Below are 71,246 nucleotides of genomic sequence, written 5' to 3'. Positions count from 1 at the left end.
AGTTCCCGATTCATTTTTAATTTGCAAAAGTTGGCGAGATGCCGATTGGTGACGTAGCTGGTGGGCTAGCACACGAGAGGCTTTATTACCATGTTCATAATAGTTGCCACGGGACTGTAATATCAATTGCTCTGCATCATGGGTCGACAGGAGACTGAACTCCGATTGCAGGTTAAGATGCTGCTTATATATTTCAGGTGAGGGAGTTTGAGCGTATTTGCGGTCTAGAGCTTGAATTTTGGCAGAAAGTTCATTTTGCTTAGCTTTCTTTGATTTAGACAGGTGAGATAATAGGAAATTATTTGGCCTCTGAGGTAAGCTTTAAGTGTTTCCCATAGTAGAGAATTTGAGATGTCCTCTAAAACATTCGTAGTTAAGAAACCATCAATTGCAGATGAGATATAGTCACAGAAAGCTGAATCAGACAAGAGTAGAGAATTCAACCTCCATGGATGCTGAGGTCTATAGCCAGGGGACAATACCATATGCAGGACTAATGGAGCATGATCAGATATAACAATTTGAATATATTCAGAGTTGCAAACTTTAGAAGCCATTTATAAAAAAGTAATCGATGCGAGAATATGTGTGATGAACATTTGAAAAAAAAAAAAGGAATATTCTCTGGCTTGGGGATTAAAAAAAAACCTCCAATCAATGTATCATTTTGGGTCATAAAGTGTGAGAAAGCCCTGGACATAGCAGATGATGCTTTAGAGCCAGTGGCAGATTTGACTAAAGCTGGGTCAATAACGCAGTTTAAATCACCTCGAAGATCAGGAGGTGCGTCTTTAAGTAAGGAATCATCCTCAAAAGATTATTAGCAAACACAGCATTGTCAAAGTTTGGGGCATAGACGTTCACTAAGACAACTGGCTTATTCATGAGGGTTCCTACAACAATTAGATATTGTCCATTTTTGTCAGCAATCAATTTAGTGAGAGAAAAATGTATTTTATTCCTAATTAAAATTGCCACTCCTCTGGCTCTAATATCAAAGTTTGAGTGAAACATATGACCCATCCATGGAGGTTTAAATCTTTTATGATCTTTGACTCACAAATGAGTCTCCTGGAGAAAAACTACATCTGCATTGAGATGTTTTAAGTGGCTGAGAACCCGAGATCTCTTTACCGGACCGTTCAAGCCGTTCACATTCCAAGACAAAAATCTAATAGTACTATTGTTGGTGCTATAACCAGCCATATATATGTTTTACTGAAATCTCGTGACAATGACAAGATGACCGTACATGGGAGGGGACAAGAGAAAACAAAACAAAACACCAAACGCACATACAACCAAAGCAAACAAACACAGGAACAATAACTCAGGGTGTAACAACCACATCTGTGAGCCATAGTTCCCCCCCACCCCACCCACTAGGTCCCATTTCTGAACTAAGGTGACCGCAGTATATTCCCAACAACTTCAACCTCCTAGCCCAAACTCCTGCTACATAGAAACTCCATATAACCTTAACTTTGAAGTATATATCCCAGTATAAATCGAACCTTCTAGGGATCAGTGAACATTAATTCAAAATATTACAAAAGAAACATAAGAACTAGGTGTTAAGACAGTGACAACTAGCATACCATGAAATAACAGAAACACATAGTGCTTGCCTGCCTTCTCTGTAATCGTCCAATTGCCTGTAAGTCAACAAGGATTCAAGTCACTTTACTCGCAGCTGTCAGTCACTGTGGCCTTTGAACTTTAGCCTTGATCCTCAAGCCCTGCACGAACTTATCGGCTTCTGAAGCAGACGTAAACCACATTTTCTCCCCATTTTCTCTCAGGATTAATAAATGGGTATGGTGAAGACACACTCCTGTAGAAGACACACTTTAGTGATTGGCCTGTCCAAACAACCAGTCTTTGTTTAACACGAACCTGACGCACAAGTCCTTTACCGTCAGAAATTGCTTCCACAATCCTTCCAGTCACCCAAGAGTTACGAGGCGCAGAATCATCGACAACGATAACCACATTCCCAGTAATGAAGTTCCGTCTGATTCTCTGCCACTTCTGACGCTCTTGAAGCTGGTGCAGGTACACCTTAACCCAGCGCTTCCAGTACAGGTCAGACATGTACTGTACTTGCCTCCATCGACGTCGTCCATACACATCCCCCTTCTGAAACACTCCTGGTGGTATCAATGGCTTGGTCTTAAGCAGCAACAGATGGTTAGGAGTCAAGGCCTCCAAATCATTAGGATCAGTAGAGGCTTTGGTTATTGGTCTACTGTTCACAATAGCCTCTGCCTCACAAAGAACTGTACAAAGGCCTTCTTCATCCAAATTCTGCACTTTCAAAATGGAATTTAACACCTTCCTGACAGACCTTATGAGATGTTCCGAAACACCGCCATGATGAGAACCAGCAGGGGGGTTAAAAATCCACTTTATGCCCTTTTGCAGCAGCATCTCATGAATCTGTGCCTGATTGCATCCTTCCACTGCCTCTTTCAACTCAAGTTCGCCACCCACAAAGTTTGTACCATTATCCGATCGTATCTCCAATACCTGACCCCGCCTTGATATAAATCGATGGAGCGCATTAATAAAAGAGTCTGTGCTCAAAGATGACAACACCTCTAAATGCACAGCTCTCACTGCCAGGCATGTAAAGATAATTCCATATCTGTTTACTTCACACCTTCCACGCTTAACTTGAAAAGGTCCGAAACAATCTACTCTAACCCGAGAGAATGGAGGTTCATCTGGTGAGATGCGATCTTGTGGAAGGTCTGCCATCCTCTGATATCCTGGTGCTGCATGAAGTCTGCGACACACAATGCATTTAGCCAAAATCCTCCTTATGGCAATGCTTGCGCCTGGAACCCAATACCTTTGCTGCAATTCGGACAACATGTGGTTACGTCCACCATGCCCTATTTTCTGATGTACATGTTGAAGAACCAGGTCAGAAATATGCAGATCCCTGGCTATAATAGCGGGATGCCTTGCATCTTCAGGCATAGCTGCTCTACTAAGCCTACCTCCCACTCTCAACACACCATTCTCAAGTTTAGGATTAAACCTATAGAGCTCACTACTCTTCTTCACCTTTTCACCCCTCTGCAACCTACTGATCTCATCTGAATATCTCCTCCTTTGATAAAAGCAAAGAACTGCATTCTCTGCCTTGTTAAGTTCTTTTACCGAGAGAAATCCTTTAGCAGCATGGTCCTTGACAGTTTGCAACTCCCTTTTAAGATTTTCCTCAAGATTTTCTTTAGTCACGCTAGACGCAAAGCTCTCTTTCAGCTGTTTCCTCTTTTTACTAAGTTCCTGCAGCAAACCTTTGAATCTAAGAATCCATGCAACCATCTTTTTCAGACGAGTCCACGAAGAAAAATAAGTAATGAACTTCATCGCACCATCTTTGTATTCATTTGCATCAACAGCATTAACTAAAATGGCCATTTTAATCTCTGGATCATTTACAGAGATCTTTCCAAAATCAAGGTTCACTGGCCAATTAATTTCTGGTTCAGCAAGAAACTTTGGCCCTGTCAACAAGGAATCATCCTTCAAAAAGGATTGCACCTTAACTCTCCTAGAAGCTAGATCAGCAGGATTATATGATGTATTAACATATCTCCACTGAGAAGGTTTGGACACTTTAAGTATCTCGGTCACCCAGTTTGCTACAAATACTTTAAACCTTGAGGTTTCATTTCTGATATACTTTAACACCAAGGTACTATCAGTCCAAAATACTGACTCCTGCAAATGTATTTGCAGCTCTTTTCTCCACATCTTATCCATTCTACTCGCAACTAAGGCAGCTGTCAACTCCATGCGAGGAATGGAAGTTTGTTTCAGTGGAGCCACTCTTGCTTTACCCATTATAAAACGCACAATGCACTTGATTCTGGGTGCTGCGCAACAACAGGTAAGTGACTGTGCCATAACCCTCCTCGCTTGCATCTGCGAAGTGATGTAACTGAGCAGAAGCAACATCTCCAAAATTAGAAGGTTTAAGGCACCGGTCAACCTTAAAATGTGCAAGAAGGCAAAGATCATTTAGCCAAACTGTCCATTCTTGTTCAACAGTAACTGGCAACACATCATCCCAACCCCAGTGATTTCTGCACAGTTTCTGAAGGATCAACTTAGCAGACAGCACCACAGGTGCCAAAAACCCCAATGGGTCATAGATTGAGCTCATAAGGGACAATATCCCTCTCCTTGTGGGAGGATTGTTTTTAAGTGTGATCTTAAACTTGAATGCATCTGATTGGATACACCACTGTACACCCAGTGCTCTCTCTACTGGCAACACGTCACTATCCAAATCCTTAACCTCCTTGGATCGTTCCTGCTGAGGTATGGCAGCGAGTACTGCTCTTCTGTTGCTAACCCATTTGGTGAGCTTAAAGCCTCCTTTAGCACAAAGAGCAACAAGTTCTTGATAGAGCAGCACTGCCTCTTCAGAACCAACAGAGATAAGGCAATCATTCACATAAAAATTATGTAAAACATTGTTGACAACCTCTAGTCTGAACTGATCTCTGTTGTCCTCTGCACATTTCCTCAAGGCAAAATTCGCACAACTTGGGGATGAGGTGGCTCTGAAGAGATGTACTTTCATTCTATATTCCACCAAATCCTGACTATGATCTCCGTCTGGCCACCACAGAAACATTAACAGATCTGAGTCATCTCTTTGTACTCTGACCTGATAAAACATGGATTCAATGTCTACCATGAGCACCACAGATTATTTTTGGAACCTAGTAATGACCTCAACTAGCAAGCTAATGAGAACTGGGCCTTTCAGAAGTTGTCCATTCAGAGACACTCCCTGAAATGAAGCACCACAATCAAAGACAACTCGCAACTTCTTCTGTGGGTGATGCACCCCATGTGGAATGTACCACAATCCTCCATCAAAGCGATCAAATTCTTCAGCAGGCACCTTCTCTGCATACCCTTTAGAAATGATTTCAGTCATAAAACTGGTGTAATCTACATCAAATGAACCATCCCTAATAAACTTCCGTTTAAGGCTCATAGCTCGCTGTTCTACAGCCTTCCTATTATTTGGCATTTTTACCCGATTGCACCTAAAAGGTAAACCAATGGTGTAATGACCATCAACCAACTTAACAGAGTCCATCACTGACTTCATAAACTGCTGATCTTCTCTAGACAAAGCAAACTGCTCATCCTGAATACATTCTGGAAAATCAGCCTTCATTTGACGTTCCCACAGCTCATCCAATCTTGCCACGGAAATGCTTGTCAGTCTTACAATCCTCTCTGAGAGGACCATTCACCATCCAACCCAGCATAGTTTTTACTGCATAGGGACCTCCATCCTGACTTCTAACAACATCCCATGGCTCTAAAGCCTTGGGCACATTGGTCCCGATCAACAGGTCTACCCCGGAATTTATCTCCAGTATCTTAATATAGCGCAAATGTGGCCATCTATCGAGATCTTCCTGTCGGGGAATATTACATTGATGGACGGGCATGCTTTTCTGAGTAAATAAGTCAGGCAAGTCACAGTAGTGATCTAAATCCAAACCAGCTACTTCCAAATCTGAAACAACATATCTACTGACCATTTTCTCCTGACCCATTGTCCGCAAAAGAATGCCAGTTTTCCTTCCTGAAAGATTCAGCCTTTTCATGAGCCCTTCAGTACAAAATGAAGCTGAACTCCCAGGATCTAGAAAAGCATAGGTTATCAGTGACTGATTACCTTTCTTGGACTTCACTCTAACTGGTATTACGGATAGAGCACTATTTTGCTCACCAGCCCCAGTAACACCACTGCTTTGCACTGCACATGAAGGACCTTCATCTGGTGGTTCTCCCCCTCCTAGAGTTTGCACTGAAAGCCTTTCCTCTGCTTCGAGTGGGTATGTAAGAGTGTGGGGTGTTTCTGTTTACAGACTTTACACGAGACGTTTCCTACAGTCCTTGCTTCTGTGCCCAATGTGCAGACAACCAAAACACACCATTCTCTTTCAAAAAAGATAATCTTTCACAGTGCAACTTTCTTTCAAATGAAGGACACAAATCCAACATATGCCCTGCTCCACAAAACAAGCAAACCTTGGTCACAACTGAACCACTCTCTCACCTCAACACTGGCTCAATCTTCCCTTCCACCTTGGCCACTGTAGTAGCAAAACTACTCCGCTTAGCCTTAGGGTAAAACTGAGACTTACCATTCCTCACCTCTTTTCTGATGACTGTTGGAGGATCCTGTATATCTCCAAACAATGGGTCACTTGCGATCTTAACTTGCCTTTCAACAAACTCAACAACATCGCAAAAAAACACTTTACGTTGAAACCTCTCCTGCAGATCGCAGACAACATTCCTCCACTTATCAGGCAACTTTTTTTATAACTGCTTGCATATTAGCAGAGACATCCAACTCATGCAAGGACTCAACGTCTCCCATTGCATTACAACATTGCCTTAATAAAAACCCATATTCCTGCAAAGCCTTCACATCATCAGATTTTATAGGTGGCCATTTACTGACCCTTTCAATGTAGGCAGCAGCAATTCTCAGCGAATTGCCAAAGTTCTCTTGGAGCAAAGATTTAGCATATCCATACTCAACAGGCATATACTGACAGCTTCTGACCATTTCTCTTGGATGGCCTCTAGTATATTGCTCAAGGAAATATAAACAATCCTTAGCACTGTGAGCTTGACTCTCCACCATGTGCTCAAAAGCTCTCATAAATGTTTGATATTGCAAAGGATCACCATCAAATAACTGAATGTCACACCTTGGTAGCAAAAACAGACTGCTGCTCAGCCAATAAAGTTGTAATTTCATTTTGTTTCTTCAAAACTGACTAGATGACCATGACCCTCACTACCTTGCGCTGTATGTGTAAGAGGTTTTGATTGTGCGTGAGACTGTGACATCATCTGAGTAGTTGAAACTGCACCTGGAAATACTTGATACAACTTAGTCCCTGACTGTTCCAACGAAACGACCTTAGGCTTAGAAATATTTTTAACCTTGGGCCTCACATCCAATGCATGCGCTTGATGATCACTTGCATCAACACCCTGATATGGTCGCTCTGGTAACACAGGTTTGTGGCTCGTTGGTCTAGGGGTATGATTCTCGCTTAGGGTGCGAGAGGTCCCGGGTTCAAATCCCGGATGACCCATATGTTGTCTACAGGACCAAAATGTTGTTTGGGGTGGCTGGGGTGGCTGCTCTCAGGAGGTAGAGCAGGTCACCTACTGATCGGAAGGTTGGAGGTTCGATCCCAGGCTCCTCCAGTCTGCATGCCAAGTATCCTTGGGCAAGATGCATCCATCGGAGTATGAATGTGTGTGAGTGTAGTTAGAAAGCACTCAGTATAGAGATAGTGCGAGTGTAGTTAGAAAGCACTCAGTATAGAGATAGTGCTTGTGAGAATGGGTGTGACTGGGTGAATGTGGCATGTTGTATAGAGCGCTTTGAGTACTCCGGGAGAGTAGAAAAGCGCTATATAAGAATCAGTCCATTTACCATTTACAGGTTTGAACGTCGGAGCATTAGGATTTAAAACGCCTAAACTCCCCTGTTCTTGCTCTAAATACGAATTCATTCCATCAGATTTACCATTAACAGCACTTGAGACTCGGGACATTTCAGAAGCTTTTAAAACATTCACCTTTTCTGCTGAGGCTGCTATTTCAGTTTCTAAGTCAAGCAGCTCCTTTCTTTTCTTAAGCAGTTTCTTGTTCTTCCAAAGCATGCCTTCCTTTCAACAACCTCTGTCGAACAAGTAGGGCAGCCATGTCAGCCTTTGCCGTTATGCGTGCTGACAAGGCAGATGAAACCATTGAGCTACTGAGTGATGATTTACTTTTCCTACAACTTTTGTTTCCAACATTAGAGATGCTGTCACTTGGATTAACATCATCTATCACAGCACCTTTACCAACATTCCCGGTGTGCCTAGAAGCACCCGAACCAGTTCCAGCAGGTAATACATCAGAAGACTCAACACCAGGTGGATTTAAATGTGGCAAATCAAGCTCAGACACCTGATTTTTATTCTGAGGGTTTCCCTTTGCATCATGAAGCCATTTCTTTATCTCTTCCATAAACTCAGTATTATGTGCTCGCACACTTATAAACCAAGCAGTTTGTTTTTCTTGCTCTTCTTGAGGAAGCAAAGCAAGCAAGGTTTCATGCAGACGAGTTGCCTCATTAAGCAACACAGACAAATTCTCTAACTGAGCCTGAACAGTGGAAACATTATCTTCAGATTGCTTTAATTCTTTAACCTTTATGACCTTTTTAATTTTATTAATCTTAGTGTGACGTTCTGTTTGCAGCCTTTCAATCTGATTCTCCAAAGCCTTAGCAGTCGGTTTCAGCTGTCTTTTCTTTCCATCCACATCACCACATTGTATTAATTAGTGTGTCTCCATTTTTCTTCAAAACATTACAAAATCCAAATGCTGAACTGCACCTATGCCACACAGCTTCATTCCAACACATCAACTTGATGACATTCCCTTCAATAAACCTTAGACACACACCATTAACAGGAGCAATATCCCCCACTATCTGCCTATTAAACCTAACTAACTCAACCTAGTCTTCCGTACATACTAGCGGTGGGTATTTATGTACCTCCATACCGTCAGCTGTGAGGAAGACAAACTGTCTTAAACACAAACTGCGGCGGTACTCCCAAGGCAATGGCTTCAGCCGCCTGATGCACAATAACTAGAAAGCAAATCAGTACAACGCCTAGTGCAGCTGTACTGCTGAAACCTAACAGGGGAATATGACTCCTGACAGAAATCTATTTTGTGTAGCCAAAGGCTTAATCTAAAAGCTGCGTGGACAAAGGCAACAGCAAACTATAAAACTCTCATCAATAAAACTCATCTATATATAAATAATCCAATAAAACCTACAAACCTTTTCTGTTGACAATTTGTTGCGGCTCCTCCAACCTATGGCCACGGCAGGCTAAACATGGGGACACAGATGACGTGCAACAATAAACGCATAAAATACACTTCTGTACCATTTGCTCCTTTTATTCCACATGCAACTGTCCAATATATAAATCAGCACATGGGATTAACTATTAAACAAATGCACAGACTGCACAAACAAATAACTGCAACTCACAAATAACTGCACTAATTACAATGCCAACTTACAATTTGGCCTATGGCATCAATTAGTGCACAAATATACAAAAACCATCAAGTTACATTCAAAATACATCAAAATCATTCAAGATGCGCTCAACAGAAAGTTTTGCCTCATGCTCACCCTACCTTTCTGCTCATCAACATCAGGTGCTGTGAACAGGTGAGTGCAACCACATTTATCATCTACCACACCATGAGACACGCCCCACACCCGTGCACCAATACAGTGAGTCCATTTAAACCAACCCACTTAGTCAAAAAGGAACAACTCATATGGCTCCTACAATGTGTATACTGAATATTATCTGTCTTGAGAAGCTGTAAATAAAATGCGAGCCCCACACCTTAAAAATTGAACATTGTACATGTCTCCAAACCTTCTGTCAGAGACTTTACATTTGTTTGTACCACCAGATTTTCATATACTTAAATTTAAAAGTGTATTCCTCTCCCGCAATTAACTCCTGCTTCATCTGCGATTGTTATGAGAAAAATTCTCCTATATCACCCGCAATGAATCCTGGGATAGGGTGGGCCACGAAGGATATATCCGACCCATCTTTCACATCTGGGGGAAAAAAAAGGACGCATTTGTCACCCATTTGGAGGACTCTTCAAATTTGGACAACCTTCGTCACGTCACTGTGACATAATTGCCTACAAATGCCGCCTTCAAAGCATGCTACCCCTGAATTTGGACACAGCCACGGTCTGCAGGTTTTACCTCCACCTGACAATTAGAGCACTCTGCTCCACTGAACACAAGGTTGGGGAGCAAAGACTCACCTCTGTGCTGTTGCTTCAGTTGTGAGGGTGGAGTGTAGATTGAGTTTTACTTGCACTTTGAGCTCCAGCCATTGGTCATCTTTAGGACAACAGAGCAGTAAGGTGTGACAGACTGACATACCTGTGTGCACCACAGAAAAAATGAATGTTGATATCCTGATTGTTGCCCTGATATGTATTGTTAATCAGCACCTCAGCCTGACTGGTGGGCCTGTTTGTGCTTAACCCAACTTGTTTTTTTGTTTTCTTTAATCTGCTTTGATTGCAATGTTGGTTAAAGTTAGCACCTAGTTTTCTTTAGATCTCCGTTTTCTCAGGATTAATAAATGGGTATGGTGAAAACTTTTCCCCTGTGGCTCTTTTTGTCTGTCCTGACTTAGCCGGGCATTTCACTATTCCACCCAGCATATATATTTCTGGTGTGGGCTTTTCCACCAGACACTGCTTCCACGGCTGATGCTGTTTGTTAGCACCTCATAAGGAGAAGCATGTCCTCACCTCACCAAAAGTGCTCTATGACCACTGAATTTAGATGGGAGCAGAGAGTTGGGGTGAGGGAGGTTTACAAGGAAGTGAATTGGAACAGGTACATCCTTTTGCAGTTTATGAATACATCACTGATTATCATGCCTATGTCTTCCACTCACACTGAGCTGACATCAGCATGGTTGGTTATGTTGCAAAACATTATAGTTTAAACAGAAGCTCTGCAGCCTCTGCAACAAACTACCTGCTCCAGCAGAAATACATGTGTCTATGTGAAAATCTATAATATATTTTAATAAAGTGTTTAAAAGTTCATTAATCTTTCTGATTTTCTCCAGATGCCAGAAACACTCCAGTGACACCTACTGGTCCAACATTATATAACAAGTGTGTGTGGTCCAAGTTGCAGCAATGTCCTCACTGCACACACACACACAAAATCAAAGCTACACTTGAACAATTAGCATTCTCATTCTCATATTGAACAGGCAAAATAAAATAAAAAGATATTTGATGTACAGTGTGTTCTTCTTGCAGGTTTATACAATTTTTATGCTTTTTATTTTTTAAAAGAGTGGAGCTGCCAGCCAGGACAGAAAGAAAGAAAACCAGAGAGGAGATTCATGGATGTAGTGAAGGAGGACATGCAGAGGCTTTGTGTGACAGATGATTAACCATTGAATTCAAAAGATTCCAGAAACACTTCATGTACATACTCAACAGTCCAGCCTAGTGGTCAAACATTAAATAAGAAGTGTGTGTAGTAACAATATATCATCTTCGTCCTCATGGCATGAAAACTCAGTGGGCAGATAAAATGAGGAAAAGAACAGGAAAAAAAGGTCAATGCTTCACTTAGTTCACTTGAACTGTTTCTCATCACACATGAACTGGATCAGTACATCGGCCTTCACTTCAGCTCCAGCAGGTGAAGGCCGATGTACTGCAGGATGGAACTGAAGTGCAACTCTTGAACGTAGACCCAATATGTGATTAAAACTATGACATATTTAAGCTTTAAATTTGCAGTTTGTCAAGCGTCACTGAGCACTTCAAATCTACCTTTAAATCTGTAACATAACTGGACCTCGGCTTGCAACGCTGTGTGACAAACGACACAAAAGCATTGTCAGCTCAGACATCAGCAAACGCACAACCTTTGAATTTGAAATTGTCTAAGTTTTGATTCATTATACAGCAGCTCATGAGTAAATGAACATGGTGCATTAAATGAATTTTAGAAGTACATTTTTCCAAACACATTTACTTTAATTTACTTGCGTAGGGTTAGGGGTTGCCACCACAGCGCAGAGTCACGTTTCGATACCATCCGTGATCATTAGTGCCATGTGTGATGTGGCCTGACAAACCAGTTTTAGGTGACCCTAAAACCTAATGTTCATGGAATAAAAATACAGTCTACTGGAAATCCCAATGAAAATCAAAACAATATATTTCATCATTCAGTGATCAAGAAAGACCCAATGTTCTCTCCAAAGGATGGAAGATACAAAATAACATTTAAAAAAAAAAAAAAAAAAAAAAAAAAAACCCCAAACAAAAAAATTCCTTTAAGTTTCTTTCAGCCACATTACATTATCAGAAAAATTCAATAAGCCCCTTTTTCTTTGTTTGTCAACACTTCCATCTAATACCTCACCCAAAGTAACGACTTTGAAAAAAAAAAAAAAAAAAAAAAAAAAAAAAAAAAAAACACCACACAAAACACCACAAAACAAACAACCCACAATACACAAAAAAAGGTTGTACTTCTTTTTACTGTGGTCATAAAATAGTTATGTTAAAGACAGTCTCCGTTAAGTCAACATCAACAGAACATTAAAATGGCTGTCAGATAAAATCCACAGAAAATCTGATACACTCAGCTCAGTCATTGTTAGTAGCCAGCATCATTTACAATAGCTGTGATGTTTAGTGATGTTCCCTCTTATCCATGAGAGTGTAAACACTGGGAGATGTGTATAAACCACCATTTAGGTGGTTGTGCGAGTCACAGGTGAGTAACAGGTGGTACCCCTTGGGGAAGCAACGTAGAGGAAGGAGTGTCAAAGTGGCCAAATTAATAAACAGTTTTGCACTGCTATTTTTTAAAAAAAATAAATAAAAAAAATAAAATAATCAGCAAGAGACCACAAGCCTTGTTCTTTTAAGCAATGTGTGTTTATTAAGAGTTTAAATTAAAAGGTCTGGTGGTATTGCAAGTCCCACCATTTAATTTGCTACTTTTTTTTTTTAAAAACACATTTCCCCACAGTTCGATATTCTCAGGTAATTTAATACATTTTATATTAATTTGCCACACCTCTGTCTTGTCAGTACAGAGTCTGTGTGCCTTTGTAAGTGGAAAACCTTTGCAATGGCTAATGTAATATTTCCTTAGGCATAACTGCACGCCCAAATGGTGTTGTCAGTACCTTTTAGTTACCCTTTCCTCTTCTCCTCCTTCAGGCCGCCACACTTGGGACAGTAAAAACCTGTTTCTCCTCTGTGACAGAGCTGGAAACAGCTTCAGTTTCAATCAATGATTCAGATTGACCCAAAATTAAACATGAATTCACCCGTTGGTTGGTCAGTCCTTTCACCTCCTGTGGGTCATAGTAACATTTCAGATTAAAGTGTTGGACAAGAACTTTTAAGGTAAGGTTAGGGCTAAGCTAGGGTTCATATGTAGCGCTTGTCCTCTGTGGACCATGCAAAGTGGCATTTTTGCTGCGGTCCTCCTTCCTTCGCACAGAGCTGGAAACAGTTCAGCAGTCTCAAAGATGTTGTTCCTCATCTCCTAATCATAAGCTCTCAGCCCACATAGTGAGGTATGCCAGGGGGAGACTACCTTCAAGGCTGTTGCCACAACTCCACAAGTCTGTGAGGATAGGAAGACACAGGCCAAATAAGCACAAGTCTATATGGTCCACATGGGTCAGCATGGAGCATGAGTGACTTTAGATCAGAAAATACAAAATTAAACTCAGAGCTTTAATGTTTTATTCTGGTGGCACGCTTTAAAACTTTGCCACCAAGTGTCGCCATTTGGGGGAAAAAACAAAAACAAAACAAAAAAACAAAACAGTGGTGGTATAATTGGAAACAGGGATAGACCCCCTTTTCTAGTCTGGGAAGTACTTCTGGAAAAACTACTGAAACATGGCCTTACAACACAGAGGATATTTTTGTAGCAGGTCATAGGTTAGCTAACTCTGCTAATATTAGTTCATATTACCAAAGAAAAAAAAAAAAAAGTCTTCCTTATAATATAAAGCACCGTGAAGTGACTGTTATTGTGATTTGGCGCTGTATAAATAAAAAATGAACATGCATACATACTTGATGAGCCACTGGCAGACAGCTTGGCCTGGCTTTCCTTTGTGTACACTGGCTGAGTCCTGGTAGCGAAACTGGCCGTCCATGGTTTGCTGCTCAGGGCTGTGAGATGGGAGCTCTTCCTTGGTTCTGGCAGTGGCGGCAGCATTGTAGTACTTGGGTTCCTGTCTCCTGAGCTCCCGTGGTTCTCCTCTGGAAAGATGTGATGCAGGTAGCAATAAGCAGGATAAAAGGAAAAGCTGAACATCATCAGCGTCGTCTAGTCCACCCGCTTTGCAGCCGTGTATTAAAACTGGCTTCAATTAATCTGCTTGCGATCAAGCTGCAGGAAGCTCTGTGTGCTAAATTGGATTTAAGGAGTAGCTTTTGAGGCGTTCAGAGGGCGTGGGGAAAGACATCGTTTTCTAATTGGTCCCTCATTCTTCATTTCGATCAAGCAGATTTTTTTCAGGTTTGATGGAATCCCCCCCCCCCCCCCCCCCCAAAAAAAAAAACCCCAAAAAAAACAAAACAGAAAATGAACTTCGAAAGTAGACATGTAAATGGGCTTTATTAAATCTTTCCATCTTAAAATTTTCTGGATGTTAATCTCTGGATGTGTAGAATTTCTATGTCAAGAAAGGACAGAAAGGACAGAAGTGTAATCTCACAGATAATGACCAGTTTGTAGTATTGGGGGTCATCGTTTTCTATTTCTTTATACCAGTGATATCAAAATGTTGGCTGCAAGATTTGTAATCAGCTGTGTAAGATAATTGACTGGTATCACCTGCATATTAACTCACCTCCACATTTACTGTGGGAAATGGCCACTTATGTGTGAGTGGGTTTGTTTCACAACTGCTGTGAGCCAGTGGCTGTGATTGGGCTGGTTTCATTGAAGGCAGGTGTATTTGATTGCACTCTAGTCTAGTCTACTAATACACCACACTCCAAACCCAGCTCCTATATTTTCTGTCTGCACAGATTTGTAACCCAGTATCAAGACTGTTTAAATTAAAAAAGAAAAAACTATGGAATGCATTTCCTGGAAAAAAGCACTGCGAATGCTGATGCATGATTTTTTTTTTGTTGTTGCTGAAATCCTGTAATTTCTTAAATATTTGGGAAGCTTGTTAAATTTAACTGAAACACATATAATAATAATGCCAGTTTATGGAAGAGGCTGACTGCTTTATGAATTGGGTCACAAAAGAAGCTTAGCCCCCCACATTCCTGCCCACACCCACAAGCCTTAAAAAACCCACTTGGGAGCATTGCTTTAGGTCAGTCTTAGGACACATAGCACCGTCCTGCTTTGTTTTAAGCGGTTTCAGCAGAGAAACTGATTTCAAAGATGGGAGCTTGGGGATGCAAATCACTCTAAGTATGTACTTGCATTGTTGCTTATGAGCTAATATTAATAGAGTTAGCTAACCTCTAAGACATCTCGAAAGTCCTGTGTTGTAAGGCCATGATGTTAGCTGTTATTTTCTCTCTCCACTTCAGGTTCCTTTGGGTTTTAAAAGGTGGCCCAGATATCCTGCCACTTTGGTAAATTTCAATTTTAAGGTGGTGACATCTGGTAGCAAATATTAAGAATGCAGTTAACCTAAAATCCATACAGTTTGTAGGAGCAGGAAACGGTTCTGTTTAAAGCTTGTCAGGGTACTATTTTTGGTTTAATTTTCTGTTCTAAAATCTCTCATGCAAACACATATTAGTGACCATGCTGACCCAGGCGGATCATATAGACTTGTGCTATAAGTCGGGCTTGGGATTCATTGCACCATCCTGCTTGGGTTTTAAGGCGTTGCAGCAGGTACTTATCCCAGGGTTCTTGTTTTAATTTGTATCCCATTCAAAACTGGGAGGGAGAGCTTAATAATCAATACATCAAGGATGATTGGAAAGGAGCCATTAGCAGTTAGGTCTACTTCTACCGCTTGCGAGAAACCCAATACAAACTTTTGCACCGCCTATATAAAGCTCCTAATGTTTTGCATAAGATTGCACCTCTTATTTCCCCTTTATGTATCAAATGTCAAAAAGAAAATGAGAATTTGTTCCTCAATGTTTGATCTCCCTTGCTTATTTATTTGCCAGATGATTTGTCCCAACTGAGAGGGACCGGTTGTCTTTATGATGCCTTCAGGTAATTAGGAAGTGAGCACAAAGGAGTTCACTTTTGTCTCTTCTTTTTTAAATCTGTGGTTGAATAGATGGTAAATATTTGTCTTTTTTCTCTCTCTGTCCTTCCCATATCTGTGATTGCAAATGTGTGTAATTATTTTAAATGTTTGTCATTCTGTTTGTTTTTGCTTTGTGCTGATAATGAATAAAAAATAATCTTAAAAAGAATTAACACTACAGTGTATGTACTTTCTGTAAAAATAAATGTTTACTGAAGTAAAAGTACAAATGTTCTCCATTAAAATATACTTCTCTAACTCTATAAAAAAGAGGTTTCGATGTTCTGTGTGTTTGTCTTTGGCGGGTAAAGAGCATGCAATATATTCAGTTTTAAAATTTATATTACATATAATTACATTAACTGTAGTAAGGCTATAATTAATGCTAGCTTATTTTAGTAAACGACACAGTCACTCCATGCCACCACAGTAAAGCCGCCCCGGTTGTATAACGGCTATCATCTGCAGAGAAATGGTTTATTTTCAGTGTTATTTTCAGCTAGCTTTTTGCTTTGACTTAGACAAAGCAAAAAGCTAGCTGATACACACCCCTTAGTTAACCTGTGTGTCTTAAAGACCTGGATTACCTGTAATTTCCTGCTTCTAAATTCAGATAAATCTTAGGTTATTGTACTTGGCCCTAGAAAGCTTAGAAACAGAAACCTTGATTATTCAGGCCCAGTCTCATCTTAAACTCCTCATAGTACCATCTCACCCTATTAGAGCACTTCGCTCTCAGACTCCTGGCTTACTTGTGTACTTACTAGGAAATTTAAAAGTAGAATGGGAGGCAGAGTCTTCAGCTTGCATGCCCCTCTTCTCTGTAACCAGCTCCCAGTTATGTTTGGGAGACAGACACTCTCTCTACTCTTAACATGGGGCTAAACATGTTCCTTTTTGATAAAGCATATAGTTAGGGCTAAATCAGGTGATAATGATAATCAGGCCTCAATCCTAAGGTAGGATTGATCCTACAATTGGCCTAGCTTCTTGTGATGAGTGTTTCTTCTTCACTCACCATGTGTCTTCTGTCCCGTCACCCTCCTCTAAGCTAAAACACTTATGGCAGATGGTTACCCCTCTCTGAATCTAGTTCTGCCAAACATTTCGTCCTCTTAAAGAATAGTTTTGCTCTTCCCGCAGTCACCAAGTACTTGCTCATAGGTGCTTGTCTGATTATTGGGGTTTTTCTCTTTTAACGTAGGCCTCTTACAGTACAAAAAGTCTTGAGGAAACAGTTGTGATAAAATGGAATTATGAGTTATGGATTGGCCTCTCCAGAGTACAGACCTCAACATGAAGGATTGTAGGATCATCTTGACAGAAAACTGGACACAAGGCAACCAAAATCCAAGAAAGAGCTTTGAAAATCGTTTGAGAAGCCTCGAGAGCTATTCCTGAAGACTTTTAAAGAAATTAGAAGATGGCTCAGTTCCAAGTACGTTTGCACTTTTCAAAATATTGCTGCAACCATTTCACACTTTTCTAAAAAGAAACTAGATTGCATGAGACTTTTGCATAGCACTATAGATTTTGAGGCTATATAGTATTTCTTAGGAGCTGGTGTGAGTATGAAGAAAGTTCTACTCAACAGTTGTGACAAAACAAGACTGAAGAGGGAAAAATCCAGAACACTGGCAGTATTGTATTAAAAAGAGTTTTACTGTAAAGACTATATTTACATCAGAACCAAAATCACAGTCAATGAAGACCACAGAATACAGTTACAATATTGCCCCCTTCACCACCAACTTCAATCTAAAAGGCATCATTCTTTTTATCCGCTGCAAGGCCATGTGGAGCTCAAACAGGCCAGTGCAAAACAATGCATTTATTAATAGCTCTTGCACAATAAGCCAAAACTACAGTACCATTCTGCTGGTCTCAGTAGGTAAAGTATATTGTGGAAAATTTAGGACATATAGCTCCAGCATAACTGTGATGGACCATGAAGCGGGAATCAGATGCTGCACAGTCTGAAAAAAAATCCATTCACTCACGTAGCAAATCCAACAATTTACCCATTTGTCCCTGATGGGAAGCAATCATCCCTTTGTGTTGAAATATCCCCTTTTATCATAAATCTATGCGATTCCAGCCCCAAACTCATCTGAGCTTTCACCAATCCAGCACGCTGTCCAAGTTTAACTATTAACCCATTTTAAATCAAGGAAAAGGCCCCTGTTTCTCCTCACTTTAATGCAACAGGTGTGTATGAGTGAAAAAGCAAAAGAGGAGAATGAAGATTGTCTTTGTGTGCTAAATGTCTGTTTTAAGTTGCGTGTTTCAAATTTAATTTCTAGTCCATCTTGAGGCTACGATAGATGTAGCGAATAAATGCCAATGAGGACCAGAAGGACACACTGCCCAGCATCAGGGAGAAGACCATCGCTGTGAGCAGGGAGTACCCAAAGAACTCAGTGCTTTGCACCAGGCCGCTCATAGAGGACCGGTTCCTGTAGTAGAAAACAGAGTAGACAAAGATGAAGATGCCGGTGGATCCCGTGCTCAGCACACTCCTCCACCACCATTGGTAGTCTTCGCCAGACAGCAGGAAGTAGGTCAGTGCCACAGAGATGCAGGCGCCCACAGACAGGAGAATGGCGAAGACACACAGCAGGATACCGTACAGTGTGTAGTGCTCTCTTCCCCAAACAGTGGCAAAGATGTAGTACAGCTCCACTGAGATGGCACTTAGGGAAAGATTGGATGGAAAACAGAGTTAAAAATCCAAAAATGAGAGGGAGTAATTCTAATAGTTTATTTTACGGAAGCCAATCAATCTAAATTCAGCTTCGATGTATACTTATGTAAATGGTGCATTAAAAAAAAGAAAGAAAAAAGAATGAAGTGCAACAGTTCCCAGATATTTTCCTGTTTAGTTTTAATTACAGGAACATTAGTGAATAGTGAGCAGTGATCTATAAAACATGTGAATGCAAATGAGATGACAATTTAAAAAAAAAATTCACTTTTGCAATAACTGCCTATTATCTTCCTAGGGTCTGGATGATGGGTTTCCCTTTAATAGTTCACAAGTCTGATGTTAATTACTTGTGAGTAAAACCATAAAGTGTTTTATTGTCACCTTTTCTAATCTCTGATCTATGACTACACTTCTACAAATCTCCCCTTGACTAAACACCTGAGGTCAGCTCACCTGAAGGGAAGGAAGCCGCCGATGGCCATGTGCACAATCGTATGTTTGTACCAGGGCTGAGTCGGGATCTGTCTGGGGATGTTACGGGTGCGGCACGGTGCCTGGAAGCTGCCAGCTCGGTTCTTTCCCACAATGCCACCAATGATTGTTAGCGGGAAGCCCACCAGCAACCAAGCGCCCAGCAGCAGGAGCACGGTGGTGGCCGGCAGAGCCTGAGTAGAGCCGCTCCACCAGTGGACAGAGTTCACTACACTCCACGTGAAGAACAGTGGAGCTGGAGGGATGAATAATCAAGTTAATAAAAGAGAAGCATCTAATAATCCATGTAATGTTTCCTTTGAGGGTTGCTAGAAAGCATTATGTCATAAGGAACGTGAACAAAATACTGCAAAGTGAACACAGATTCATGAATAAATAATTTACTGGGTGGATTGTACATTCAACTATTACAACTAAGTTACTTTTATTTACTTTGAGGGTTTTTAAGCTTATATTTAATAACATAGTTGTGAAAAACTGTGACAGAGTAGGTTAATGGCATTCAGCACAAAGCCCAACTGGGAAACAAACCAGAGATCGGCTGGTGAGACCATCTGTGCCCACATGGTGTATACCTTCACCATCAAGTCATCCCGCAAAATACTATCAAAATCAATTATATTGATTGTTTAAAACAATTTTGCAAAAGTTAAAAAAAGCACATGGAAACTGACCACATCCAAGTGCAGATATGAGAATGGAAATATCTCATTATCTAACTAAATCAGACATTAAGTCTTTAATCTTTAACCTGCCAGCTCCTTTGTAAATGGTCAACATGAGGTTTGAGTGCGGCAGATAACTGTTTCGCATTTCAAAAGTGTTGCTACTTGATAAAAGATACGGTATGGATGTTATGACTTCAGTTAAATATAATGAACTACGTTTTCTAGTAAAGAAACATGAATGCCAATAATGTAGGATTTTATTAACACCCCCCAGCTTTCTTAGAGGTTTTTTTGGGGAAAGGAAATGAAATCATGAATTGCTTTAAACATCAGAAATACAAACAATCCAATCTGCTATCTGAATATATTCATGAATAAATTCACAATTAATTTGAAAAATGGTTTCAGGAAAATGCTGTAGATTATGTTTAGAGCTGCAAGTACACACCTGACGTTATGCTAATTTCACTAACTCGTCCTTCTTTATCCAGGAGGCCGAAAAACACGCACACTAACCGCACAGCCTTTGATGAGAAACTGACACGTGAACATGTGCTTTTAATAATAATAATGGATTGGATTTATATAGCGCTTTTCAAGGCACCCAAAGCGCTTTACAATACCACTATTCATTCACTCTCACATTCACACACTGGTGGAGGCAAGCTACGGTTGTAGCCACAGCTGCCCTGGGGCAGACAGAAGCGAGGCTGTCAGTCTGCCCCAGGGCAGTGAGGCTGGGCAGGGAAGCGAGGCTATCACGCCTCCTCTGGCCAACACCAGTAGGCGGTAGGGTAAAGTGTCAACGACCAGGACAGAGAGCCCGGGGATCGAACCGGCAACCTTCTGGTTACAGATACGCTTCCCAACCCCCTGAGCCACGGTCGCCCCGGTTTAAATGCCAGGTCGCTTCCATTTTCACTTACCGGAGAAGAGAGATGATGTGAGGATGATGTTCCACACCCAGCGCTGGCCGTTGATCTGTGTGTAGAAACTGCATGAGACGTAGCCTGACACACAGCTGGTCAGAGCATACAGGACGATGGATGCTGAATTGATGGCGCCATGGCGGTGCACATTGAACATTCCCAGCAATGCCATGAGGATTATCGCTAAAGCAAACAAAGGACATATTTAGGTGATTATCACATGCCCTTTATGTATATACAAGTTTCAGGTTTTCCCTTTTACTCTAATGCTTGGGACAAAGACTGTTGTTATGGGGTAGAGGTGCTCAGAAAACCAGAATGCTCAATTTCAAAGGGAACAAAAAAAACAAGACACCGCACTGGGATTTAACAGGCCAGTGTTTCATTGTGTTTGTGAATTTGAGAGTCAATACTCACCTGTGGCAAGGGTAAGGAACTGAGCCCCAACTCCCAGCACAGCACAGAGCAAGCTTTTGAAAGGAGGAAACCTAAATACATCAGTATGGATGATTTTCCAACCATTGTCTCCTTGGTCCAGATCGTCGCAGCCACCCTCCTCTTCCACATTGTACCTGAAGGTGAAAGCAAAGTATTTTTATGACTGGGAGAACCAAAACGAGAGCAAGAAAAGTCTCTGCTATATTTACAGGTCCAGGAATTGCATACAATTTTGCACATTTAGGCCAAAAAGAAACTACATTAAGGACTAAACTTCAAATTAAAGCTTTTATTTAAACATAGTAGTAAAATGAGAGCTTGGAGACAGAAAAAAACAACAAAAGCCCTTAAAGTGTTCAACAGATAAAAGGATATAAAATAAAGAAAAGGAAAATCTCAGATTTTTCTGCACACACATCTCCTGGTTTTACAGAAAATGGTCTGAAAAAGAGAATATCCAGTAAGTTGCTCATTGCTTTGCTTTGAGCTGGCAGGAAGGCAACAGTATCTCAAATAACCACTTGTCGCAACCAACGTAGAAGAGCATCTGAATAAAAAACATGTCCACCTTGAAGCAGATGGGCGTAAAGCAGCAGAACTCCCTTGTGCTACTCCTGTCAGCCAAGAACAGGAAACTGGGGCTACAATCTCAATCAGCTTACCAAAGTCTGATATGAGAAGACTAGAAAAACTGTCTGGCCTTTTGATTTTGGTGTTAACAACGTAAAAGCATGCCTTATATCAACAAATCAGGCTGGTAGTGGTGGTGTAATGCTGTGGGAGATACTTTCTTGGTCCACTTTGGCCTCCTACAGTATTGTGCCCAAGGGTTCTTTGGCAGGCAGACTGAAGCAGCTGGGAATTGCACCTCCAACCTTCTGTGCTCAGCCAACCCATTATTAAACCACATTAAAGGCACAAAGAGACCTGACATTTTGTTTTGTCTTTTATATTCAAGCAATGCATTATTCACTGTCTTTGCATCACTTACTCACCTAGCAAAGTCATTCTTAAGGACTCTCATGAGAATGATGATGACGAAGCCAAGAAGCAGCACCACCAGCACCAGTGAGTTGATGATGGACAGCCAGTGGATCTCCAGTGTTTTGGGGAAGAACGAGTAGTCTCTGAGGCGCTCGGCTCTCCGGGAATAGGGCAGAGATGATTCAAACCAGTGCACGCTGTAGGTATGGGTCACCGTCAGGCTGCCTCCGCCTACTCCGACACCCCCCACTGCTGCACCTGCCCCCTCCTCTAAGGGAACAGGCTTAACATCTTTTACTGAGACATTGGCGAAGATCACATAGTCGCCGTTGTACTCAATGTTGAAATCCAGGTGAGTCCACAAACCCACCTGATAGAACAGAAAAGAGGCAGGAGGAGTTTAGAAGTAGGAGGAATGATGCTTAGCTTGGTTTACCAAAAGCTTAGCATATCAATAAAACATTTCTATAGTTTCTACCTTGTGGCTGTGAGGCAGGAAACCACTCTCCTCTATGTATCCTACAAAACCCCAAATTGGAATATCGTCCAAGACAAATTCAAAGTAGTACAGCTCCTCAATGGCCTCACGAAGCTCGTCCACCTACCAAGGAAAAAAACAAGCACCAACAGTTAACAGATGACATATTTTAAGCAGTAGTCGTTGTCATTGTTTGTTCTAATATGATGAGATCACTGTTTTTTGTCCTTGTCGATATACATGGTCTAGAAATAGTGTCTCTGTATGTTGCTATTAACTTGTATGTAACATTAACTTGGCAGAGAGTCTACAGATGGAAATTAGGCAAGGGCTATAATCTGGCACATTTACATTTGTTAAAATATTCATTAATATGTATTGTTCCTCTTTTTTTTATTAGAACAAGGTTGTGGCCTCACATAATGAAACAGCTGTGCTAAAGTTGTATAGATGTTTATATGTGAAACTGCTATTTTACAACCTCCAAGGTTCAGCATACAACAAAGTACAGGTGTAACAGCAAATATCAAGAGGGATTAGATCCTGATACGGATACATGTATCCAAGGTAACAAAGGATGAAAGACTTCCATGAAATGCAAAAAACCCCAAACCAGCTCCAAAAGTTTTAGTTTTATTATCTTATCCAGGAAAAGAAAAAATAACTGCTACAGACCAGCAGATCTAAAAAGGAAATCCGTTTGCACATAATTTCTGGCCACTTTGAGAATTGCCTTGATTTCCATTAAACAAGGTCCAGGAAACATTCTTCAGAGATTTTGAGCACAGTCAATGCCATGTTTATTTAAGCTTTGTGACATGGTTTGTTAACCTCCTTGAAGCAGAAGATGGTACACGGAGGTGGTCAGCCAGTTCTGACTCATCAGACCAGGAAACATTTCTCCAGTCTTTGGTGAGCCTGTGTGAACTGTAGCCTCTGCTGTCCTGACAGGTGCTGTAGCCCATCCAGTCTACTGTCATTTTATATCTCTTTTGCATACCTTGGTTGTAGAAGCCATTTTTGGGTTAATACCCCATGTTGCCGCTAGAGGTCACCTTTTTCAGTTTTCCATATGGGAAACTCGAGTTGAAGAGTAGAATAGCATTTTTGTTTCATTTGTAAGCGGTGCTGGTCAAAGCTTTCAATGTTTGCAGTTTATTACCAACCAGTTTTCTGATGTTAAGCATGTTAACTATTACAAATTTACTCATGTAAATACCTGTTTTTCTGAAAGAGTGAGCTGGCAGAGAATTGTTTTCTCCACGTTCTTTTTGAAGCGGATGTTATATAAAGACTCAGCCATTCTGTCACCATCCAGCACTTCTCCCAGGCTCAGAGATTTATGATGCACCTGATGAAAGAAGTATTAGCATTTAATATACAGGATGTTTAAAAAAAAAGTGCCATATTAGTTGATCATAATTCTGAGAGCAGTTATTTTAAAACTACCAGCTAAATAAAAATCAATACAATGTTACTCCTGCCTTTAAAATGCAGGCTAAACTGCTACCAACAGAATCAAACTTCCAATAATGACTTTTCCCTTAAACCTGTGAGCCATTAAAGAAACTATCAACTTAAAGAAAAAGCTTGTGTTTTGGTGGAATGTGTGAATTCCTAACAGCAAATCAGTTACACAAAATTATTATTATTATTACTCTTATGTTTCAAGATGTCATTTTCTTTATCACATTTTTACAAGAAAATGCTATGACCTTTCTATAAAAAAGACACTTCTTTACTCAACATGAATTAATACGCGTTTCCAGATTTTTTGGTTGGGAGTAACACTTCACCTCAATATCACATCCTCACGTAGAAACAAACAGATATGGGATAAAATATAACATAGTAAAGTCTTTTCTTTGGACTCTGAGATAAAAATATGTTCACAGGAACTGGAGATGTAAGCCCTGAGATTTAGATATTATCATTACACTCTCATCTACATGTCTCCAGTTCCTCTGTTTTGTTACAACAGACCAACACCACGCAGTGACACAGAACTAACACTGACCTTCTCCGGCCTGCAAACAGGCAATGTGTAATAGTGATATGTCTCCTGGGGGTTATGATAAGGGCCCACTTTGTTGACATAAAGAGTCACATTGTCTCCAATCTTGTAGCCAAAAGCCCAGCCTAAGAACAAGAACAGGATCAAGACAGAGTGCAGCACCATCATCCTCTGACAGCCACCTGACGTGCGTCCTGTTCCACGACACATGGCCCCTGTTGAAAACACGACAGCTTATCAGTTCAGGTTCATTTTAAGCTAGCCTGTCTCTCACTTTTGTGCACTTCAAATGTGGCACATAATTATCTTAATGCAGAGAGGTAGAACTGCACAATTTTATGCAACGTCATTCCTGCGATGCTTCAACAAACACAGCAGAAAATGATGAAACTGGCTCAAACACAGATGCTGTGTAACCACAGTGAATTGCAATGCATTTCATCAGTTTCATCAGCCCAAAAGAGGGTTTGGAATCAAATAAGCACCGTCAATTTCTGTATGTTGGAGTTTACAAGAGAAAAAAAAAAAGTAACATTGCTCAGAGCTTCAGTTTTCATCCAGGTGCAGAGTTTCAGAGTTGCTTTCAATTTCAAAGTATATTAGACAAACATTAGTGTTCATGGTATGCTTAACTTGCATATGAACATGTATTAAGTTTGTGTTGGAATGGTGACGCATTATGATACAATGCCACACCTCTCCTTTCATTTCCATACTCTACAAAGCACACAAATGTGTCCCTATCAACTACATTTCCTGAAAAACCACAATTCTCACATTTTTTATGCAAGTGATAGAAAGAGAACTTCAGAAGGGCGACCTAAAGTTATTGCTGATGTGGCATTAGTGTTGAATTTCACAGCAATGCAAATTTGGTCTGAGTGGTAAAGTTGCAATGCCTTTGACATACGCCAGATCACTTTTTGATCGTCCCCTGTGATGAACTAAAGAGTAGCGTCACAGCTCTATGCACATCTGAACTTTTTACTAATTACAGGACGACATAAGAAGCCCATAAAGTATTTAGAAAGACTCAAGCCAAAAGAGTTAAATCAGTTGAATGAATAATAGCAGCAAACAGGCAGAAATGCCTCACACAGTGAGATAAGTAATAGTATATACAAGAACTGTAATAAGCAAGAGCAAGGTCGCAACACTACAAGTTCTGTCCTGTTTCTGTGGTCAGCAGCACGCTTATAATCAAAGGGGGCCTCCTTAATTTAGGTAAGGCAAGCGATTCATCCACATCAACACTGTTTAACTCCAAATAAGCACATGCTTGCTAAAAAAAAAAGAAAAAAAGACTACAACAACGAAATCACCACAGTCGATCTACCGTTCTCTCCGTCGTCAGTCCCGATGCTCCAGATCCAACAAAATCTGTCTGTCCGCCGGCTTCCTTGGACTTCAGGCCCGAGTAGGCTGCTCTCTTCTCCGCTACACTGGAGCTCAGTGTGAAAATTCAGCCTTACAGCCGAGCATCTTGGAAATTCTTGATACTTTGTGTAAACGTAATATCACTACCTTCATATCCGGGTACACTGAGTACTTTTATTCACACATGGGCCAGTGTGGAAGAAGAAGAGCTCCGACTCCACGTCACCTTACAAAATAAAAATAACGACGACTCGGCTGAGTTTTCCGGATTGGGCGGGGAAACAAGAATACACCTGAAATGTTACCGGTTAATCCCAGCCGGTGACAAATTTCACTCACAAGCAATGTAAAATAAACGTGGAGTATTTACGGTCTTTAACGCCTCTGGAAATGATGAACTAAAAGGTAGGAGTTCGCAGCTTCCGACGGTGTTATTTTTCCCCCTTTTTCCAATAAACCGGATTTCCTTCAACGGTAAACAACCAATCAGTGCCTTCGCGGGTCTTCCGTGTCGGAACTCAGGCCTGATTAATAAACCCTGCACTATCGATGCACGGGTTTTAGGAGTACCTGGAAGTGCGGCGCTCGATAGATCGATAGAAAATGCCTGCTATTTGATTTCCCGCGAAACAGCCACAGTTCCTCGCGCTCTAGGACGTGGAGTAGCTGCACGAGCTGAGGCGTTTTACTAAATTGGTGAGTCCGTTGTAAATGTTAACATTATATAACCTGAAAGCTAGCTTTGATAATAGATGGCTGCATCCTATGGCATTTTCATTGAGGTCAGCTGGTACACACTAGTAGATCAAAGCCAGGACACATTTCTGCTCTCCAGTTTGCTTACATGAACCCGTCGATTTAAAGATCATTGTAAATTCACAAACCTGGCACACACATTGCTGAGAGATAACAAAAGACGCGGAGCTCGTCTTTTAATTGACACAAAGCCTCCGTTAAAAAAAAAGGTTCGTATTTGTAAATGACTTGTACTGTGACCTCATTGTTTTCTCAAGCTTCTGCAGACCTGTACCAGTGATGGGGCCTTTGTGAAATGCAGCTGGGATGGAAATGACACAGCATGTTAATCCAAGAGCTTCACTCTCTCTCTTGTTCTCAGATTTTCTGACACAATGGGAATACACGGACTTGCCAAGCTAATTGCTGACCAGGCCCCTGGTGCCATTAAAGAGCAAGACATAAAGAACTTCTTTGGTAACTGTTCCAGAATACACTCCTTATACATAAGTGATGCTTGAGTGTCGGTCTACCCTCAGTTTTTTGTAACATACAGTCTGTATGATGCATGATGGAATGCTAACTCTTTATGTCATTGTTGAACAAGCACCTCTTTTCACCTTCTGTAGGCAGGAAAATTGCTATTGATGCCTCTATGTGCATCTACCAGTTTCTGATTGCTGTGCGACAGGATGGTAACGTTCTACAGAACGAAGATGGAGAGACAACAAGGTACTGCTGCAACAATAAACATTTAAAATTGAATAAGAAGACCTAATTGTAGATCTTTTGCAGATGCAGTAGTTCCTCTGTTGAAACTTAGATACTAACCCCATGTTTGCCTACTGGTGGTGGTCAGAGGGCCCGGTGGCGCCTGTGTCCGGCAGCCTCGCCTCTGTCAGTGCGCCCCAGGGCAGCTGTGGCTACAATGTAGCTTGCCATCGCCAGTGTGTGAATGTGTGTGTGAATGGGTGAATGACTGAATGTAGTGTAAAGCGCTTTGGGGTCCTTAAGGACTAGAAAAGCGCTATACAAATGCAGGCCATTTTAGTGATTTGTAGCTCAGGTCTGAACACACAAGAATGATATTTGCCTTTACTCCTTTCTTCAAGCCACCTAATGGGAATGTTCTACCGCACCATCCGCATGTTGGAACATGGAATCAAACCTGCGTATGTGTTTGACGGCAAGCCCCCACAGCTCAAGTCAGCAGAGGTGAGTAAGGATTTCCTCTGCTCCTCACCCATCTGCAAATGGAAACATTTGTTTTCAGTGCAGTGGATTTCTGTCACTCATTTATGTCAGCAACTCCTTACGTGCTCCGTTTCATACTGACAGCTCTCTCTTATTCTGCTTGTGTCTTCATCTTTTAGCTTGAGAAAAGAGGGGAGAGGAGAGCCGAAGCTGAGAAGATGCTTGCCCAGGCCCAAGAAATTGGTAAAGACTTTTGGGGGGGGTGTTGGTCAAAGAGTTTAAAGTCAGCATGGTTTGTTGGAAGTTGCTAGTTTTTAAACCAAACTTGAACTTAGACTATATCACAAGTATTATGGGAAAGTCTGTGAACATGTTTTCCTTTGGGCATGAAAGTCTACCGTAATTGTCGGGCTACTTTTTGCACAAGCTTTGAACCCTGCGACTTTTAGTCAGGTGCGACTAATGTATATACAAAACAGGATTTTCCCCTGATTTTAGCTCGTGCGGCTAATATTCAGGTGCGCTTTGTAGTCTGGAAAATACAGTAATTGGATTTTATTCTCTCTCAAACCAGGGGAGCAAGAGAACATTGACAAGTTCACTAAGCGTCTGGTTAAAGTCACCAAGCAGCATAATGATGAGTGTAAGAAGCTCCTGACCCTGATGGGAGTGCCTTACATTGAGGTGAGATTTCTATTTCTACACATTTTTGTGGCATCAAGAATATTTCCACACTTATTACACAGTTTGGAGACGTCCCTCCCATGAATGATTTGTGTTTTAGTGTTTTTACAATATTACAGGCTTCTTATCCTCTTACCCATACCAAGTTACAGTTACAGTCCAGCTGGGGTCAATCACAGAGAAAGACAGAAATGTAATGAAATTATGCCTAAAGCTTAAAAATATACATGAATTGGGATTCCACAGTGCAGTTTTTGAGGTAGTTGCATTAAGACAGATTGTGTGTATCATTCTGTTAGATGTAATTTTATTTATTTTTCATTTCCTTAAAGGCTCCATGTGAAGCTGAGGCCAGCTGTGCTGCTCTGGTTAAAGCAGGGAAGGTGTTTGCCACGGCAACAGAGGATATGGACGGGCTGACCTTTGGGACAAACATCCTTCTCAGACATCTCACGGCCAGTGAAGCAAAGTATGAACTGGCATCGCCTTTGATAGAGATATTAGCAGAGTGGAAATGACTTAAAGCTGTTGCCTTAATTCTACATCAGATTTATGTTTACCATATTAATATATGTGTATATGAGATGGTTTAAATGAATAAGTTCACGCTTAAAATTCATAAATTTGAACCAAGTTTCGAGGTTTTAGGATTTGGTATTTTGATACCCACTATAGCAGCATAAATAGTAGTCATTAACTATAAGCTGTTCATTATTGTTTCAGGAAACTTCCTATTCAAGAGTTCCACTTCAATCGCATCCTGCAGGACATCGGCCTGTCCAATGAACAGGTACATTTTTTTTTCCCTGACTTTTACAAAAGTTTATATAAATAAGTTTCTCTTCAAATCTGAAGCACTTCCCGTGCTTCTCTCATGATGACACAACTATCACCTGGTGCGTGTCACCATCCTGTGCTGTTTGTTCAAAGATATGTGGTGGTACTCTCCTGGCTATCAGATGTTTGTGCTGTGGAGCTTTAAACACAACATTAATCTCAGTCTTTCTTGCCATTTCCTCCTTTCCGTACTCCACCCCAGTTCATTGACCTGTGTATTCTGTTGGGCTGTGACTACTGCGGCACTATCAAGGGGATCGGCCCAAAGAGAGCAATCGACCTCATCAAACAGCACGGCAGCATCGAAGAGATTCTAGAGAACATTGATTCCAATGTAAGTTAAAGGTTGCTGTAGTCTGTAGTGCAGGTCAGCTGAGCGAGGTGCTGGTTCTGATTCTGTGTGTGCGCAATGCTTGTCTTTATGCAGAAGCACCCTGCTCCAGAAGACTGGCTGTACAAAGAAGCCAGGGGTTTGTTTTTGAAGCCAGAAGTGGTGGATTGTTCTACAGTGGAGCTGAAGTGGAACGAGCCGGATGAGGAAGGACTGATCCAGTTCATGTGCGAAGAGAAACAGTTCAGGTGAACTAAATATTGACTCATTCTTATCTTCTGCTTTACCTATTTACTTAGTTTGACTGAGATGATCTGTTGTTGCTGTGACTTTGACTACACACACTTTTTGTTTAATGTTTGACCACTAGGTGGCACTGTTGTCTCTGTACATGAAGTGTTTCTGGCATCTTTTGCGTTCAATGGTTGATCATCTGCCTCCATCCAATCCTATCGTCCTCCTGTCAGACAAACCCTGCGCATGTCCTCCTTTACTACAAACCGGATTCCAAAAAAGTTGGGACACCAAACAAATTGTGAATAAAAACTAAATGCAATGATGTGGAGATGGCAAATGTCAATATTTTATTCAGAATAGAACATAAACCACGGAACAAAAGTTTAAACTGAGAAAATGTATCATTTTAAGGGGAAAATATGGTGATTCAAAATATCATGGTGTCAACAAATCCCAAAAAAGTTGGGACAAGGCCATTTTCACCACTGTGTGGCATCTCCCCTTCTTCTTACAACACTCAACAGACGTCTGGGGACCGAGGAGACCAGTTTCTCAAGTTTAGAAATAGGAATGCTCTCCCATTCTTGTCTAATACAGGCCTCTAACTGTTCAATCGTCTTGGGCCTTCTTTGTCGCACCTTCCTCTTTATGATGCGCCAAATGTTCTCTATAGGTGAAAGATCTGGACTGCAGACTGGCCATTTCAGTACCCGGATCCTTCTCCTACGCAGCCATGATGTTGTGACTGATGCAGAATATGGTCTGGCATTATCTTGTTGAAAAATGCAGGGTCTTCCCTGAAAGAGATGACGTCTGGATGGGAGCATATGTTGTTCTAGAACCTGAATATATTTTTCTGCATTGATGGTGCCTTTCCAGGCATGCAAGCTGCCCATGCCACACGCACTCATGCAACCCCATACCATCAGAGATGCAGACTTCTGAACTCAGCGTTGATAACAACTTGGGTTGTCCTTGTCCTCTTTGGTCCGGATGACATAGCGTCCCACATTCACAAAAAGAACTTCAAATCGTGACTCGTCTGACCACAGAACAGTCTTCCATTTTGCCACACTCCATTTTAAATGATCCCTGGTCCAGTGAAAACGCCTGAGCTTGTGGATCTTACTTAGAAATGGCTTCTTCTTTGCACTGTAGAGTTTCAGCTCGCAATGGTGGATGGCACGGTGGATTGTGCTCACTGACAATGGTTTCTGGAAGTATTCCTGAGCCCATTCTGTGATTTCCTTTACAGTAGCATTCCTGTTTGTGGTGCAGTGTCGTTTAAGGGCCCGGAGATCACGGGCATCCAGTATGGGTTTACGCCCTTGACCCTTACGCACAGAGATTTTTCCAGATTCTCTGAATCTTCGGATGATGTTATGCACAGTTGATGACGATAACTGCAAAGTCTTTGCAATTTTTCGCTGGGTAACACCTTTCTGATATTGCTCCACTATCTTTCTGCGCAACATTGTGGGAATTGGTGATCCTCTACCCATCTTGGCTTCTGAGAGACACTGCCACTCTGAGAAGCTCTTTTTATACCCAGTCATGTTGCCAATTAACCTAATTAGTGTTAATTGGTCTCCCAGCTCTTCGTTATGCTCAAATTTACTTTTTCCAGCCTCTTATTGCTACTTGTCCCAACTTTTTTGGGATTTGTTGACACCGTGGAATTTTGAATCAACATATTTTTCCTTTAAAATGATACATTTTCTCAGTTTAAACTTTTGTTCCGTGGTTTATGTCCTATTCTGAATAAAATATTGACATTTGCCATCTCCACATCATTGCATTCAGTTTTTATTCACAATTTGTTTAGTGTCCCAACTTTTTTTGGAATCCGGTTTGTACATCTATGAACCTCCTCTGTGCTTCTCCTCTTTTCCTCCTGCCTGACGCCTCCACTTCTTTAAAAAAAGAAAAAGATATTTGATGTACAGTGTGTTCATCTTGCAGGTTTATACATTTTTTTTTGCCTGTTAAATATGTGAACGAACATGATCATAGGATAAAGTGTAGCTTTTATTTATTTTGTGTATGTGTGTGCAGTGAGGACAGGATCCGCAACGGCTGTAAGAAGATTGTGAAGAGCCGACAGGGCAGCACGCAGGGACGTTTGGACTCTTTCTTCACTGTCACCGGGTCTCTGTCGTCCAAGCGAAAGGTACATGTCAGAAAACTATGTTACTGAGTGTGTGTTCCTTTTTTTTTTTTTGGGGGGGGGGGGTTGTTTTTCTTTGTCTTATATCATTTCTAGTTCTCTTGTAACTATAAAAAGCAGGCAGAAGTGTTTGACTGACATATTTAATTTAGATCTCGTTATAAAAACAGGAAACTGCTGCTGTAAAGACTCATTTCTTTTCTTAGTCCTGACACTTTCTATATTGCTTTCTTTGTCTTTGTCAGGAACCTGAGATTAAAGGATCAGCAAAGAAAAAGCAGAAAACTGGAGCCACACCAGGCAAATTTAAGAAAGCCAAATAGACTGAATGTATCCATAAATTAATCTGAGATGTTATTGTGATGAGTGATGTTTGGAGTTAAGACAAAAGGAAACTGCTACTGTTACTTTTTTGTAACTTTCTGTTGTATCAGCTAACGAAACTTGAGCTAGCTGTATTTTAATGAGTGTTGGACATTTTTATTTCAAGTGTTGGAAATAAAAACATTTTTTTTGTAAAGATCCTCATTTGTTGCCCTTTAACAGTACTGTGCAAAAGCCTGAAACCTCCCCTCTTATCTCTATACTTTGCTACCAATGAGCTAGCCAATAGTTCTCCAGACTTCCCTAATGTCTTGCAAAGTTTTGTTTTTTTTTGTCCTCTCACTTTCAGTCTACTCCTTGCATCCAACCACCAGGCAACATGGCAAACGACTAATTTCAAACTTTGCAACAAGGTGATTTCCAAAAAAAATGCTGTTCTATGGCCATGATACAAAGAGCTATTAGGCAAAAATCTGGCATGGTTCATCCATCGACGAAGTGTCATCAGAAATTGACTCCGGGAGAAAAGGATAAGCTCTGCCAAATTACAGATGGCAATAGGTCTGATGGAGTGATGCCACCAAATTTCCAATTTTTGGTTTAAGTATAATCCAGCAGTGAGTGTCCATATCTGTACACATCTGTAATACATGGTGATGGCCCTGTTATGGTTTGGTCTATTTTAGCCAGTGGTGTTGGGGATCTTGTTAGAATTGGCAGAATTATGAATGCAGAAACTTAATGTCAGATTTTGATTAACCATGTAGTTGCATCTGAAAAGCATCAGATTGTCAAATCTTAATTTTTCAGCATGACAATGATCCCAAACACACTGCCAATGCATTAAAACACTACTGGCCAAAAGTTTTAGACCACCCCAATGTTTCTAGTTATTTATTGCAGTTCAGGTCATACAAGTCCAATTAATAACTTGAAATGGTATAAAGGTAAGTGGACTGCCAAAAGGGAAAAAGAAAAGGTTATCTAAGATTAGCTAAAACTGAAAAATAATGTACATTTCAGAGTTATAAAAAATGCCTTTTCAGGGAGCACAACATTTTAAGCTGATCTGTAGCAGTGGAGGTTGATCAAGCCTTGAAAGCTGGTGCTATTAATTCCTACAAGTGTTCCAACTTTTCTGGATTACTCACCCCCTCTGTCTGCAGAAAAGCAGTGTTGGAACACACTGTGGTAGTACCATACCCTCGTGAACATCAGTTCAACAGTGTTTTACTGCAGAAAGTAGTGAGTTACAAAAAAAAATGTCAAGAAATAGGCAACTAACAATAGAATTCAAGCTTCAAGCACAAGTTAATAGAGGTCATAGTAAGCAAGTCTCAGCTCAACTGCGAAGAGAAGACTTTGAGCTGCAGGTTTGACAGGACGAGTTGCGGCAAGAAAGCCATTGCTAAGAATAAGACAAAGATGCTTTTCTGGGCCATGAAACACCGCCACTGGACTAATGAAGACCTGACTGGACTGATGAATCAAAATTTGAAATCTTCGGTTCATCACGCAGGGTCTTTGTACGCTGTCGAATAGGCGAAAGGATGATTCCACAGTGTGTCGCATCAAGTGTCAAACATGGAGGAGGAAGTGTGATCATCTGGAGTTGTTTGGCTGGATCCAGGGTTGGTGAATTGTACATGAGAGGTGCAGACACTCGGAGGCAAAACGTGAACTCAAAAGTTACGAAACTGAGAATCCAAAAATAAACTCAGGCAGACAGACAGAACACACAACACGGATGCAGAGAAACACAGGGCTTAAATACACAGAGGGAGCAATCGGGGAATGGGTAACAGGAGGGAAACACAGCTGGGGCAAATCAGCAAAACCAGATACATTAACATAAGACATGGACCTTCAAAGTAAAACAGGAAACATAACACAGAGGCGCAGACTTGACACAGGGATACAGCAACTATGGAACAGAACAGAACACCAGAACACTAACAAAACCCACACAGAAAACCTAAACTAAGATTAAACCTATAACCCATAAGGCAAAGCTAGAATAATTCAATTCAATTCAATTCAATTTTATTTATATAGCGCCAAATCACAACAAATGTCGCCTCAAGGCGCTTCAGAATAATGAAAAAAACAAAATCAAAGAACCAATAAAAGACAAAACACTGGGTCAACGGCCCAGGCACCCTAACAAGGGGCGCCATTCAGTGGATTCAAACCCCCGACCTTCTGATTATGGGGCGACCACTCTACCCTACTGCTCTATCCCTGCTTTTTGTGTTGCTCGGCTGGTCAATTTATGTTATATAGCACTTTAAAACCACCGCAGCTGGCCCCAAGTGCTTTAGAGACAGGCATATTTACATTCCAGGACTCTTAAAAAAGCAAGAAAGGTTTGTTTTATTGTGAATTATTATGGAGTTCTCAGTGATTTAGTGGTGATTAAAATGTGTCCAGAATTTGGCAAATTGATGACGATTTATTTCAGAAATCATGACACACATAAGATGTCTTTATAAGTTAAAAGTAATGGTATTGGTATTGGCAATACTGGACCTCTGCTTGGTATCAGATCAATATTGAAATTTGCAGTATTACACAGTCCTAAGTTCAGGATTAACAGTGATCATAACAAATATTGACTTTCAAGCTCCTTAGAATTGCACAAAGTCTGTTTTTGCCATATATACTCTATTTCTATGCATATATGCATAAAGCCTTGCTTCATTCCTACAGCTAAAATACTTATCATGTGTAAAAACTATATATCAGGGCATCCACACCATGCTGAGTGCAATTTCTCTGCAGGGCATTTGGGTTCCTGCTCTAAATAGAAAAGGTTTGATAGCACTTGCACACTCATGTGTTGACAGGAAATCTTATATATTTATATATTAGGTTAAAGAATGCGTGAATCCACATAAAACAAACAGAATGTTAAAAGGAGAACAACATTACAGCAAGAAACACACAATGCGTGTGCTGCAGGTTCCTCCTGAGAATCCCACATTCGTGGCATGACAACTAAAATGTGTGTGAAACAGTACCACTTCCTTTGTGCTTAACCCTGCAGGATTTAATGGTTTGTTTGAGCTCACCACTTGATGAAATTGCAGATATGAAAAAGTGAGATTTCATTTTGTGGCCATCTGAGCCACAGTGAGATGAAGCTTCTTGTATACTACACTGCCAATATGTCGTTTCATGCAGCAGATTCAATTTTACAGTTAATGAAGTTTTATCATCTTAAATATTATGGGCAAAATTCCATGGCTTGCTATTGAGATGAAAAAAGAAAAACCTACAAACACGATTGACTTTTTTGACACACAGACAAGTAAACATTTGATCATCTTCAAAACAATACTAATTAATAAGGTGGTACACATAGAAAAATGCTTAAAAGAAAATATGATTTCAAAAACATTTATTCAATAAAACTATAAAAAGCTGCAATGCTGTGAAGAAAAGTGTACCCATGATGTCAGAAGCTCTCATTTCCTTAGCAGTAATAAGTGTTGCACAAGTTCACACTCTTTGACAAGTTCCCAACAGTCTTTGACATCAGCTTCCTTAAATTTATAACTACCATCTTACACAGGAAGTGATTGTGAACTCAAAGTTAAGTCCAAGGCTGCAGCCTGCACACTGCCTGAGCAGCATAACTACAGCAACCACACAATTTGCACCCACAGCTGCTGTTCAAGACACACATGTGTTATTCTTGACTCTAAACTTTCCTTTGACAAACAGATCTGTTCTGTTGTTGAAGATAGCTAAAGATAGGGAAAAGTCCAAAACTTTATTGCATCTGGATAACTGTAACTCCCAAGTCTCCTCCCATCTCTTTTGACATCTTTGGAGATAGTATGAAATTCAGCAGCAAGACTGTCAATTGACTCCAAAAAAATATAAATACCATTCCAGCCCGGGCCTCACTGCTCTCCATTTTAGAAGTCAGTTTAAGATTTTATTTAGTGTTTCTAAGGCTCTTAATGGTCAGGACCCATCTGCATAGCACCAGTCTCATTCATTTGCATTCTTTACATGTCCTGGGGTCACGCCTCAAACTAAAAGATATCAGAGCTTATGCAGTCACTGCTCCACATTTGTGGGATCAGCTGCAAGTTGATTTTGAAGTCTAGGCACAGAAATCCACCTTTATTCTCCAGCCCACAGAGAAAGGGCATGTGTTTATTAGTATCCTAGATTCCTACAGTTTTAAAAAAATAATTTGGTGTTGTTGCTCCAAACAAGGCCTCACCATTTATTTTTACACAGACTTTCATAATGAGACACTAAAAAACATTCTTTAATAAGATTAAATGGATCTTCATCTCAGGGCATGCGTGATGTAGACTGACCAATCAGGCTAACATGTAGCTGCAAAAACTGTGCATCTTTGGAACTGATTTTAAAGAAGAAACATAAATAAATGACTAAAAACATGAGTTGACATATTGCAAGATATTTCTAGCACTTGTAGCTGTGCTCTTATCAGAACAACACAGAAACTGACTGTGGTAACACAGTGACTGTATGACAAACAATGAAAACCATTGGACAGGAAGATGAAAATTGTCTGGTTAGCTAATAATGCACTGGTTGCTTATGTTGGTGTGCAGCTTAAACAAAGTTTGTTTTTTTTTTTTAATGTATGTATTGTGCCCTACATAAAGAAGGCACAGCTTATAAGACTGCTTTGTGACTTTTTGATTGCTTTAATGCAAAATTACTTTCTTCCAGGTCATCATACTGAGTCCCAAAATGGGTTTTTATTTTACAAAGGGAAATTCGTTCTTTCATTATTTCCCTTTGGCAGCTGAAATCCCAAAGTTGCTACACATTTGCAGAAATATTACAAAACCTTATTGTTTCTCTTTTTGATAGGTGGAGTGTGTATAAGTGCGTGTATGATACTTTTACTTCTTATCATTTTAAGCCAAAAAAGAGATCCTTGTTGGTTTGACTTTCAGGGTAAGTGGATTTTACACATTATCATATTATATGTGACAATGATATTCATTCTGTGGATAAATATCAATGCCTGAATATATCACTATGTATAAAATATGTAAATCTAGGAATTTGTCGACCTGTTGACTGAGTTGTGTTTGCAACGTCAGATGATGAGTGTCATGGCAGCACTGTGTGTGAACATGTTGAGAACCAACATGTTACTGAGTATCTTCATTCTTTCAGGTGAGCTGTTTTTATTTCAGAGACATTACTCCGACATTTGAACATCTGCATGGATGCTAATATTTTCCACATTATTTTAATCTAGACACTAAATTCCTAAATTCACAGGCGCTCTGGCTGCTTGTCCTGAGGATTCAGCTTTACTCATCACTACACCAGAGCAGATGGAAGCACTGAGTGGATCTTGTCTCCAAATCCCATGTAACTTTAGAGCTAAACCAGAAAAGGCTTTTAATGGGAGAAGAACAGTTGCTGGAGTGTGGATTAAAAGTGACAGTAGACTTTTAATAGATCCAAACAATGTGATCTACAACAGTAGTGGAGCAGTTAGCATCTATCCAATGAGAATTACTGGGAACCTGAGTCAGAGAGACTGCACCACTCTGTTTTCTGATTTATCCACCAAGTACACAGACACATACTTCTTCAGAGTAGAGAGTGAAGCATTCAAGGCCACGGCTTACTGTGATCGTCTTCAAATTACAGTTAGAGGTAAGAGAGTTTATAATAAATAACAAATTATATTATTTATATTGTTATAGAAAACTTTAAATCATCATCATAAATCAGAGGGCTGAAAGTTAGAGTAGAGAGAGGGAAAATGCTGTGCCGGAGTCATAACCAAGAAAAGAACTAGGTATAAATGTGTAAATCCAGAACATATATCTATTTATTTAGATGACACCACCTCGACTTCACAAAGAGTGTTTGTGTTTGTTGTACCCTGTCCCAATGTGCGTGATTGGCTGGAAAGAAATATGATCCACATTTTACAGCCCTGAAATGAGCCCAGAAATGTTATAATCATAAAATCTCAGTTGTAGAAAAGAGATTGCAGTTTAAAAGTAAGATCTCTGGTGGTGTGACAGCCAGTATACTGTATTCCAAAGCAATGTGCCGCAAACCTAAGCGTCAACAACTGACAGCAGAAATGTACTCATGTGTTTCAGCACAGAACTTTCTCCAGAGCATGTGAGGCGCAATAATGAAGTTCAATTATATATTTAAGAGTATATTTAATATGAAATGCAAAACTCTGTCATCTGGGACCAATCGGTTTACTTTAGTGTGCCTAAATTGTTTTCACAGGGACTGAGCACAAGTACTTATTTGCTTCAATTCTAGGCTTATAAGATGTATCAATGCAGATGGCGATCCTCATTGATAGGTTTGTATTTTAAAAAAATCCACAGGAAAATGAAGGTGGTTTGAGTACTTGAGTAAAACATAGTTTTTGTCAGTACAATAACATCATCACTACTGAAGATCCAATCACAAAGATTTACAGGGTGAGTTGAAAGAGTGGCGTGAACTGAACCACCATTACTGAGTAGCTTTAAAGTATTTTTCCTCAAATTTATCAGAATTGGTTTATTTTTCCACTGAGCACAATGCTATTTTTTGAGACATTATTATTCCGAAGTATTTATTATTATTAAATAATGTAATGAGATTACACCTCTATGCCAATGAGTCCTCAAAGCGCAAAGCTTAAAAACTACACACTTTTAAGTACACTGTATTTGAATGGTTATCAGCCTTGTGTACTAAAATCCAAATAATACCTGTATTAATTTGATGTGTCTGTTGTGAAACCACAGATTCTCCTTGGAGGCCCAATATTACAATCTCAGGTGATCTGAAGGAGAAGGAGTCTGTCACTATAACCTGCTCAGCTCTCACTCCCTGTCCACACTCCCCTCCTCAACTCACCTGGAATCTCCAACAAGACTCTCCCAACAAAATAGAGGAAAACACAGATGGAAGCTTTACAACTAAAATCCAGCAGAACATCACTCTGTCAGACACACATGATGGAAAGAAGATCAGCTGCTCTGCCAGATATCCTGTGAACCAAGGAAAAGACACCAAGACAGCAGAGACAGAAGAAACTCTCAATGTTTCATGTAGGACTTGAAGGCCTTATCTTTTAGAGAAAACCTTAATAAAGAGCCTCCTCTCTCTTTGTGCACCTTTATTCACTCCAAAATCTCTTCCAGACCCTCCCAGGCTGATCAGTCCCACTGGTCCTGTATCAGTGGGCAGCATGGTGACTCTAACCTGTTCCTGCCAGGCAAACCCTCCTGTTGACAGCTATGTCTGGTTCATGACCAGTGGTGATAAACTGGAGATGATCAAAGCTGACACAAAGGTTTACAGCTTTGAGGTGACCAAACTCGATCGAGACAAATTGTTTTACTGCAGCTGCGGGAATCATCTGGACATCCAGATATCAGCAGGCAGTCAGCTGCTGTTTGAAGGTAAACACAGGAATTGCATTTGTGAGGAGTAATTTTCCATCAAGGAGTTGACTGTGCTGTCGCATTGCAGGTGATGAACACTGGGGGAAAATGACTGTAATGAAGACTGTGGGAATCATAATACTTGTCAGCACACTGGTCATCTTTGAGTGGTGAGGCAGCTACATACCAGCGTGTAATTTCAAATGTATTTACATGAGTTACAGCATTAATTATAATGTAACCAAAATCAAATGAGAAGCTTTCCTCCTTTCTAACTTGTTTCCACCTTTTTCTTTCAGCTGGTTTAGATCGAGACGTCCCAACAAACCAGAGGCAGGAAGATAAACAGAGCTTATAGTCTAACAACTAAAGTGTCTGCAAGTCTCATGAGGAAGTAAAACCTAAGGAAGTAAAAACTTAAAATATCCCTGCATTTACTGCCACGGTTAGCAAGAAACGAAAGCTTGTACAAGTTTCTAAAATTCTCTGTTGTTTTAATGGTAGTACAGAAGAAAGGTGTAAAGGTGTAAATACTAGTGTCCTCACCAAATGTAGAGCACACAGCATACCGAGCTGGTCATGTAACACTTGAAACTCTTAAAGACAAATTCATATAATAAACAAAAGCACTGATGAAAACAACAGATCTAGCCAATTATATATATTTAGAAAAAGATTCATTACTATAGCTTTAACAATAGCAACAGAGAAACATGATCACCTTCATAGTACAAATGATGAATTAAGTAAATTCCAGACATTAGCAAACTTCTGGATAAAGACTGTGACCTGGATGATTTTGGTTGTCGTGTGTTTGTTCTGCTTTGTGTTTGTCCATGTCATCTTTCAAAAATAAAAACAATCTTTATTGATTTCATGATCGTCGACTGATTGCTGAAACCTCTTTTTCCTCTTTGAAGATCCACTTTGTGAGTGAACTGGATGCATGTGTTTCACGACATGTAGTTTTAAAGAGAGGAAACTGGAGTAGGGATGGGTATTGTTTAGGTTTTATCAGATACCGGTGCCAAACCGGTCCTTTTGAAACAGTGCAGGTGCTTAAACAGTGCTCGAACCGGTGCTTAAAGAATGGAAAACACAAACTTTGTCCTAAAACCTCTCATGCTCAGCTGTTTTTTTTTTTGTAAAAAGATAACAATGTTAGCCTTTTCTGCTGCTATAGGGCATATATGGTATCACTCTTGGCTGGAAGCAGTGCTTAAACAATGGAAAAAACACAAACTTTGTCCAAAAACCTCTCATGTTTAGCGGTTTACCACTTTTTCTTTGGTCATTTTAGCCTTTTTTGCCAGGGTGAAGGGAGTATCTGCCATCAAACAAGAAGACAGCCGCATGTAGCTATGATGATGTTTGCTAGTTCACCTTACATGCATTAATTTAATAACGTGTTTAGCCTACTCAACGTAAATTACACACGAACAACATTAAGCTCGCCCAGAGAAGAACAGCTGCTGCTGCCACCATCATCCGTCATCATTTCTGCTACACTGGCAGGGCTAGGGGCCAGGACTGTACTCTTCGGGTTTTTGGGGGATGTTGCTCCGGGTCAGATAACAGGCAACCCACCCGCACTCGTTTGCGCAGTGGCGTGTCTAGAAAATATTTGTTGGGGGGGCCAGGTAGGGGCACAGATTTGGAAAAGGGTGGCAGGTATAATTGGCAGATGATGTTAAAAAAAATTCTACCAACTGTTAGTATTTTTACTGACATATAGTGCACATATGTTTTGTGCAAAAACATTTTTGAATATTAAAATACGAACATTTCTAACATACAATTGGCAGATTAGCCAATGCCAATGCAAAACTTTATCTGCCTATTAAAAAAAGAAGATAATCTTCTCACAAACTGGTGTTTGACTTTGAAACAGGAAAAAAGTGGGGAAACAAATGAAAAGACTAACATTTGAATGAAACCTGAAAGCAAGTAAATACTTTCTATGCTGCCTTATGATAAACTTTGGTAATACTGATGTATAAAGAACAACACTCGCTGATGATGAAATACAGTCAGCTGGTGTAACCTGGACGTGTGTCCCTCTATCTATAAAGAGATGATCTATACTGCTCGCCCAAGTGCAATGTCTACAATATCCGAATCTAGGTTTGGGAAGGAGATTGGCAGTAGCAACTCTGTAAGAGCAATAAGACTTCCAACCCACATAACACGCACAACCACAGGTTTGTGAAACAAAGTTTGCTTTATATATATTTTCCTTGGATCAGTTCCCTTTGCTCATCCTCAATGTAGGGATACCTTTAAATGCAGTAACCATCTCAAATGCATAACAAAAATAATTGAACAATCAAAATAGATTTAAGACAAGAAACACAATATTTCAACACCCCAAGAAAAGGAAAAAAGAAAAGAAAATAGCATGTGAGTGTCCAGTTCCTTATGGTGTCAGTTTATTCAGTTACCCACTGCCCTGGGTTAAGAACTGAAAACGACCTGAATCTCAGGCGGGGAAAAAGTAGCAAAAGAAAATGATAAAGTATCTCTCAGGTGGGCTTCCCTTTGTTTTTTCCCTACCGCCCTCCTGGTACGGCAGGCATCCACGTGTTGGCGTCCTGACACACAGAAGGCCTCCACAGCAGCAACAGTGTCTTAGACCCACGATACCAGCTCCTCACTTGGCACACATGGAACTGTACCTCAAAAAAAAAAACAGTCTGCACACAAATACGCAGAATGTTAGATGTCCACATTCCTTAAATGTCCTTGGTTCTTTTAAATATTAAAATAAATTTGCATCTTGTGACACAATAAAAGTAAATACACCGGTATTACTGTGCATCACCCGCAGTTACAGCTACAGCACAGCTATTGCACGTGAACTGCGCATAACCACTTAGCTGGCCGCGGCTGAACTAGCAGGCCCAAAAAAGAAAAAACACTAGACACTCATAATAAACAAACTGTCACAACATCACAATACTATAAAAAACACATCTTAAACATCATTAAACACATTTACTACTATTCTGACTGGTTAGTTATTTATTTCAGTGCATTGAACTGCAATAGCGGTGCTAAGTGAGCTAGGCTAACTCACCAGAATAGTTCAAAAAGTTCGAAGAAACACTCCGACTCCTTCGAGGTAGGTACCCGTCTGTGGTTCACCGCTAACGACAGCTCTCTCACAAATGTTATTTGAACCTCTTTTTTTCTCTCTCTTTCAACTGGAAAACCGTGCTCCGCGGCAGCATGGAGTTTTTCCTTGCTGTCTTTGTTCCCCTACACCACACCTTCACGCGCACTGAGCTGCAGATGATGCCTTCAGGGCATGCCCGGAAATTAAACTATCAAACAAGAACTACAATGCATTCAAAGAACCCTGTACTTCTGATTGCTGTAAATCTTACCAGGGTTACATTCTCCCCCTCTAGACTGCATGAGTCCCAGCATGCATACCTGCCCCCACAGGTACAGACACGTGTGAAATAGCAGCCCCTAAAGCCTGAAAGAATGAACTGATGGCCAAGGTTAAAGGCTCCCCCAGCTCATCGTAGGTGAGTTTCCGAGGAGGACGTCTCTCCCTAGCTGAACGCCTGACACTTGTGTTCTCGGACTCTTGACTCTCAGATACTACATTGTCAGTGTCTGCAACTACAGGGTCTGTGGTGATGAGATCTGTGTTCTCTTCATCAGGTGAGATTTGTGTTATATCAGGTTCAGGAATATCAATCACAATATGGTCCGGAGTCCTACAGTGTGAAGTAGGATGTGTAACTGAACCACTATTCTCAGAGCTAACAAGAGGAGTTCCTGGTTGAAGCTCGTGAGTAGGTCTTTCAGGTAAGTGTGCGGAACTTTGGGGCACAAAAGAAGGGGTGTCTGGGTTTAATACCCTGGAAACTGGCTGAGGCTCATTGAAGCCTCCTTCCCTCTGCAGGAAAGGATTCTTCGTGATGATTTCTGGCACCCATGTATTAGGATACAGTTCATCTTCATCACTATACGACTCGTCCTCCTGACAATCAGTGTCCCCTTGCACGCCTTTTGTTGTTTTGCCCCTCAGTCTCATTTTTCTCGATGCGTCAGTGGAAGAACTTTGCTCTCTGATCTCAGTTACAGGTAGGAACCCGCACGGCAAAAGAAGGTCTCTATGCAACGTACGGTGTGGCCCCTCCCCTGCCTCAGGTTTGACTACATAAACAGGACTGTTGCTAATCCGTCTGACAACAACATGGATTTTCTGTTCCCACCGATCTGCCAGTTTGTGTTTCCCCCTGATATTCACGTTTCTCACTAAGATCCTATCCCCTTCTAAGAGTTCAGCTGCCCTGACCTCCCTGTCAAACCTAGCCTTGTTCTTCTCTCCCATCTTCTTGGCATTTTTAGCAGCTAATGAGTAGCTCTCCTGTAGGCGTTGACGAAGGCCCTTGACATACTCTGAGTGGGTCTTGTGACTTGCCATATCAGGTTGGATTCCCAGGACAAGATCAACTGGCAGTCTGGGCTGCCTACCAAACATTAGTTCGTAAGGCGAATAGCCTGTTGTACTGTTTCTCGTGCAATTGTATGCGTGGACCAGAGGTTTGACAAAATCTCTCCAATGATATTTGTCTCTCTCTTCCAGGGTCCCTAGCATACCAAGGAGGGTCCGGTTAAACCGTTCCACTGGGTTTCCCCGGGGATGGTACGGGGTGGTACGGACTTTGTCTGCTCCTATCAGTGTGCAGAGTTCTCTGATCGTCTTAGACTCAAAGTCCCTGCCCTGGTCGCTGAGCAGACGACTGGGGAACCCGTAGTGAACAATAAAGTTCTCCCATAAAGCCTTCGCAACAGTTCTGGCTTTCTGATCCCTAGTTGGCACCGCCACAGCAAATTTTGTAAAGTGGTCGGTGATGACTAAAATGTTTCTCGTGTCGCTATCATCTGGCTCAAGGGATAGATAATCCATACAAAGAAGTTCAAGCGGATAAGTAGCAGAAATGTTTTCCAAAGGCGCGGCCCTCTGAGGCACAGCCTTCCTCCTGAAACAGCGTTCGCACTTTTTGCACTTCTCCTCGATATCTCTGGCCATTCTCGGCCAGTAGAACCTGGCACGAGCAAGTTGAAGTGCACGCTCAGAACCGAGATGGCCAACATCATCATGCACTCCTTGCAGTGCCCTCTCTCTGAACTGTTCGGGTAAGACCAACTGATGCACCAGTTCACCTCGCTCAGACCACTTCCTGTACAGGACACCATCCCTGAGTTCAAGTTTTTTCCACTCCCTGAGAAGAAGTCTGACATCGGGATGTTCAAGATTTGTCTCTCTGAAACTGGGTTTTACAGCTCTCCTCACAAAGGTGATGACACGTGAGAGAGACGGATCATTATTTTGAGCATTACACCAGTCAGAGTTAGCCATGGATGGTAAAGTGTCCTCACCGAAAACATCAGGCACTACAGAAGGGTCGACAACAAGAGACTCTGCAATGACAGGCCGCTCTGAATGAGGGTGACGTTCATCTCTAACCATCACAAGATGACGTTGACATAATGCAGAGAACACCTCATGATCCATGTCATCTCCTGCTTCCATGAACCGTTTTTTCATGTCCTCTATTCTCTCTCTTTCTTTAGTGAAAGCTTCATCCTCAAGAGGAGGACCTTGAGGCCGCCGGGATAACCCATCTGCATCGCGGTTGGCCTGCCCTGCTCTGTACTTGATGGTAAACTGGTAAGTAGAAAGAGCGGCTAACCAGCGATGACCAGCAGCATCTAACTTCGCAGATGTCAAGACGTATGTGAGGGGGTTGTTGTCGGTAAGCACAGTGAAACTTGACCCATAAAGGAAATCACTGAACTTTTCACAAACGGCCCATTTTAAGGCCAAGAATTCGAGTTTGTGCGTGGGATAGTTTCTCTCGCTCTTGGAAAGACCTCGGCTGGCATACGCGACAACTCTGAGCTTCCCCTCCTGCTCTTGATAGAGCGCTGCCCCCAATCCATTGCGACAAGCGTCAGTATGTACAACATATGGTAGTTGCGGATTCGCAAAAGCAAGGATGGGCGCAGACGTCAATTTCTTGATCAGAGTTCTGAATGCATTCTCACACTCGGAAGTCCAGTCCTCACCGAGCGGTGCATTAGGGCTCACAAGAGGCGTGAAGCGCTCCCTCTTGTACACTTTGCCCCTTTTCTTTGGTGGATAGTAGCTTGCTGTCAGGCTATTAAGAGGTTTGGCTATCTGGGAATATCCTTCGACAAACCGCCGATAATACCCAGCGAAGCCTAAGAAACATTTAAGCTCTTTCCTATTTGAAGGACGAGGCCAGTCTCTCAAGGCGGATATCTTGTCAGGGTCAGTATGAACTCCTCGTGCATCCACGACATGACCAAGATACTTCACTGACGCCTTAAAGAAGTGACATTTTTCCGGAGAAAGCTTTAGACCGAAATCTTTAAGACGGTTCAGCACCTTCATGAGTCGTGCTTCATGTTCTTCCAATGTGTCTGAAAAGACACATTGGAACACAAGCGGTTTTAGGCTTGTCTTCTTTGGCCATCTCAACCTGGTAATAACCAGATTTAAGGTCCATGACGGAGAACCATTTAGCACCGCTAAGGGCAGCAAAGGTCTCCTCAATGTTTGGAAGAGCGTATGCATCTCTGATGGTTCGAGCATTTAGCTTCCTGTAGTCGATGCATAACCTGATAGAACCATTCTTTTTCCGGACCAAGACCACTGGGGATGCAAAAGGGCTCTGTGACTCTTTAATGATTCCTGCATCAAGCAGTTCCTTAAGATGCTCCTTGACTGCCTCCCTGTCACTGGGATGAATAGGCCTTGGCCTCTCCTTAAAAGGAGTCTCGTCATGTAGCCTGATGTGATGTTTCACTGCAGTGGTGTGACCATATGACAGGTCATCCACAGCAAAGACTTCTGGAACAGATCTAAGCTTGGTGATGATACGATCTTTCCATTGTTCAGATATTGGTGAATCATCAAGATTGAACTCGAGGTTGTCACTGTCAGGCTTATTGTGATGAGAGTCACCTTTCACTGGTCCAAGCGATGTGACCTGCTGAGCTGCACATATTTGAGCAATGATGCATTTTGGCTGCAGCGTAACATCATGGTCACTAAGATTACGCAGGACGACCGGGACCTTGCAGCTAGACTTAAATGGAATGTCCATCAGAGCAGCTTCAAGGAACACGCCACCTGGCAACCTGTGATGTTCATTGGGTTCAAGCACAAATGTGGTCTGACTGTTCCTTTTCAACCTGACATCACCTGTGATGCAGCACTTTTGTTTTGCAGGGATGGTGATGGAATTTCCACCATGTAACCTGACAGGGCGAGCATGGTTGTTGAGGTCATGGATCTGGGCAATATGTTGGAAAATCACTGCAAAATCTCTAGAGAAGAGTTTGCAAACAACCTCTGGACCATCCTGTTCAAGTACTTGTTCATAGAGTCGTAATAACACATTGGTACCAATCAACAGGGGGGTCCTGCTGTTGAACTGACACTCTGGCACCACAAGTGCTAACACGACTAGCTCCTCTTTCCTGCCAGGAACGGACAGCGGGAAAGTGACACGTGCTTCTATGTAACCAAGATAGGGGACCTGCTGTCCACCTGCTCCTTCGATTTCAAGAAGGGCATGAATTGGATGTATAGGTAAGTGAGACAGATGGTTCTTATGGAAACACTCGGACACTGTTGTAACTTGTGAGCCGGTGTCCATTATGGACTCACACTGTACACCCTCAAGAAAGACAGAAGCCGCACAACGAGGACCTACAAGCCCTGCAGGTATAGATCGCTCTGTGCAACGGTGGGTTTCAGTCATTGTGTGGGTTATCATCAACTGCAGCTCCTGGATGTCCCACAACAGGAGCTGCTACTAGTTTAAAGTGAATGGGGAAGCAGCCTGCTGAGCTAAAATCTTATCCTGCCTCTCCCGGAGTTCTGCATTTTTCTTGCGAACCAGTGTGGGGTTGGGTTCATTGGAGCAATGAGCAGCAATGTGGTTGTCTTCCCCACACTTAAAACAAAACCACGGCCTCGGGATTCCAGGCACCTTAAGGCCCCTCTTCATGTTACTACTACTGATTGCAAAGCAGTCGGTCTTTTGAGTACTCGCTCTCTGATTTTGTGCTAGTTTTTCAACTTGCTTTGTCAGTTCAGCTATCTTGTTCTCAATGTTAGAGGTTTCATCTCGCTCTGCTTTTACCACTAGGGGAGGATTACTATCATGAGTGAGGCTCGGTGGCCTTTTGTTTAGCTTTTCCAGCTGTTTAGTTAGCTCATTTACCTTCTTTTCAAGCTTTGATGTCTCATTCGGCTTTGTGTTAGGCAGTGGGACAGGCTCACAGTCATAAGAGGGCATATCAAAAATATGGTGGGCATACATGTTAGCTTTCAAAGCACCTAAATGCTTTTTCATCCTATCTAGCTTTGTGGAACGGCGGTCTTCCTCAGTTCTCAGCATGAGGAGGAATTCGGGAAATGTTGGTGGATTTCCCTTTTTGCACTCTAACTGTAAGCCGATGATGATGCTCTGATCCCAACAGCCCCTACAAAACTGTCTGAGCAAATGATCATTGGAATTTTCAGCTGAGGCTCCCCCTCTAGAAATTGCTCTTGTGAGGAGGCTATGGAGCCTGTTCAAGTATGCTGATGGCTTCTCTCCACTATCTTGGTTAGAGCCGAGAAATGCCGCAAACAACTCCCCTCCATCCTCCACAACACCAAAAGCAGAGTCAAGCTGAGTGATGTAGACACTTGGTGGTAAAGAGATGCCAAGGGGCTTCACAACATCAGCTGCTGGAGTCAGCAAGCTCTCAAGAATCCTTCTCACCTTGTGAGCATCATTCAAGGAAGGATCGTTAAGGAGAAGATCAACTTGGGTGCGCCATGTTTCGTAGTCCACCTCACCGTTTGGCCTTGGCATCCGCCCAGAGAAGGTGCGCAACCTTATTTGTGGGGATGGTGAAGTGGTGGACTCACTTCGGATGACATGCTCCACAACCACTTTCTGGATCTGGGGGGGGTTAAAAACATCCTCACTGATGTGGACTGGGCTCGTTGGTAAACTAGCAGATGCACTATAAACATGTGTGGGCTCCGCAGGCTCATTTTGATCATTATTAGGTGTGTTAGCATCTTGAGCTGCATGGGCCGGTGTAGCATTACTGTGTACGTCATGTGATGTGCCCTGGTTCCCATGCAGTTCCTCCTGAAGCACATTCAAGAAACCTTTCCTGCCACTGTCTGCGACAGACTTTAGTTCGTCCAGGTATCTGCGAGCTATCTCCCTCCCCACCACTTCCTGACAAACATCTCTAATGGTCCTCGCAAACCACATCACAGCGGGGTCCTTTGGACTTGGTACGGTACCCAAGGTAATGGGGTCGATTCTAGAGATAGACCTGTCAGATGCATATTGGATCAGGGCTCTACCCTCTGGTTGTCCTGATTCGTCAGGGATCCTGACTAATTTAGAAATGTCTCCATTAACTTTGAACACAGCAGTTATTTCCTCATCTGTGTATTCTGGTCCTATACCTGTTACATACAGGGAGTTCTGACCATTAACCTCAAAACGGTTGCAAATATCCATAACTGACTCAGTGGAACAAATGTCAAAATCTCAAACGTGCGTAGTGTGGGGTGGAAGATCAGAAAGCTACTATTAACCAATCTCCTGGCTGGCTCGCCACTTTTTATGTAACCTGGACGTGTGTCCCTCTATCTATAAAGAGATGATCTATACTGCTCGCCCAAGTGCAATGTCTACAATATCCGAATCTAGGTTTGGGAAGGAGATTGGCAGTAGCAACTCTGTAAGAGCAATAAGACTTCCAACCCACATAACACGCACAACCACAGGTTTGTGAAACAAAGTTTGCTTTATATATATTTTCCTTGGATCAGTTCCCTTTGCTCATCCTCAATGTAGGGATACCTTTAAATGCAGTAACCATCTCAAATGCATAACAAAAATAATTGAACAATCAAAATAGATTTAAGACAAGAAACACAATATTTCAACACCCCAAGAAAAGGAAAAAAGAAAAGAAAATAGCATGTGAGTGTCCAGTTCCTTATGGTGTCAGTTTATTCAGTTACCCACTGCCCTGGGTTAAGAACTGAAAACGACCTGAATCTCAGGCGGGGAAAAAGTAGCAAAAGAAAATGATAAAGTATCTCTCAGGTGGGCTTCCCTTTGTTTTTTCCCTACCGCCCTCCTGGTACGGCAGGCATCCACGTGTTGGCGTCCTGACACACAGAAGGCCTCCACAGCAGCAACAGTGTCTTAGACCCACGATACCAGCTCCTCACTTGGCACACATGGAACTGTACCTCAAAAAAAAACAGTCTGCACACAAATACGCAGAATGTTAGATGTCCACATTCCTTAAATGTCCTTGGTTCTTTTAAATATTAAAATAAATTTGCATCTTGTGACACATTAAAAGTAAATACACCGGTATTACTGTGCATCACCCGCAGTTACAGCTACAGCACAGCTATTGCACGTGAACTGCGCATAACCACTTAGCTGGCCGCGGCTGAACTAGCAGGCCCAAAAAAGAAAAAACACTAGACACTCATAATAAACAAACTGTCACAACATCACAATACTATAAAAAACACATCTTAAACATCATTAAACACATTTACTACTATTCTGACTGGTTAGTTATTTATTTCAGTGCATTGAACTGCAATAGCGGTGCTAAGTGAGCTAGGCTAACTCACCAGAATAGTTCAAAAAGTTCGAAGAAACACTCCGACTCCTTCGAGGTAGGTACCCGTCTGTGGTTCACCGCTAACGACAGCTCTCTCACAAATGTTATTTGAACCTCTTTTTTTCTCTCTCTTTCAACTGGAAAACCGTGCTCCGCGGCAGCATGGAGTTTTTCCTTGCTGTCTTTGTTCCCCTACACCACACCTTCACGCGCACTGAGCTGCAGATGATGCCTTCAGGGCATGCCCGGAAATTAAACTATCAAACAAGTACTACAATGTATTAAAGAACCCTGTTCTTCTGATTGCTGTAAATCTTACCAGGGTTACACTGGCATGGTGACACCGCCAGTATTAACCTGCAGGGCTGGACTGGGACAAAAAAATCGGCCCGGGCATTTTGACTAGAGACCGGCGCACCAGGTATTAAAGCCATAAAGCCTTTGAATGAAAACAAACGCTGTTGTGACAGTGATGTACAGTCTTGTTGGTATATGTATGATTTCTATACATTTTATGTCAGATAAAAACTTTGTTCGCAAGATTCAGATGATTATTTAATAAAAGCTAGACATTTTAAATGAGAATAAGAAAGAAAAGTATTTCTTTGTGCCCCCCTTTCCCTGTTAATGCCCCCCTGGCCCCCTGGCAAAACTTTGCTAGACCCGCCCCTGCACAGTTACCAGCTGTCAGCTACTTAGAAAAGGATCCTGGTGTTATTTGTCTCTCAGAAACAGTTCATAACTTCCCTTCAACTCATTCATGTCACCTAAAAGGTAAACCTGTTTCTCCATCACCTGTTCAGCTCTGATGATTCAGTAAGGACATCTCCTGGTTTCATCTTCATGTTTCCCTCTCACCACATATCCAAACCGATATCATGACCAGCAGCTTTTACAGCTGTGGCTCCAGCAAACATCAGATGATACTAGTACTAGTATGATACTAATATGTGCTGCTTTTCGGTCTGGTTACTGTCTGGTTACTACCGTTTATGTCAGAACTGGTGCCATAATGGCACCAGATACCGGTACCCATCCCTAAACTGGAGGTTGAGATTAAAGCTTTCAGTTTTAACCAGTTTGAATCATTTGTGCTCATACATCTGCAGAATACTCGTGTGTGTATAATTACTGTTGATATTGTAAGGATTCGAGATGGGTGGGGTTTGCTTTTTCTGTTTTCTTGAGCTGGTGAGTGGGCGTGGTCGCAGTTCTCGGGCTGTTCAGCTTGTGGTGTTTGGCATCGTCAAGCTGGTGAAGAACAGCGGTGTGCCAGCTGTGCTTCAGCTCTGTGGTAATGGGCTCATTCCGGGAATCTCCAGCTGTAATCTTCGTCTTCTCGTCATCCCTCTGTAGAGCTACTCCTACTAAGATCACTCGTCTGTTTACTCCGTTCGCCCCCCCGGAGAACAGCGTTAGGCACGGATTCCTCACTTCGGACTTCCACGCCTCGCCTGCTTACCTGGATTTCTCCTCATCACCTTCCTGCACCTTTCGCAAACGTCCAGCGACCTGCCCGTCTGCTCCCATTAATCTAACGTTACTGTGTGTGCGCTTATCACCGGTCTTTGTCCTCTTCCTTTCTCCTCAGGTCCTTCCCGTTTCACCTGCTCACCAAGTGTTTCCATTTTCCTTCTTTAATTCACCATAAATCAACTTTTTTTTACGTGTTTGTATGACTGAGTTGGTTTGCTCCTTTGAATCCACTCTTAGTGAAACATGGCAGAGATAATATAATTTCATGATGTTATTAAATATATAGTATAAAAGCACAAAACCTTAGAATAACTCAAGTTGGTAAAGAAGTTCTTTGATGGTTTGTAAGTACTTTGAGACTTTAACGATGTTGTAATCTTTGACTTCTTTTATCAGAGGATATTAACAGGAAGGACAGATAAGTGACTATTTTCCTGCTTTGGTCAGAGCATCATGTGATGCCATGCCCGTAGCAGCTTTGCAACCAAGCAGGCTGGCCTTAGCTCACTTTCTTAAAGAGCATGTTCTCCTTCTGAACTTCCTTCTTTTTAACAGCAGTCAGGCTACATGGTTCACTGTAACTGTGCTAAAACCCCCTCATTTCGTCGTGAAATCACTCGTTCACTTGGTAAGGAAACATTTCACTGTTACTCTCTAAAACTAATAATTATTTATTCTTTTACTTAAATGAAAGACGCATTAAGTAATTTAATGTAATATGTATTAAATTTTACTTAGTTGTGTTGTTGTTTTAAATGAACTGTGTGATTATAGATTCAGAGAGATCACTGCCAAGAAAAAAAATGTTGTTAAATAGGGGAAGTTCTCTTGTGAAACAACTTTAACAGACTGTCGGTGCTGTTTTAAAACTTCATGTGTGGAATGATTAGATAAACAGATTTATTTGTGTTTGTGTGTTAAAATGCAGGGAAGGAGTTTGTGAACATGGTGACAGTCGGCATGTTATCGGTTCTCCTCTTTGTGTCAGGTGAGCCGTTTGTTCACTTATATTGAAATCATTTAAAATGTGAATTTTATTTGGAAGAAAAAGTGACCCTACAGCTACTTTTTCCAACTGTTATTGTCCTAACTTGAAATTGAAACGCTTTAATTGGTAATTTCTCTTTGGTTTGTTTACAAAACAAGAATTTAAATGATAACAGAAGAAGAAGTCAAATGACTGAAAGGGTGTTGGCTGAAGCTACAGCTTGTAACACCTACAGCTTAAGAAAAAATAAAGAAAGTATATTAAATCAACTACACTTTTAATGTCTAATTTAAAAACTGAATCATGACAAAAGAAAAAGAAATAATCAGTAACCCTTTATGTCTAATTGAGCTCTAGATGAGCTCTGTTAAAACCTGCGATTGTGTAATAAACACACAGATACAAAAATCAATGTAATTGAATCATTTAATCAAAGATTATGTTTTAAGTCTTGTCTGGACTACAGTACAGTATTAATGTGTGAATAACTTAATCCATGAATTGTATTTACAGGTGCTTTGGCAGACTGTACAAAACTACCAGGACTCTCCATAACTGCACCAAAGAAGCTGGAAGCACTGAGTGGATCTTGTTTGCAAATCCCATGTAACTTGGACATGAAATTTATCAGCACAAGAAAAATCTTTGGAGTGTGGATTAAAAATGATTCTAGATTCAGTATCGAAAATTCAAAAATGTGATCTTCAACAGTAGTGGAGCAGGTAGCATCTATCCAATGAGTATTACTGGGAACCTGAGTCAGAGAGACTGCACCACTCTGTTTTCTAATTTAACCACCACATACACAGACACATACTTCTTCAGAGTAGAGAGTGAACCATTCAAGGCAACAGCTTCTTGTGATCCTCTTCAAATAACAGTCAGAGGTAACGAATTCTTGCTTTTTCATAGTTAAAGCAAACAATAATTTTGTAGTTTTGTTCTTGATTGTTAGATTTTTTTTCTCTGTCTATGTCTGTTGAGGATATACTATATTACAGTCACAATTATTGTCTTAATAGCCTGAATGGTGTTTATATTTCCTTATTTATAATGTTTGCTCTGCTCAGGATCTGATTTCTAAAATTATCTATGAATTTTGGATAACGAGATCACAGGATGAAGTTTGAAGATTTAAACATGTATAAAGTGTAGTGTGCTCTTCATTTCTAATATGTTTGTGATTTGAAACCACAGATTCTCCTTGGAGGCCCGATATTACAATCCCAGGTGATCTGAAGGAGAAGGAGTCTGTCACTATAACCTGCTCAGCTCTCACTCCCTGTCCACACTCCCCTCCTCAACTCACCTGGAATCTCACACAAGACTCTCACAACAAAATAGAGCAAAACACAGATGGAAGCTTTACAACTAAAATCCAGCAGACCATCACTCTGTCAGACACACATGATGGAAAGAAGATCAGCTGCTCTGCCAGATATCCTGTGAACCAAGGAAAAGACACCAAGACAGCAGAGACAGAAGAGACTCTCAGTGTTTCATGTAAGACAATCAGAGTTTATTGTTGGATCCTGTCAACATATCATGATTGATGGGATCCACATTATTTATCATTCTGTTTATAATGAATAATGGGGATATGTGTGAATCTTTTTCTCCAGATTCTCCCAAAGACACCTCAGCATCCATCAGTACATCAGTTTTGGTGTCAGCAGGCAGCTGGGTGAACCTGACCTGCTCCAGCAGAGCCAAACCTCCAGTCAGCAGCTTCACCTGGTTCAAGAAGAGCAGAGATGGAGCTGTGAAAGTGTCTGAAGGAGAGATTTACAGCTTCAATGTAACAGATGGAGGAGTTTATTACTGTGTGGCCACTAATGATCTGGGTAATCAGACATCAGCAGAGACTCATCTTAATATTTCAGGTAAATGTAGAATGATAGATGAAAAGGCTCAATTCTAAACATTGTGTTTAATTTTAGTCATAACAGATTGATCAAAATAATCAGGAATGGGATAAATCTTTTCAGAAAAATGTAGGTAGTCAGCTGTTCATCACGGTTGAACATCTTCACAAAGTACAAGTGCAAACAGAAGGGGAAAGTAAAATAAGGAGGCTGGACATATATGAATGAACACTGAGTATACCGAGCAGAAAGACAAAACATGTGTTTCTTTAGGAACTGATACGTGGTGGGCTGCTGTTGGAGGGATCCTTGGGATCATCACACTTATTTGTTTGGTTTTCATCATTTGGTAAGTGTCTGTTTCTTAACCTATTTTAATTTTTTTTTTTTAGCATTGTGAGTAGCTTGTTCATCACTTTGTTTATTTGTTTGTATTAGGTATTTCACAACATTGTCTTATATTTTGCCTAAATACTGTAAATTGTTACATTTTGGATGAATGTCTCAGACAAAATTAGGATGTTTTGGTGTGCATTTTACATTTATATGGTCGCAGAAGTAGATTTAAGTTAACATGACATCAAAATCAAACGTAAAGTTGGACAGCTACTCAGGGTTGTTGCCATTCCTGCTGGTGGCCACAAGGTGGCCACATAGCACAACATGAGTCCGTTAATGACTCAGATAATTGTTTCTGCACTGAAGAAACTTCAGGGTTGAGTCAATCATACTTGAACGTTTCAGGAAAGTAATTTTACTATACTATACCATATATATATATATATATATATATATATATATATATATATATATATATATATATATATATATATATATATATTTTTTTTTTTCCCCTTTTACTTCTACAGTTAAGCTAAAATTTGTCTTGTTCCTTTTAGGCGACTGAAGTCAGTCAAACATGGAGCTTCTGATCAGACACAGGTGGGAGAACTGAACTTTATTGTGGTTTTACATGACTGCACAATAGTGACTGCAGTCTTTTCAATTCAGTTTAATTTTTTTCATATAACGCCAAGCCAGCTTCATGAAGAGCTTTATAGTGTAAGGTAAAGACCCTACAATAACAGACAAAAAACCCCAACAATCCCAACAAGTGCCCTATGAGGAAGCACTTGGTGACAGCAGGAAGGAAAAACTCCCTTTAAACCAGAAGAAACCTCCAGCAGAACCAGGCTCAGGGAGGGGCCACCATCTGCTGCACCTGGTTGGGTTGAGGGGAGGAAGACACGACAAAGACACCCTGTGGAAGAGAGCCAGAGATTAAACATAATTAAATGGAGAGTGGCATATAAACGCACAGTGAGTGAAAAAGCAACATAATGGGAATCATCCAGCAGACTATACCAACTGCAGTGTAATAAGGGAGGATTCAGAGTCACTGATCCAGTCCTAACTATAGGCTTTATTAAAAAGAAAATCTTATCTTAAAAATCTTAGAAAAGTAGAGGGTGTGTGTCTCCTGCATCCAAACTGGAAGCTGGTTCCACAGAGGGGCCTGAAAGCTGAATACTCTGCCTCCCAGTAAGTAAACCAGCAGTCTGAGGACAAAGTGCTCTAATGGGGTGAGACAGAGCCGATTCCTCACTCACATACAAATGCGATTAAACGTCCTGTTTTTTTGTGTTTTACTTGCTTTCAAAGCATCAAGTTGCTACTCTGAAGGTATCAAATTATATCACTGATTGAGTCGAACAGAGTTTTCCCCCAGTTCTTCATTACATCTCAAGTTTGGTGTGTTTGATTTCAGAGTCTGTCTCTCCAAGAAGCAGCCAGAACAGCAGAAAATGAAAACATCCATTATGGACAGATTGACTTCTCCAAGCAGAAACCCGGACCTTCTTTAGACCGATTGCAGGAGAGCACACAGCAGCAGGATTTGGTGTATTCACAGGTCAAAGTGTGCAAGACTCAAAGCAGAGACAGGCCATCACAGACAGCTGATGGCCCAGAGTGTATCTACGCTCAAGTGCAGAAGAAATGAGTGTGGAAGTGTCTGTTGGTGAAAAATGCTCTCTTCTAATTCATTACAAAGAACCCGTTCAGGATGTTCATGTCTGATGAACATATATTTGTAGAATAGCGCTTCCATACAATATGTCTTTTAAAAAGGTACTTTGAATGGTAAATAGCCTGTATTTGTAAAGCGCTTTTACTAGTCCCCCCTAGGGACCCCAAAGCGCTTTACACACCCAGTCATCCACTCATTCACACACTGGTGGAGGCAAGCTACAGTTGTAGCTACAGCTGCCCTGGGGCAGACTGACAGAAGCGAGGCTGCCATATCGCGCCGTCGGCCCTTCTGGCCAACACCAGTAGGCGGTAGGTGAAGTGTCTTGCCCAAGGACACAACGACCGAGACTGTCCAAGCCGGGGCTCGAACCAGCAACCTTCCGATTACAAGACGAACTCCCAACTCTTGAGCCACGAAGTGAAGTTTGATTAGCTGTTTATCTCCAGTAAAATATTTATTATTATTTTTATCATTTTGTGTATTTTTGTGTATTTATAATGAGTTTATCATATATTTTATTTTTAATGTTCCTAAAATTAAGATGATGCACATCCATCGATCCATCTTCATCCGCTTTATCCGAGGCTGGGTCGCGGGGGCAGCAGCCTAAGCAAAGAGGCCCAGACCTCCCTCTCCCTCTCCCCAGCCACCTCCTCCAGCTTATCCGGGGGAACACCAAGGCGTTCCCAGGCCAGCCGAGAGATATAATCTCTCCAGCATCTCCTGTGTCTGCCCCGGGGCCTCCTCCCAGTGGGACATGCTTGGAACACCTCACCCAGGAGGCGCCCAGGGGGCATCCTTGTCAGATGCCCGAACCACCTCAGCTGGCTCCTTTCGATGTGGAGCAGCAGCGGCTCTACTCTGAGCCCCTACTCTGAGATGATGCACAGTTATCAGATTTTCTCTTTAATGGCTTGGCATTCAATTTTTCAATTCAATTCAATTTTATTTATATAGCGCCAAATCACAACAAATGTCGCCTCAAGGCGCTTCATAGATACAGAGAAAAGCCCAACAATCATATGACCCCCTATGAGCAAGCACTTTGGCGACAGTGGGAAGGAAAAACTCCCTTTTAACAGGAAGAAACCTCCGGCAGAACCAGGCTCAGGGAGGGGCGGCCATCTGCTGCGACCGGTTGGGGTGAGAGAAGGAAGACAGGGTAAAGACATGCTGTGGAAGAGAGACAGAGATTAATAACAGATACGATTCAATACAGAGAGGTCTGTTAATACATAGTGAGTGAGAAAGGTGACTGGAAAGGAAAAACTCAATGCATCATGGGAATCCCCCGGCAGCCTACATCTATTGCAGCATAACTAAGGGAGGATTCAGGGTCACCTGGTCCAGCCCTAACTATATGCTTTAGCAAAAAGGAAGGTTTTAAGCCTAATCTTAAAAGTAGAGATAGTGTCTGTCTCCTGAATCCAAACTGGAAGCTGGTTCCACAGAAGAGGGGCCTGAAAACTGAAGGCTCTCCCTCCCATTCTACTTTTAAATACTCTAGGAACAACAAGTAGGCCTGCAGAGCGAGAGCGAAGTGCTCTAATAGGGTGATATGGTACTACAAGGTCATTAAGATAAGATGGGGCCTGATTATTTAAGACCTTGTATGTGAGGAGCAGGATTTTGAATTCAATTCTGGATTTAACAGGAAGCCAATGAAGGGAAGCCAAAACAGGAGAAATATGCTCTCTCTTTCTAGTCCCTGTCAGTACTCTTGCTGCAGCATTTTGGATTAACTGAAGGCTTTTCAGTGAGTTTTTTGACATCCTGATAATAATGAATTGCAGTAGTCTAGCCTGGAAGTAATAAATGCATGAACTAGTTTTTCAGCGTCACTCTGAGACAGGATATTTCTAATTTTAGAGATGTTGCGCAAATGGAAGAACGCAATCTTACATATTTGTTTAATATGTGCGTTGAAGGACATATCCTGGTCAAAAATGACTCCAAGGTTCCTCACAGTGTTACTGGAGGCCAAGGTAATGCCATCCAGAGTAAGAATCTGGTTAGATACCATATTTCTAAGCTTTTCAGCGCCGAGTACAATGACCTCAGTTTTATCTGAGTTAAGAAGCAGAAAGTTAGTGGCCATCCAAGTCTTTATGTCTTTAAGACATTCAAGTGAAATATACGTTTGTATTTATTGAGCCAAAATATTGTGTTCTTGGAGGAGAAGCAAAACTGCAAAATGTTGCATGAAATTAGCTTCTTACATTTATTAACCTTCCCAAACTAATGTATCATGTTTTACTCTGAAGTTTTACTTATAACCCACAGTAAATATCACACTAACACCCTCACAATTCCTAATACACTGTTTATTTAAAAAATGGGGATGTGCAATGTTTACTTTATTATGTACACATTGCTAGTATTGGGTTGGCCTCCCTTTTGCCAGTCTTAATTCTTTGTGGCAGAGATTTAACACGGTGTTGGAAACATTTTGCAACATTTTGTATCACAGCTGCTGTGGAGGGCATTTGAGTAAAACTCATTCTATTATTAAAAAAAACACAATCTGATATAATCTGAATATTGTGACATGGTGGCTTAGTCTGCTGAATATCCATTACACCACCAACAACCTGACCTGTTATTAGCGAGGATCACTCCATTCTTTCACGATGATCTTCATGTTGTGCTATCAGAGATGCTCTTCTGTGGGTGGTTATTTGCATAACTTTCAGCTTTCTGTAAGCTTGAAGTAGTCGACCAATTCTCCTGTAATGTCTGGCATCATCAACATGTTTTTTTCCCCCATCACTCACTGGATGTTTTCCAGTGAGAACATTACAGATGGCTGTGTGGGGAAATCCCAGTAGATCAGAAGTTTTGAAATACTTGGAGCAGACATTCAAAGTCACTTAAATCACCTTTCTATCTATTTCTGATGTCTCCATGCATGAATGCTGGTACACAACTGGATGATTAGATATTTATGTTAACGAGTGAATGTAAATGGCAATACATTGGTTTGTTTGTTAGTGAAAATGAAACACGGTCATTAATTAATGATTATAATAATCATAATTTCATTTTCACTAAAATGAGTAGCCAGTACACCTGCAATATCATGATATTTCTGTATGTGACATCCGTACCCTAAACCTAATTTCAGGTACCGGATGTTAACATGCTGCCATTAGGCATACTCAACTAAGATACTACAACTGTAATGTTACAGTTTCATAAACAGAGGTGCGTTTTGTGTCTTCATTCAAATTGTCATGATTGTTACAGTTTCTCTATTGGCCTGGTCTTTTATACTCTGCTTTGACCTCTGGTGTGCCTTAACACCACACAGGCGGACAACAGTAGGTAAGCAGGTTAACAGGACTGTGTGCTTCATTCTTGTAGATGATTTGTCATATAGTAATCAAGAAGATGTGAAAGATAATGTTAAAAGTGAAGAGAGGAAATGAGAAAAAGTGAAAGATGAGAGGACAGACTATGTTAGAAATGTGTTAGATGACGACAACAAGAGCAGCAAGGCACATATAGCCTTAAATAGGAATGGGTATCGTTTAGGTTTTATCCGATACCGGTGTCAAACTAGTACTTTTGAAATGGTGCCGGTGCTCAAACCAGTGCTTAAAGAATGGAGAACACAAAATTGGTCCAAAAACCTCTCATGTTCAGCTGTTTTTTTGTAAAAAGATAACAATGTTAGCCTTCTCTGCAGCTATGGGGCATATATGGTATCACTGTTGGCTGGAAGCAGTGCTTAAACAATGGAAAAAACACAAACTTTGTCCAAAAACCTCTCATGTTTAACTGTTTTCCACTTTTTCTTTGGTCATTTTAGCCTTTTTTGCCAGGGTGAAGGGAGTATCTGCCATCAAACAAGAAGACAGCCGCATGTAGCTATGATGATGTTTGCTAGTTCACCTTACATGCATTAATTTAATAACGTGTTTAGCCTACTCAACGTAAATTACACACGAACAACATTAAGCTCGCCCAGAGAAGAACAGCTGCTGCTGCCACCATCATCCATCATCATTTCTGCTACACTGGCAGGGCTAGGGGCCAGGATTGTACTCTCGGGTTTTTGGGGGATGTTGCTCCGGGTCAGATAACAGGCAACCCACCCGCACTCGGTTTGCGCAGTGGCGTGTCTAGAAAATATTTGTTGGGGGGGCCAGGTAGGGGCACAGATTTGGAAAAGGGTGGCAGGTATAATTGGCAGATGATGTTGAAAAAAATTCTACCAACTGTTAGTATTTTTACTGACATATAGTGCACATATGTTTTGTGCAAAAACATTTTTGAATATTAAAATACGAACATTTCTAACATACAATCGGCAGATTAGCCAATGCCAATGCAAAATTTTATCTGCCTATTAAAAAAAGAAGATAATCTTCTCACAAACTGGTGTTTGACTTTGAAACAGGAAAAAAGTGGGGAAACAAATGAAAAGACTAACATTTGAATGAAACCTGAAAGCAAGTAAATACTTTCTATGCTGCCTTATGATAAACTTTGGTAATACTGATGTATAAAGAACAACACTCGCTGATGATGAAATACAGTCAGCTGGCATGGTGACACTGCCAGTATTAACCTGCAGGGCTGGACTGGGACAAAAAAATCGGCCCGGGCATTTTGACTAGAGACCGGCGCACCAGGTATTAAAGCCATAAAGCCTTTGAATGAAAACAAACGCTGTTGTGACAGTGATGTACAGTCTTGTTGGTATATGTATGATTTCTATACATTTTATGTCAGATAAAAACTTTGTTCGCAAGATTCAGATGATTATTTAATAAAAGCTAGACATTTTAAATGAGAATAAGAAAGAAAAGTATTTCTTTGTGCCTCCCTTTCCCTGTTAATGCCCCCCTGGCCCCCTGGCAAAACTTTGCTAGACCCGCCCCTGCACAGTTACCAGCTGTCAGCTACTTAGAAAAGGATCCTGGTGTTATTTGTCTCTCAGAAACAGTTCATAACTTCCCTTCAACTCATTCATGTCACCTAAAAGGTAAACCTGTTTCTCCATCACCTGTTCAGCTCTGATGATTCAGTAAGGACATCTCCTGGTTTCATCTTCATGTTTCCCTCTCACCACATATCCAAACCGATATCATGACCAGCAGCTTTTACAGCTGTGGCTCCAGCAAACATCAGATGATACTAGTACTAGTATGATACTAATATGTGCTGCTTTTCGGTCTGGTTACTGTCTGGTTACTACCGTTTATGTCAGAACTGGTGCCATAATGGCACCAGATACCGGTACCCATCCCTAAACTGGAGGTTGAGATTAAAGCTTTCAGTTTTAACCAGTTTGAATCATTTGTGCTCATACATCTTCAGAATACTCGTGTGTGTATAATTACTGTTGATATTGTAGGATTTGAGATGGGTGGGGTTTGCTTTTTCTGTTTTCTTGAGCTGGGTGAGTGGGCGTGGTCGCAGTTCTCGGGCTGTTCAGCTTGTGGTGTTTGGCATCGTCAAGCTGGTGAAGAACAGCGGTGTGCCAGCTGTGCTTCAGCTCTGTGGTAATGGGCTCATTCCGGGAATCTCCAGCTGTAATCTTCGTCTTCTCGTCATCCCTCTGTAGAGCTACTCCTACTAAGATCACTCGTCTGTTTACTCCGTTCGCCCCCCCGGAGAACAGCGTTAGGCACGGATTCCTCACTTCGGACTTCCACGCCTCGCCTGCTTACCTGGATTTCTCCTCATCACCTTCCTGCACCTTTCGCAAACGTCCAGCCACCTGCCCGTCTGCTCCCATTAATCTAACGTTACTGTGTGTGCGCTTATCACCGGTCTTTGTCCTCTTCCTTTCTCCTCAGGTCCTTCCCATTTCACCTGCTCACCAAGTGTTTCCATTTTCCTTCTTTAATTCACCATAAATCAACTTTTTTTTACGTGTTTGTATGACTGAGTTGGTTTGCTCCTTTGAATCCACTCTTAGTGAAACATGGCAGAGATAATATAATTTCATGATGTTATTAAATATATAGTATAAAAGCACAAAACCTTAGAATAACTCAAGTTGGTAAAGAAGTTCTTTGATGGTTTGTAAGTACTTTGAGACTTTAACGATGTTGTAATCTTTGACTTCTTTTATCAGAGGATATTAACAGGAAGGACAGATAAGTGACTATTTTCCTGCTTTGGTCAGAGCATCATGTGATGCCATGCCCGTAGCAGCTTTGCAACCAAGCAGGCTGGCCTTAGCTCACTTTCTTAAAGAGCATGTTCTCCTTCTGAACTTCCTTCTTTTTAACAGCAGTCAGGCTACATGGTTCACTGTAACTGTGCTAAAACCCCCTCATTTCGTCGTGAAATCACTCGTTCACTTGGTAAGGAAACATTTCACTGTTACTCTCTAAAACTAATAATTATTTATTCTTTTACTTAAATGAAAGACGCATTAAGTAATTTAATGTAATATGTATTAAATTTTACTTAGTTGTGTTGTTGTTTTAAATGAACTGTGTGATTATAGATTCAGAGAGATCACTGCCAAGAAAAAAAATGTTGTTAAATAGGGGAAGTTCTCTTGTGAAACAACTTTAACAGACTGTCGGTGCTGTTTTAAAACTTCATGTGTGGAATGATTAGATAAACAGATTTATTTGTGTTTGTGTGTTAAAATGCAGGGAAGGAGTTTGTGAACATGGTGACAGTCGGCATGTTATCGGTTCTCCTCTTTGTGTCAGGTGAGCCGTTTGTTCACTTATATTGAAATCATTTAAAATGTGAATTTTATTTGGAAGAAAAAGTGACCCCACAGCTACTTTTTCCAACTGTTATTGTCCTAACTTGAAATTGAAACGCTTTAATTGGTAATTTCTCTTTGGTTTGTTTACAAAACAAGAATTTAAATGATAACAGAAGAAGAAGTCAAATGACTGAAAGGGTGTTGGCTGAAGCTACAGCTTGTAACACCTACAGCTTAAGAAAAAATAAAGAAAGTATATTAAATCAACTACACTTTTAATGTCTAATTTAAAAACTGAATCATGACAAAAGAAAAAGAAATAATCAGTAACCCTTTATGTCTAATTGAGCTCTAGATGAGCTCTGTTAAAACCTGCGATTGTGTAATAAACACACAGATACAAAAATCAATGTAATTGAATCATTTAATCAAAGATTATGTTTTAAGTCTTGTCTGGACTACAGTACAGTATTAATGTGTGAATAACTTAATCCATGAATTGTATTTACAGGTGCTTTGGCAGACTGTACAAAACAACCAGGACTCTCCATAACTGCACCAAAGAAGCTGGAAGCACTGAGTGGATCTTGTTTGCAAATCCCATGTAACTTGGACATGAAATTTATCAGCACAAGAAAAATCTTTGGAGTGTGGATTAAAAATGATTCTAGATTCAGTATCGAAAATTCAAAAAATGTGATCTTCAACAGTAGTGGAGCAGGTAGCATCTATCCAATGAGTATTACTGGGAACCTGAGTCAGAGAGACTGCACCACTCTGTTTTCTAATTTAACCACCACATACACAGACACATACTTCTTCAGAGTAGAGAGTGAACCATTCAAGGCAACAGCTTCTTGTGATCCTCTTCAAATAACAGTCAGAGGTAACGAATTCTTGCTTTTTCATAGTTAAAGCAAACAATAATTTTGTAGTTTTGTTCTTGATTGTTAGATTTTTTTTCTCTGTCTATGTCTGTTGAGGATATACTATATTACAGTCACAATTATTGTCTTAATAGCCTGAATGGTGTTTATATTTCCTTATTTATAATGTTTGCTCGGCTCAGGATCTGATTTCTAAAATGATCTATGAATTTTAGATAACGAGATCACAGGATGAAGTTTGAAGATTTAAACATGTATAAAGTGTAGTGTGCTCTTCATTTCTAATATGTTTGTGATTTGAAACCACAGATTCTCCTTGGAGGCCCGATATTACAATCCCAGGTGATCTGAAGGAGAAGGAGTCTGTCACTATAACCTGCTCAGCTCTCACTCCCTGTCCACACTCCCCTCCTCAACTCACCTGGAATCTCCACAAGACTCTCACAACAAAATAGAGCAAAACACAGATGGAAGCTTTACAACTAAAATCCAGCAGACCATCACTCTGTCAGACACACATGATGGAAAGAAGATCAGCTGCTCTGCCAGATATCCTGTGAACCAAGGAAAAGACACCAAGACAGCAGAGACAGAAGAGACTCTCAGTGTTTCATGTAAGACAATCAGAGTTTATTGTTGGATCCTGTCAACATATCATGATTGATGGGATCCACATTATTTATCATTCTGTTTATAATGAATAATGGGGATATGTGTGAATCTTTTTCTCCAGATTCTCCCAAAGACACCTCAGCATCCATCAGTACATCAGTTTTGGTGTCAGCAGGCAGCTGGGTGAACCTGACCTGCTCCAGCAGAGCCAAACCTCCAGTCAGCAGCTTCACCTGGTTCAAGAAGAGCAGAGATGGAGCTGTGAAAGTATCTGAAGGAGAGATTTACAGCTTCAATGTAACAGATGGAGGAGTTTATTACTGTGTGGCCACTAATGATCTGGGTAATCAGACATCAGCAGAGACTCATCTTAATATTTCAGGTAAATGTAGAATGATAGATGAAAAGGCTCAATTCTAAACATTGTGTTTAATTTTAGTCATAACAGATTGATCAAAATAATCAGGAATGGGATAAATCTTTTCAGAAAAATGTAGGTAGTCAGCTGTTCATCACGGTTGAACATCTTCACAAAGTACAAGTGCAAACAGAAGGGGAAAGTAAAATAAGGAGGCTGGACATATATGAATGAACACTGAGTATACCGAGCAGAAAGACAAAACATGTGTTTCTTTAGGAACTGATACGTGGTGGGCTGCTGTTGGAGGGATCCTTGGGATCATCACACTTATTTGTTTGGTTTTCATCATTTGGTAAGTGTCTGTTTCTTAACCTATTTTAATTTTTTTTTTTTAGCATTGTGAGTAGCTTGTTCATCACTTTGTTTATTTGTTTGTATTAGGTATTTCACAACATTGTCTTATATTTTGCCTAAATACTGTAAATTGTTACATTTTGGATGAATGTCTCAGACAAAATTAGGATGTTTTGGTGTGCATTTTACATTTATATGGTCGCAGAAGTAGATTTAAGTTAACATGACATCAAAATCAAACGTAAAGTTGGACAGCTACTCAGGGTTGTTGCCATTCCTGCTGGTGGCCACAAGGTGGCCACATAGCACAACATGAGTCCGTTAATGACTCAGATAATTGTTTCTGCACTGAAGAAACTTCAGGGTTGAGTCAATCATACTTGAACGTTTCAGGAAAGTAATTTTACTATACTATACCATATATATATATATATATATATATATATATATATATATATATATATATATATATATATATATATAATTATTTCTTTTTTTCCCCTTTTACTTCTACAGTTAAGCTAAAATTTGTCTTGTTCCTTTTAGGCGACTGAAGTCAGTCAAACATGGAGCTTCTGATCAGACACAGGTGGGAGAACTGAACTTTATTGTGGTTTTACATGACTGCACAATAGTGACTGCAGTCTTTTCAATTCAGTTTAATTTTTTTCATATAACGCCAAGCCAGCTTCATGAAGAGCTTTATAGTGTAAGGTAAAGACCCTACAATAACAGACAAAAAACCCCAACAATCCCAACAAGTGCCCTATGAGGAAGCACTTGGTGACAGCAGGAAGGAAAAACTCCCTTTAAAACCAGAAGAAACCTCCAGCAGAACCAGGCTCAGGGAGGGGCCACCATCTGCTGCACCTGGTTGGGTTGAGGGGAGGAAGACACGACAAAGACACCCTGTGGAAGAGAGCCAGAGATTAAACATAATTAAATGGAGAGTGGCATATAAACGCACAGTGAGTGAAAAAGCAACATAATGGGAATCATCCAGCAGACTATACCAACTGCAGTGTAATAAGGGAGGATTCAGAGTCACTGATCCAGTCCTAACTATAGGCTTTATTAAAAAGAAAATCTTATCTTAAAAATCTTAGAAAAGTAGAGGGTGTGTGTCTCCTGCATCCAAACTGGAAGCTGGTTCCACAGAGGGGCCTGAAAGCTGAATACTCTGCCTCCCAGTAAGTAAACCAGCAGTCTGAGGACAAAGTGCTCTAATGGGGTGAGACAGAGCCGATTCCTCACTCACATACAAATGCGATTAAACGTCCTGTTTTTTTGTGTTTTACTTGCTTTCAAAGCATCAAGTTGCTACTCTGAAGGTATCAAATTATATCACTGATTGAGTCGAACAGAGTTTTCCCCCAGTTCTTCATTACATCTCAAGTTTGGTGTGTTTGATTTCAGAGTCTGTCTCTCCAAGAAGCAGCCAGAACAGCAGAAAATGAAAACATCCATTATGGACAGATTGACTTCTCCAAGCAGAAACCCGGACCTTCTTTAGACCGATTGCAGGAGAGCACACAGCAGCAGGATTTGGTGTATTCACAGGTCAAAGTGTGCAAGACTCAAAGCAGAGACAGGCCATCACAGACAGCTGATGGCCCAGAGTGTATCTACGCTCAAGTGCAGAAGAAATGAGTGTGGAAGTGTCTGTTGGTGAAAAATGCTCTCTTCTAATTCATTACAAAGAACCCGTTCAGGATGTTCATGTCTGATGAACATATATTTGTAGAATAGCGCTTCCATACAATATGTCTTTTAAAAAGGTACTTTGAATGGTAAATAGCCTGTATTTGTAAAGCGCTTTTACTAGTCCCCCCTAGGGACCCCAAAGCGCTTTACACACCCAGTCATCCACTCATTCACACACTGGTGGAGGCAAGCTACAGTTGTAGCTACAGCTGCCCTGGGGCAGACTGACAGAAGCGAGGCTGCCATATCGCGCCGTCGGCCCTTCTGGCCAACACCAGTAGGCGGTAGGTGAAGTGTCTTGCCCAAGGACACAACGACCGAGACTGTCCAAGCCGGGGCTCGAACCAGCAACCTTCCGATTACAAGACGAACTCCCAACTCTTGAGCCACGAAGTGAAGTTTGATTAGCTGTTTATCTCCAGTAAAATATTTATTATTATTTTTATCATTTTGTGTATTTTTGTGTATTTATAATGAGTTTATCATATATTTTATTTTTAATGTTCCTAAAATTAAGATGATGCACATCCATCGATCCATCTTCATCCGCTTTATCCGAGGCTGGGTCGCGGGGGCAGCAGCCTAAGCAAAGAGGCCCAGACCTCCCTCTCCCTCTCCCCAGCCACCTCCTCCAGCTTATCCGGGGGAACACCAAGGCGTTCCCAGGCCAGCCGAGAGATATAATCTCTCCAGCATCTCCTGTGTCTGCCCCGGGGCCTCCTCCCAGTGGGACATGCTTGGAACACCTCACCCAGGAGGCGCCCAGGGGGCATCCTTGTCAGATGCCCGAACCACCTCAGCTGGCTCCTTTCGATGTGGAGCAGCAGCGGCTCTACTCTGAGCCCCTACTCTGAGATGATGCACAGTTATCAGATTTTCTCTTTAATGGCTTGGCATTCAATTTTTCAATTCAATTCAATTTTATTTATATAGCGCCAAATCACAACAAATGTCGCCTCAAGGCGCTTCATAGATACAGAGAAAAGCCCAACAATCATATGACCCCCTATGAGCAAGCACTTTGGCGACAGTGGGAAGGAAAAACTCCCTTTTAACAGGAAGAAACCTCCGGCAGAACCAGGCTCAGGGAGGGGCGGCCATCTGCTGCGACCGGTTGGGGTGAGAGAAGGAAGACAGGGTAAAGACATGCTGTGGAAGAGAGACAGAGATTAATAACAGATACGATTCAATACAGAGAGGTCTGTTAATACATAGTGAGTGAGAAAGGTGACTGGAAAGGAAAAACTCAATGCATCATGGGAATCCCCCGGCAGCCTACATCTATTGCAGCATAACTAAGGGAGGATTCAGGGTCACCTGGTCCAGCCCTAACTATATGCTTTAGCAAAAAGGAAGGTTTTAAGCCTAATCTTAAAAGTAGAGATAGTGTCTGTCTCCTGAATCCAAACTGGAAGCTGGTTCCACAGAAGAGGGGCCTGAAAACTGAAGGCTCTCCCTCCCATTCTACTTTTAAATACTCTAGGAACAACAAGTAGGCCTGCAGAGCGAGAGCGAAGTGCTCTAATAGGGTGATATGGTACTACAAGGTCATTAAGATAAGATGGGGCCTGATTATTTAAGACCTTGTATGTGAGGAGCAGGATTTTGAATTCAATTCTGGATTTAACAGGAAGCCAATGAAGGGAAGCCAAAACAGGAGAAATATGCTCTCTCTTTCTAGTCCCTGTCAGTACTCTTGCTGCAGCATTTTGGATTAACTGAAGGCTTTTCAGTGAGTTTTTTGACATCCTGATAATAATGAATTGCAGTAGTCTAGCCTGGAAGTAATAAATGCATGAACTAGTTTTTCAGCGTCACTCTGAGACAGGATATTTCTAATTTTAGAGATGTTGCGCAAATGGAAGAACGCAATCTTACATATTTGTTTAATATGTGCGTTGAAGGACATATCCTGGTCAAAAATGACTCCAAGGTTCCTCACAGTGTTACTGGAGGCCAAGGTAATGCCATCCAGAGTAAGAATCTGGTTAGATACCATATTTCTAAGCTTTTCAGCGCCGAGTACAATGACCTCAGTTTTATCTGAGTTAAGAAGCAGAAAGTTAGTGGCCATCCAAGTCTTTATGTCTTTAAGACATTCAAGTGAAATATACGTTTGTATTTATTGAGCCAAAATATTGTGTTCTTGGAGGAGAAGCAAAACTGCAAAATGTTGCATGAAATTAGCTTCTTACATTTATTAACCTTCCCAAACTAATGTATCATGTTTTACTCTGAAGTTTTACTTATAACCCACAGTAAATATCACACTAACACCCTCACAATTCCTAATACACTGTTTATTTAAAAATGGGGATGTGCAATGTTTACTTTATTATGTACACATTGCTAGTATTGGGTTGGCCTCCCTTTTGCCAGTCTTAATTCTTTGTGGCAGAGATTTAACACGGTGTTGGAAACATTTTGCAACATTTTGTATCACAGCTGCTGTGGAGGGCATTTGAGTAAAACTCATTCTATTATTAAAAAAAACACAATCTGATATAATCTGAATATTGTGACATGGTGGCTTAGTCTGCTGAATATCCATTACACCACCAACAACCTGACCTGTTATTAGCGAGGATCACTCCATTCTTTCACGATGATCTTCATGTTGTGCTATCAGAGATGCTCTTCTGTGGGTGGTTATTTGCATAACTTTCAGCTTTCTGTAAGCTTGAAGTAGTCGACCAATTCTCCTGTAATGTCTGGCATCATCAACATGTTTTTTTCCCCCATCACTCACTGGATGTTTTCCAGTGAGAACATTACAGATGGCTGTGTGGGGAAATCCCAGTAGATCAGAAGTTTTGAAATACTTGGAGCAGACATTCAAAGTCACTTAAATCACCTTTCTATCTATTTCTGATGTCTCCATGCATGAATGCTGGTACACAACTGGATGATTAGATATTTATGTTAACGAGTGAATGTAAATGGCAATACATTGGTTTGTTTGTTAGTGAAAATGAAACACGGTCATTAATTAATGATTATAATAATCATAATTTCATTTTCACTAAAATGAGTAGCCAGTACACCTGCAATATCATGATATTTCTGTATGTGACATCCGTACCCTAAACCTAATTTCAGGTACCGGATGTTAACATGCTGCCATTAGGCATACTCAACTAAGATACTACAACTGTAATGTTACAGTTTCATAAACAGAGGTGCGTTTTGTGTCTTCATTCAAATTGTCATGATTGTTACAGTTTCTCTATTGGCCTGGTCTTTTATACTCTGCTTTGACCTCTGGTGTGCCTTAACACCACACAGGCGGACAACAGTAGGTAAGCAGGTTAACAGGACTGTGTGCTTCATTCTTGTAGATGATTTGTCATATAGTAATCAAGAAGATGTGAAAGATAATGTTAAAAGTGAAGAGAGGAAATGAGAAAAAGTGAAAGATGAGAGGACAGACTATGTTAGAAATGTGTTAGATGACGACAACAAGAGCAGCAAGGCACATATAGCCTTAAATAGGAATGGGTATCGTTTAGGTTTTATCCGATACCGGTGTCAAACTAGTACTTTTGAAATGGTGCCGGTGCTCAAACCAGTGCTTAAAGAATGGAGAACACAAAATTGGTCCAAAAACC

At 41.0% G+C, this 71,246-nt stretch overlaps 4 protein-coding genes, 1 non-coding gene and 2 pseudogenes across 6 annotated transcripts; 5 read left to right on the top strand and 2 right to left on the bottom strand.

The window, feature by feature from the left end:
* Positions 1-7,091: 7,091 nt before the first annotated feature.
* On the top strand, positions 7,092-7,163 carry trnap-agg (transfer RNA proline (anticodon AGG)). The gene has a single exon. It is a non-coding gene; the product is annotated as a tRNA-Pro (tRNA).
* Positions 7,164-17,587: 10,424 nt separating this feature from the next.
* On the bottom strand, positions 17,588-26,519 carry tm9sf1 (transmembrane 9 superfamily member 1). Its single transcript, XM_085172604.1, has 10 exons — positions 26,371-26,519; positions 25,991-26,257; positions 24,658-24,869; positions 23,860-23,991; positions 22,641-22,763; positions 22,174-22,532; positions 21,158-21,312; positions 20,738-20,923; positions 19,105-19,378; positions 17,588-18,637 (listed from the first exon to the last, which is right to left on the bottom strand). Exons 3-10 carry the CDS (start codon positions 24,862-24,864, stop codon positions 18,244-18,246), a joined length of 1,830 nt encoding a protein of 609 aa, XP_085028730.1. The 5' UTR covers positions 24,865-24,869; positions 25,991-26,257; positions 26,371-26,519; the 3' UTR covers positions 17,588-18,243.
* A 93-nt stretch (positions 26,520-26,612) lies between these two features.
* fen1 (flap structure-specific endonuclease 1) lies at positions 26,613-34,562 on the top strand. Of its 2 annotated transcripts, none has more exons than XM_085172605.1 (12): positions 26,613-26,727; positions 27,149-27,243; positions 27,396-27,498; positions 27,879-27,981; positions 28,140-28,203; positions 28,535-28,644; positions 28,977-29,113; positions 29,368-29,434; positions 29,684-29,815; positions 29,909-30,060; positions 32,105-32,219; positions 32,462-34,562. In XM_085172605.1, exons 2-12 carry the CDS (start codon positions 27,162-27,164, stop codon positions 32,537-32,539), a joined length of 1,143 nt encoding a protein of 380 aa, XP_085028731.1. In that variant the 5' UTR covers positions 26,613-26,727; positions 27,149-27,161; the 3' UTR covers positions 32,540-34,562. The 2 variants fall into 2 exon arrangements, with proteins under 2 accessions (XP_085028731.1, XP_085028732.1); XM_085172606.1 differs by lacking the exon at positions 26,613-26,727 and adding an exon at positions 26,752-26,996.
* A 2,391-nt stretch (positions 34,563-36,953) lies between these two features.
* Positions 36,954-41,982, top strand: LOC146511204 (B-cell receptor CD22-like). Its single transcript, XM_085172991.1, has 7 exons — positions 36,954-37,490; positions 37,598-37,715; positions 37,824-38,207; positions 39,317-39,622; positions 39,716-39,976; positions 40,047-40,128; positions 40,258-41,982. The coding sequence occupies exons 2-7, from the start codon at positions 37,640-37,642 to the stop codon at positions 40,301-40,303; spliced, it is 1,155 nt and encodes a 384-aa protein (XP_085029117.1). The 5' UTR covers positions 36,954-37,490; positions 37,598-37,639; the 3' UTR covers positions 40,304-41,982.
* Positions 41,983-47,265: 5,283 nt separating this feature from the next.
* Positions 47,266-50,938, bottom strand: LOC146511203 (paraneoplastic antigen Ma3 homolog). Its single transcript, XM_085172959.1, has 2 exons — positions 50,688-50,938; positions 47,266-50,304 (listed from the first exon to the last, which is right to left on the bottom strand). The coding sequence occupies exon 2, from the start codon at positions 49,543-49,545 to the stop codon at positions 47,827-47,829; it is 1,719 nt and encodes a 572-aa protein (XP_085029085.1). The 5' UTR covers positions 49,546-50,304; positions 50,688-50,938; the 3' UTR covers positions 47,266-47,826.
* A 1,510-nt stretch (positions 50,939-52,448) lies between these two features.
* LOC146511202 (B-cell receptor CD22-like) lies at positions 52,449-62,203 on the top strand (annotated as a pseudogene).
* A 1,001-nt stretch (positions 62,204-63,204) lies between these two features.
* LOC146511201 (sialic acid-binding Ig-like lectin 12) lies at positions 63,205-69,893 on the top strand (annotated as a pseudogene).
* Positions 69,894-71,246: the final 1,353 nt, after the last annotated feature.

Source organism: Neolamprologus multifasciatus, chromosome 9 (assembly GCF_963576455.1).
Source record: "Neolamprologus multifasciatus chromosome 9, fNeoMul1.2, whole genome shotgun sequence".
In the NCBI taxonomy this organism is placed as follows: domain Eukaryota; kingdom Metazoa; phylum Chordata; class Actinopteri; order Cichliformes; family Cichlidae; genus Neolamprologus; species Neolamprologus multifasciatus.
Note: the sequence above shows the minus strand (reverse complement) of the source record. Positions and strands in the feature narration are given on the sequence as shown.

Excerpts from the sequence above, each read along its gene's own strand:
- tm9sf1 (XM_085172604.1), bottom strand. The coding sequence starts at position 24,864 with ATGTGTCGTGGAACAGGACGCACGTCAGGTGGCTGTCAGAGGATGATG. Across the intron at positions 20,924-21,157 it reads GTTCCTTACCCTTGCCACAG|CGATAATCCTCATGGCATTG; the intron begins GTGAGTATTGAC and ends TGTTTGCTTTAG. Across the intron at positions 19,379-20,737 it reads CACATCATCTCTCTTCTCCG|CTCCACTGTTCTTCACGTGG; the intron begins GTAAGTGAAAAT and ends TCATCCCTCCAG.
- LOC146511203 (XM_085172959.1), bottom strand. The coding sequence starts at position 49,545 with ATGGATATTTGCAACCGTTTTGAGGTTAATGGTCAGAACTCCCTGTAT.
- LOC146511204 (XM_085172991.1), top strand. The coding sequence starts at position 37,640 with ATGATGAGTGTCATGGCAGCACTGTGTGTGAACATGTTGAGAACCAAC. Across the intron at positions 37,716-37,823 it reads GAGTATCTTCATTCTTTCAG|GCGCTCTGGCTGCTTGTCCT; the intron begins GTGAGCTGTTTT and ends CTAAATTCACAG. Across the intron at positions 39,977-40,046 it reads CAGTCAGCTGCTGTTTGAAG|GTGATGAACACTGGGGGAAA; the intron begins GTAAACACAGGA and ends GTCGCATTGCAG.
- fen1 (XM_085172605.1), top strand. The coding sequence starts at position 27,162 with ATGGGAATACACGGACTTGCCAAGCTAATTGCTGACCAGGCCCCTGGT. Across the intron at positions 27,499-27,878 it reads GAAGATGGAGAGACAACAAG|CCACCTAATGGGAATGTTCT; the intron begins GTACTGCTGCAA and ends CCTTTCTTCAAG. Across the intron at positions 29,816-29,908 it reads TAGAGAACATTGATTCCAAT|AAGCACCCTGCTCCAGAAGA; the intron begins GTAAGTTAAAGG and ends GTCTTTATGCAG.